Source organism: Lygodium microphyllum, chromosome 30 (assembly GCF_053477565.2).
Source record: "Lygodium microphyllum isolate KBCC chromosome 30, Lygodium_microphyllum_v1.1.10, whole genome shotgun sequence".
NCBI classification, from domain to species: Eukaryota; Viridiplantae; Streptophyta; class Polypodiopsida; order Schizaeales; family Lygodiaceae; genus Lygodium; species Lygodium microphyllum.
In genome coordinates, this window is record NC_141164.1 from 59,153,314 (window position 1) to 59,225,402 (window position 72,089).

The 72,089-nt window shown below is 40.4% G+C and overlaps 1 protein-coding gene across 1 annotated transcript; it reads left to right on the forward strand.

Moving 5' to 3' along the window:
* The first annotated feature begins 12,234 nt into the window (after window positions 1–12,234).
* LOC148009886 (uncharacterized) lies at window positions 12,235–48,515 on the forward strand. Its single transcript, XM_087672329.1, has 7 exons — window positions 12,235–12,475; window positions 43,360–43,489; window positions 43,576–43,721; window positions 46,253–46,391; window positions 46,497–46,611; window positions 46,812–46,959; window positions 47,783–48,515. The coding sequence occupies exons 1-7, from the start codon at window positions 12,290–12,292 to the stop codon at window positions 48,080–48,082; spliced, it is 1,164 nt and encodes a 387-aa protein (XP_087528455.1). The 5' UTR covers window positions 12,235–12,289; the 3' UTR covers window positions 48,083–48,515.
* The last annotated feature ends 23,574 nt before the right edge of the window (window positions 48,516–72,089 follow it).

A 72,089-nucleotide genomic window follows, 5' to 3' on the forward strand; every position in this document is an offset into this window, starting at 1 on the left:
CATAATGGTTCTTTGTGGGGTTGGTGGTCTTGTGGTGACTTGGATGTGAAACGCTTCTAGACATTGACCTGTATCATTCTGCATCAACTTGACGCTTCATGAGAGTACATGCATGGTATAGGCTGCAACTATAATAAACCAGTGCAATGCAAGGAGACATCACTTAATTGAATTTTATGGTGTTGACTTAGATATTTATCACATGCGCTTGATTTGCTTTTTCTTTTGCTAAAGACGTGAAATGTATTAAACGCAGATATGAAAAGTTCGTACACTTCGGAAACATGTCAACACTTAATCATTTAAAGACAAAAAGTCATGGCCCGGTAGCATTTGATAAGCCCTTTATACAACGTGGGGCTACTCTATTTGTACGAGGCGAGACGAGTCTGGGTGGCCAAGTGATTGGGGCTTTGCTGGTGTGGGGCTCCCGCGGGGTTGGGCAGGGAACATGTCGGCCGGGACATGAATGGTGTAGTCCCGGGCCGCTACCGTTTCTAGAATGTCTTTAAACAATTCATTGAATTCTTCCCTTTCCCGAGCTGCCCTTTCTGCCCTTGAGCATCTGGGGCCCGAGCGTGAGCTGGGGGTTCGTGCCAGTAGGGCTGCCACCCGTTGCGCGTTTCGAGTCTCGACTTTCTTGACTCGAGGATTCTTCGGCCTTCGCCCTTCGCCCTAGACAATGTCGCTTAGGGCCTCGCTTCTTGGCATACCTCTTGATGGTGGGCACATAACGCTCCGGTGGAGGGGCGCATGCCACATGTTCCCGTCGGCTGCAGAGAGCATCCTTGCAAGCTAGTTGCCCTTGGTTCTCCATTTTTTCCTCGCAGGGGGCCTGTAAGATGCGAATCAAGGATTAAGATTTGTCACATGATAAGACCATTCATATGTAAGGGATTATAGTTCAGGTTATCAAGCGCATAGGATGAGAAGGGGAGGGGTAGGGCATGCAGTGTTGTTGTAGAGGGATGCCCCCCCCCCCCCCCCGTGATGTATATTTAGCCTCCTGCCATTAGTAGATCTCGGTTCACGCCGAGTTACATCGGCTGGCGGTCATGGATTTAGGCAGGGCTCCTCCTCGGAAGGATAGCCCAGAAAGGGAGAAAGGTATATAGAAAGGGACGGTACCCCATCTATACCATCAGAGTCATTGGTCAAGGCTTCCTATGGCGGTAATGAGGGTTGCATGCCATTCACTTGGAGGTGGGAATGGTCACATGACTTTTAAGTGTGATGAGAGGAGGACCTGAGGAGCTTAGCCTGTCAAACCCAACTCTTCTCCCTCCGCTTGACTATCATTGCTTGTGTGTGTTGATAGTATCTATACAGGGTGATACAAAAATCATTGTTTATACACACACACACACACACACACACACACACACACACACACACACATATATATATATACACACACACATATACGAATCCATGTCACGTCACGAGGATAAGAACCGAGTGTAGAACTCGAGATTGTACTGGAGCGTGCCACACGCATCTAGTATTCACGGTAGCTTACTTAATACTGATAGGTATTTTGCCATGTCGAGTAGCATGGAACCTTGACCAAGTCTACTGGCAATATGTAACTCCTCCTCAGTGAGAACCTTATCAATCAAAGGGCCCTGTAGCCTAGTTCCAGCTAAGTCTGTACCCCAAATGTTAGTCAGCACTCGAAGGGAAGTTGGTGCTACATAGGTTGGGTCTCTTTGAGACTGCCATTTGGCCAATTGCTCTTCCGAGACCGTCATGATCTGAGCCCCTAGTTCGGCCATTACAACACGGCTTTCGCACCAACGCAGCTCAAATTGACTCTGGCCTGTTGACAGTCACTTTAGTTGCTCTATGTCTACGAGATTCGGTCGGCAGAGAATTTCATTGAACGTGACGGTTAAGCGCAGTTCGTCAGCCTCCTCGTCAGGGATAAGTCGCATGCGTTCATGCAGGAGCCTGTCATAGTGCCCGTTAAGATGTTCTTGTTCTTCCCATGATAGAGGAAAGGTCAAGTAATCTCCAAGCTACTCCTTGGGGATTGTGCCCATGTCCATAAGGACGTAGACACCTGCGACCACCTTGAGCTTAGCATCTTCATTAGCTCTCCAGCGCCCTTTGTCTCAATGTTTTTGTGGTCCACAACCACCTGCAACTGTTGTTGTTTTCACTGTTTTCTCCTCTTTTTCTTGGTTACTCCAGGTGCATCTAACGGCTTAGGACCTTGGGCTAGATCGACTGCTGATGTGTCCTCATGGGACCTAGTTGTGGCCTGTGGAATAGCCTTGCCAGGTTGCGTGGGTACAATTGTCTCCCTTTTGGGGGAGTCTAGCTCTTCAGCCAACTCCTTTGTGTTTAACTCCTCCAGCCTAGGCTTTAGGCACTTTGAAAGTGTTGGAGTTTTCAAGGAAGTCGGTTGCGACACCTCCTCCAGAGGTAAACTACTAAGGACACATTCCACATAGGGCATTGTCACGGCTAAGGGCTGTGACAGCTGTAATCCCTGATTGGAAGTAGTAGCAGCTAGTTTAGTGGGCTGGCTACCCTTGGTGGGTTGCAGTGTCAGGTCCTTAGGACTATCGGAAGTGGTCGCATCCTCTGTTGCCCTTTGAGCGTTTGTCTGTGTAGATCGGGCATGAGTTGATCTGGTCACATTGGGTTGCACAGGCATATCCTTGGACCGAGAGCTACGGATGGCGTCACGTCCCACCTCTTGGACATTTGGAAGCTTAGATGGAGATAGAGATTGGAATTGAGCACTTTCTTCCTGTGTCCGTTTGGAAAAAGAGGATGTAGGAGATCTAGGACTCTTACGTGGGCTTGGCACTGAGTGGGGAATTTGCTCGAGGCTATTAGGCGATTGTGCCATTTGCTTTGTTGAGCGATCAACCTTGCCTTGAGCAATGTTGTGCCTATGGTGCTTGTTCTCCCCTTGGGAAATCAAAGGCTCTTTGGACACTAATGATTTTTGTGCATGCTCAATGGCTACATATGACATCTGTCTATTTAGCATGCTAGGCTGAGGCTCTTTCTTTTGAACAATCATGTCTGGTTTGTTGCCTCAAGACCTAGAGTTTCTCTTAGATTTTCTCCTGTGCTTCATTGCTTTTGATGCGCTCTGGCCTTCAGCTGATAGAAGTGGTGTAGCAGGGGATTTTGGTACCCAAATCCATCGGTTACCTGCGTAGTACCCTTGAGCACGTAGCAACGCTTTGGATATCCATCGCGGCGTTGTGCTGACCCTCCATCGATGCCTGCGTCTATAAGGCTTGGGCTTCTTTTGGGGTCTTCTACGATATTTGTAAGTCCAAAGCCCGTCCTTGGCATTATCTCTTGACCTTCTTGTTTCGGGCATGGCCTCACTCACTGGTTCTCGTTGTTCGACTTGTGCTTGTATTAACTCTTCCAACAAGTCCTTGCTCTCGTTAGCAGGCTTGACTGTTATGTCAGCACCTTGCTTGCCTTTCCCTCGAGGTTTGATGAGGTCACCCTTGCTAAAGGTTGTGACTATCCTCACAAACGGTAGTGTCAGGTGTATCCTTTGTGCTACATAGTCGGCCTCACACTTGGTCACCCTTTTGAAGGGTCTTCCTAGGAGGGTTTCTTTCCCGCAGCTAGCACTATTTGGAGGAATATGAAATAGGATAGGCAAGCTTTTTGTTTCAATTGTTGCAAGGATTTTGCACTTCCCTATGAGTGCTTGTGGGTGTCCCCCATAAGGGCTAAGAATTGCACTAGTCGGTGTGAGCTCTGGTTGGCCTAGTAGGGTCCATGATTCATAGGTCAAGATGTTAAAATCTGCTCCTTCATCAATCAGAGCATCGATAGTATGCTCTCTTTTGCGGTGAGTTTGACCCTAAGATAGGCAAGTGGTACTATGTCTTCATCTTCCAGGTCTTGGCTTGTAAATTTAAGCCTTCTGACAGATGCCCTTGAGTCCCTAACTGCACAGTCAGACGTGGATTCTCTACTGAGGTCTTGGGTCATTTGTGCAGCACTGCTCAAGGTACATCCATCGTCAGGACTGTCATGTCTAGTCATCTTGGCATTTGTAGCTTGCTGATGTTGCATTTCGCTCTGACTAGACATGGTATGAACACAATGTCTTTGTGTTCTCGTGATGTGGCCTTTTTGCCCTTGATGGCTAGATTGGCCCATTGATGTTCTAGGGTCTCTGTTTGTCTCTATTCAGGTACGGGCTTTTGGTTGCTCTTTTGCAAGTGAGAATCCATGCTCGTGTAGAGCCATTATTACTACACTAGGGTCCAATTTGGAGGGCTTGTCACATGGCGCGTGTTTTCCCTCCAACCTACTTGGGGGAGGTACGGAGGGGGGCAAAGCCCCCTTTACGGGGGTCCGGGAGGGGGGGGGGTCCCCCTCGGCCCGCATGGCCCACATGGCCATTACGGTAAACACCATGCGTAATTTGAAGGACCGTTTATAGCCAAAATTTGAACTACTTGCTCTAAGTTTCAGCCCAGTGATTGATCTATGATATGGTTTCGGCTCAGTATGGTTTCTCAGTCAATTTCACTGTCTTCAGGTTAAAATTTGAGAAAATCTAAATTCGGCCCAACAGGTTCAAATTACAGGGGCCGAATGCCCGATTCGGACCGTCTGAGGGCCGAGTAGTAAGGGCCGAATGTGACTGGTCCGAATGTCAAATTCGGCCAGTTCGAATCTGGATGTCCGAAAGCAGAGTTGGCTGGGCCGAGTGGGTCGCTCAGACGGGCCGAATGAGTTTTTGGGCCGAGTGGGCCGCTCGGACGGGCTGAGTCAAGTGGTCCAAGTGGTAGTGGGCCGAGGGCCGATTCTGGGACTCAGCCCAGAATCGCTGTCACTTGGACACGCCGAGCGCGGTGCATTTTTTACTGGCACGATGATAAATCGCCTGAATCACACGATTCAGGTCACGGCCTGTCATACATATCTCCAGATCAAAGCTATGGATGGAGGGGAAGAGTTGTATATACCTGGAATAGCCAATAAACTCCAAAATGCAAATCGGTAAGCAAATCAAACCCTCTTTCCCTGTTTTGACAACAGAAACCCTAATGCTAATTTTTTTTTGTTTTTCTTTGTTTTCTCCTACTCTAATGCATCCAAATCACAAAGTAAATACCTACACTACTCCATCTCACAACATAAACCTCAAACAAAACAAAAAACCTACTTGCCAAGGAGATCGAATACCATCTTCAACCCCCTCGCTTCCTACCTATCTCAAGCACCGGTTCGGGGGAAACCCTTACTTTGATGCTCGATTCAAAGCGCATAAGCGCTCAAGGCTTGAATCCATTGGTCCTAGCAATGGAACCAAAATGTGGGAGCTTTCACTTAACCGCCAAGACCCTCGGACCGCTTATTGTTTCAAGCGTTCCAAGCCGAGCACTAATGGCTACCTCTCACATAGCCGACGCGCCATCCATATCTACGGGTGTAGTGAGCTTACCTCCGTGCCGTTCAAGTTACCTCCTCTCCCACACACTCCGATAGCTCTACGATCCAAGTGCAAACTTTAAGCAAGCTCGATCCTCCCGCTCCAAGCTCCAAGCTCCATTGCCGCGAGCAAGATAAGATAAAAGAAGAGAAGAGAAGAAGAGAGGAGAAGATGGAGAGCTTCTCCTCCTCGGTCCCTCACCCTCACACACTCACTCCCTCACACTCTCACACTCCCTCTCTCAAGCACAAGCTCAAGCAAGCAAGAAGAAGAAGAAGAAGAAGAAGAAGAAGAATAAGAAGAAGAAGAAGAAGAAGAAGAGGAGAGCTACTTTTGGCTATACACAAGAATGAGCTTCTCATTCACTTTTCAACTTTATATACAAAACCCTAAATCCCTTTTGGGCGGTTATCCCCTTTTCCCCTTTTTTACATGGCCGGCCGTAGCCTAGGCCCTTTTTCCCATTGTCCTTCTATCTTCCTAGCTTCCTTTCCACCGCCCATCTACATTTACAAATTGCACGGGTAAGAGCCCGATGCTCTTTTACAAGATTTTGGGGTGCGCCTTTTTATTTTAAAATGCACCTTTCCCCTTTTGTATTTGCCTTGGACTTTTAAGGTTGCCCTTGTGCTTTTGGCCTTTTCTCCTATTCTTTCTTCAGTCGGGCTACCTTTTTTCCGCCTTTGCCCTGCATCTTTTTTATTTCCTTTTGCTTTCTTCATGTTGGGATTAACACCATCTTCTCTTATGCTCTCTCATCTCGAATCTATTCTGCCTTCCCTATCTCTCGAACTACTTGTGGTTGATGGCTCCAAAGCGACGAAGTGGAAAGACCATGGGAACCATTGCAACTGGTCAAGCAATGGATATTGCCAGAGACACGGGAGTGGGCGAGGTTGCTGGAGTTGTCACTACCAACACAACATCGAGTGTGGCTAATGCAAGCGTGAGTAAATACGAAATTCCTAATATCATCGTGCTGCCAAACCAAGTTATTCATTACTAGATTATTATTTCGCTACATAAAATAATTACATAAAATATTAGCTTTCATATTTTTCACTTACACAAATTGATAACTTCATCTAGAAAGCATACTACTCCAAGCATGAATGATTATTCGTTATGAATTGCATCTAGATTAATTTCTAAATCATAGAGTTATGATAGAAATAATTATCGAAGGTTATTGTACACATGTCTTTATGCGCATTCGATATAGTTATAGTCAAATGCGACAAGGTTAAGTGTTGACTAACACTTGTTATGAAAATTGAATGTCTATTTAAGAGTCATATACGTCATCTCATTGAGTAATTGGCACAATATATTTCTTTAAGGAATTTCGCTTATGTTGGATAAGATAGCTAAATGGGAAATTTATGCCTTGCTTAATATGTTATAAGAGTTGTACTCCACTTCTTTATGGGGAGGAGAATCCTCATTAGAATGTAAGGTTACCTTAGGATGAGGTCTACCTTAGCTATGTGAAGCTATGAGCTACATGACGGTGTGATTGTCATTCCATCATTTGATATATGTTTGAAAGGGCTATTTATGTTTGCTAGAATCTAGATCTCTAATTGAAATTATTGACAAACAGAATAAAAGGAAGGATCGTGCTAGGCTACCCCAAGCTAGTAGCGAGACCCTACTCCAAGGGGGTCACGGTTATCGCTTCGAGAGGCTTAGACCAGCTCCATTAGCAAAAGGTATGTCAGTAGGGATAGTCTCGGGTAGTAGGAAATGTAGGTGCCAGAGGGGGCTCTGGTTGTAAATCCTACATTGTTCCTAGAATCTGACGAGCCCCTTTGTGACCCAGGATGGGATCCTGGAACCTTAAATACTAGTTATAAGGGTGAAATCTTGGTGGGCAGAATATCCTCGTGGAATTTTATGTATCTTCCGCAGGGTCGAAAAGATGGAAATTGTAATGAACTTGCAATATAATAAAGAATTTTTCTTTATTCAAGGATTGTTTGAATTGTATGCGTATCTATGATATAAATTACGTGAAGGAACATGTGATTTAACAGACTTGTTAAGGAAGTTGGTTGTATATGTTCCAACAAATGTGCTTTAGGTAATTAAAAAACTAAAGATGATCCTGTCATCAAAGGAAAGTGGGTGGGTGTAACCTCCGACGGGTCTGTCCAATGGTAGGATGGTCCCAGTTTGCTGGGAGCTTTTCTAAATCGGCAATAGAAATAGGAAGACAATAAATTGACCAACTAATCGTTAGGTAGAATCAACTTGCATTGTTTTAGGGGACCTGGTATGGGTAGGAGAGTTGACATACTACACTCCCCTTCGTCTCCCATTCTCTTTGAACCAAGTGCAATGGCAAGTCCACTTCAGATCGAGTAATCCCGTAAAAGTGAGAACTCGAAATCACTAACGCTAGCTAGCTGTTAGGAGACCCATATGATTTTAGGAACCCAAAAATTCAGGTCAATCCTAGTGGGTTCGCGGCCAAAACTTTCCCGTTGCAAAGTAGACTCAATAGGGCCTAAGTGACAAACCGCGTGATATTCCAAGGGAGCGCCGTGCGGCATCACACTTGGAAAAACCTATTGATGGACTACTAAAAGGTGTGCCATGGTTTGAGACTAGCGGACACCTGACAACATCAAAGAACAAGCAATGGTAAAAGTTATTGGGGTCAACTTGCAATATCACATCTATTCTATTCTCTATTTCCTTTTAACTTGCAAAATTTATTAATTGTGGATATAATAAGACTTCTTTAAGTCTAGAATTTAAGCATGACACTATAGATTAATTGCCAAATGTTCAAGCTTACAAATTTGTAATTGTCAATCATTTACAATGCTTAAAGTTTTTTTCATTAAAGCTAGTACCAAGTAGAGATTCACAGCTTAAAAGCTATTTTGTTGTTACATCCTATTGTTGCTGATCCTATTGTAATGCTTGGGATTGAGTTAGTCTATGGGAAAGACACACTTCAATCTTTGCACCCACTACCTCCAGATTTATCTAGATCTCAATGTCCTTTGCAAGGGCATTAACGCTATCCTCAAAATGGTCAAGCACATCAATCCGGTACCCCATCTTGTGGAGGATTCTACTATTGGATCGATGATGCATCATACTGCCTTATGTGATCAGCTCAACCCTTGAGCTAGATCCTTTCTATTTATGAGCTTACAAGATTCTATCCTTGTACATGTTTGCAAATTGAGGACTGTTGTAGAGGCTTGGAAGAAGCTTGTGTCTTTGTACCACCAAAAGACATTCACACTCTCAAGAATTTGCAAGATGTGACTCATTATAATACATGTGCACGAACTTCTCAACCTTGTCTACCAATAGTCTCCTTTGAATAGTGCTATGTACATATTTACATGCGCTTCAATTTCACTTTGAGCTCGAGTTGGTAGCACATTGTACTAATGCATGCATTGTGAAGGGTCTTAGATGTGGATAAGGCCATCTTGTACACAAAGAAATTAGAGAAAGAACCTTCTATTAGTTTAAATATGGAGATCTCCTTGACACATTCTTTGCGTATTGCATCACCTTCTACATAGAATATGTTGATCACAATGTAGAAATCAACAACTACTTCATTGTTGCTCCACAAATCTCATCTTCGATACTCATGATCTAACAAGTATGTGATACTATGCAATGGTATATGGGCAATAACCTACCTTCATTGAAAATTTTTAGTAACACCTTTGAGAGGCCTCAAAAAGTATTTGCCATGGCTTTGTAATGGGGTCTTTAATCTCTTCAAGTAACTAAAAACTCTATTGCCTTGTCCACTAGGTCATTCATACTTTCCCCAAGTTTCCTACCCTTTCATCCATGCTATGCATGGCATACATGACAAGCATCAAAACCAGATCACCACCACTTGTCTTTGTTTAGACAATTGGAATGCAATGGGGCAACTTTATCCCTAACTCGCAAGGCCCTACCTTCTCAATAGTTTGCATAAGAGCTCCATAATATAATCCCCTAATTTAATCTTTCGTGTGCTATGTATGGCCTTTAAGAATGTCTCCCTCATTGGGAAAACCAACATGATGTTTATTAATGGTCATTGTTGAACATTGGACCACTGTCTAAATTGTATAACCAGTCATGTCCAAGTTTCTTAAAACAATCCACTCAATGCACTCTTTTACCTTTGAGTGGCACTTATTAAGAATATCATGTTGTATTGAGTGATAAGTGAATGGGGAAAAACTAGACCCCCAAACTCTTCAATATTTTTCTATGCATGTTTCTAGTGATCATTGTCCATGATTATCATTGCATGGTGAGAAAAACGCCTTGTTTTTAGACTGGAAACTTCCCCATCATGTCATTCTTGAAACTCTCTTGAGTTAGAAGCAAGGTGTGTTTAAGATTGAGAGGCATTCACCTAGTTGACAATGTCAATGTATAAGTAAAATACATCAACCTCTATGCATGACACATTTATAGTGGAACCTCTCTTGCTTTCATAGTGCTCTAGAATGAATTTGGCTACTTGTTTGGTGGTTGGGTGCTAACATGCACGCATAGATTTCTTTACACTACCAAAGAAGTGATTCCTAATGGGAGGTGCGGCATAAAACTTCACAATATGATAAAAAATACACTCCCTTGGAAAATTAACACTCTATCCCTGGTTGATGACTTATTTTTACAACTGGGATATGACATTGCATTATTTTGCTTAGAGAAAGAAACATTGGTCATATTTGAAAGCTTGGGAATTGGTACCTTCATATTCTCAAACATTGCAATGCACAGGGAGCTAAGGGATCAATGATCATTGATGCATGATGTTATTAGCTACGTTAGAAGATAGGCATAGGAACCCATAGTAAGCAAGGGTGCATGAGGGCAAATGGGTGTGAATAGCCTTAGGGGTAGGGGAAACCCTAACCCTAGCTTGGTAGAGGCTATATAAACAGCCTATGGGTCACTATCATGTGTGGCAGAGTATACCCAAGTTGTACTTGTAAGCAACTTAGTAAACAAGATATTGTTCTTGTACTTTGAGCTCTCTCCTTCCTCTTGTGCACACATTCCAATGCTGCAATTTTACTTTCTCACAAGCTATGACTCACATTAAATGTTATAATAGTATATAGCATGTTTATAAAGTAATCAATCAATATTTTGCAGATGTGACATGATTTGATTTCAAAATTTAATGAACACCTAATGCATGTGAGATGAATAGATTGTGAAATACACAAGTAAGTAAACATGTAATAACAATTTAATAGTTTTTAAAAATTGTATATATATAAGCTTTGAAAGGATCAAATCAAATGCAGCTTGCAAATAATAAGTGTGATATTAAAATACATGTTCAATCTAGTTACTAATCAAATTGTCATGAACTATAATTGCAGAGTGAGGGACAATATAGTCCAATTAGTAAAACCATGAACTAATATTTCCCAAGCTAGGATATTAGTCCATTTAATTGCTATTGGCTATTCCAATTCTTCATCTCTAGGAAAAGTGCAACATGTAAGAGGACCAAATACCCAATATATAAAGTACATTGTGATTGTCCCAATGTCCCTTCAAAAATAAGAACCATGATTAGCAAACAATTGAGGATTACCTCTTGCTCACAATAAGACAAGCAACCTGATCTTGTTAGCCACATGCTTTGGTTCTTTCTTTTTAAGTAGCTTTATGCAAAGAATGAGGCCTGGCTTATTGAAAGATTCTCAGATCATCTACTTAGTGCATAGGATACTCTTAGAGTTATATCCTAAGAGAATTCTTTATCCAAGAAAGATGCACTCTCGAAGAGACTCATCCAAAAGCTAGAAAAGTGACAAATGCAATTGAGATTCACTATTTATAAAGTTTTTTTCATGTTTAGCAAGCTCATGTGGCTTTTCCAATAGCTTGGATGGCTTGCTAGAAAAATGAGAAAGCTTAACATGCCTGTTAGGATATGTAAAATTCCCAATGGATTAACTGGCATAGCCAATCCCTACTAATTAATGTTAATTTTAATGTTATTAACATAAAAACTTACAATAAATAATGCGTTATCATTACAAGATAAAAAAAGTGTAATTAGTCATCGTGATCCGTGAATGTGACAAGAAAAGGCTTCTATCACTATGAATGATTTGCTAAAAGTGTCACATTACTAGCACACAAGTATAGTACTACCTTGAGAAAGCTCCTAAAATTGTAAAAATTTAATTGTATAGGAAAATAATAATTTATAATATTAAGCTCACTCTTACTCTTGATGTCACTTATATACTCACATATTCAAATCTTGAAAAAAATGTAAAATGTAAAGTTGCCCCTACAAATGCATTTATTTCATTGGATGTTTCATGATTGGCCCCTTTTAACCTAGGGGTGTTTCTCATGACATCCATCCTCCAATGCTATTAATTGTAATATAGTCTTAATAAATCTTGTGAGAGTGATGCATATGAGCCTACTGACTATAATCACTTCAAGGGGTTACTTTTCATAGCATACATTTTCCAAATGCTAGAGAACTCCTTACCACACGTAGCTTGGTTGCCCTTTGCATCGAACCGCATTTAGGTAGGTATGCCTCCCCTTTTTGCCGCCCTTTGCGTCAAACTGCATCTAGCTAGGTATGTGATCCCTCCCTAATAGGAGCGCCCATGATGGTATGATGGTATTGTAATCCACCATCTAGGAATCTGTCTAAAACTTATTGTGCATACGAGTGTTTGGGAAACAAGGGCAACATGGACCAGTTATTGGGCAGGCTCAAAGACTGGGCCGGCCAATTGTCAAGCGGACGAATGGCGGAACGTGGAGCAGCCCGTAAGTAAGGCCAGTTTGGGCTAGTTGTGTGAGAGGAGGAGAACAGAAGAGCGTATGGCTCACGGAGGCTATGGCAAGCGCAGGGTGGCGGGGAGGCCCCCGCTCTCATCCTCCTCTTCCGCAAGGGGAGCCTCTGCTGGCAACAGAGGCCTCGGGGTGCGCCACAGAGACAGCGAGAAGAAGGCCAAGATCGTGTCCATCAAAAATCAAATCCGTTCCATTGAGCGCCTTCTCAGAAAGGTTGGCTTGCCTGCCGGGCAATCTATCTGTTTGTCTCGGAAAATACCGTCTCTTGTATGCCTTGTGGACTCAAATTCTATTCTCCTTTGCATCGTCCCTGTACTGCCTTTGTTTTGGTACAGTTTAATGGCTACCTAATAATTTTGTGGTTCTTTAAGGATTGGAGTGCATTTTACACTCAGGTTCGTTACTCACATTGATAATTTTGCACCTCTGCAAGCAAGGGGCTTGTTGAAGGTGCGTTCTTCAAACGCAGTATGGAAACCTCCATAGTTTTTGAGCAAGGGAGCACTTGTGCTTCATATGGTGCAAACTTCTTACCTTTTTGCAAGGGAACAGAATGCAACAAAATACTTGTAGTTGATTTATTGCTCTCAAGATTTATGATTACGGGCTTCAAACGTTTCCTTTCATTTGTGAGGTTAGGTTATAACTGCTGATAGCTCTTGGTAAGGAAGGCATATGGGGAGAGAGAGAGAGAGAGAGAGAGAGAGAGAGAGAGAGAGAATTATTGCCACAAGTTCATTGAGAGATGCATTAACCACAAGGGTCATGACATGCCACACACGAATGACACACATAAAGTAAACATTTGCTCATGCAACTCTTTTTCATTAAACGTGTCTTTAGATACTTAAAAATGTATTTACACATGAAACATGTTCTTTGTTGAATTCCCTTGCTGTAATTTATGCTAAATAGGTTGTCTACCACCCTATTCAAGATAAAAGGTTGGTTTCAGAGAGCTTCCGCCACTTCTAATCCGAAGTGCATATGTAAGTATGATACTCAAAGACATGAAGGTGGGCAAGAGAAGGCTTCTCGTGATAAAAAGCCTGGAGGGGGGTTCGATGAGGTACCGCCATTGTTAAGCTCCGATTGAGGAAATACATTGAAGTGTTAACTACCTTAGATCAAGGGCATTCAAGAAGCTTTGTAGCAAACAACACTTTACAAGCCATGTTCATGACTATTCTATTACATTGTTCCACCACTATGAGGGAAAGTTGGTAGAAGACAACTATCGCCAAATACCATAATGTTGCAGAAATTGGGCAAATTAATTTGAAATGAACTCACCCCCACTATTAGATCAAATTGTTCTAGATGTCCATCTAATTAGTGACGACATGCACTACACAACAAAATAAGAAAAAGCTTCATGCTTTAGAAAATGGACCCACATATAGTGTGAATAATCATCCATAGGCAGCATGTAATATTGTGCACTAGTCAAAGATGGTGTGGGTGATTGGCCACTAAGATCATGATGACCAATCTGAAGTATGCCTTTAACATGATCTTGGGCTCATTCTGGGGATGGATTTGATATTGTTTGCTTAAGTGACACGGTTTGTAGATATCCTTAGCTAATTCTAGGTGAGGAATGCCATCAACAAGCTTATGTCGCGATAACTCATAAAGAGTAAGTATCCTATGAGTTGTGTCTGGGATGATAGTGCCATTAACACTCCAAAACAAAGGGGCTTAGAGTTAGGAGTGCATGCACCTAATGGAAGTCAGAGTTCTCAAAAGTGGGCACGGACAAGAACTGAATCATATAATAGAGGCCATTCATATATGCAGTGCCATGAGCACAATTAAAGCCTGTAGAGTCATCAATGGGCTCAATGGTGTCTTTAGTGAAAAGATAGCTCGTCCTAACCGGCATAGCCAACTTACTAAGAGTAGATTGACCCCAAGCTGCGGGATGACATTGTTGATCATGGTGCGATTTGGGCCTTGGTTAGTATCACCATGATTAAGGTGTGAAATGTATTATTTTTCATTGGTGAACTTGGAAAATTGATTAGACACAACCCTCTTTGGCAATGTATGGTCCCTAATTAGCTATTTGATGAAGAGCCTTACAACCTCAGTAGCATTCACATCGAACTTGCATGGAATCACAATTGTCCAACATATTGAAGATAGTATCATTTTTGAACCTTTTGTTGTAAGGAAGACCGATTATGAAATCCATCGAAATCTCCTCCTAAGATAAGTTTGGAATCGGCAATGGTTGTAGCTTTCTCACTACTTTTTGGCTGTCCAATTTTGAGGTTTGGCATGTTCGAAGTAGATGTATTTCCATAGGTATATTTGACATTTTTGTTTCATATGAGCATGGTGTTGGTAAGCGCTTTTCTCTAACTTCTCCCATCCCTCCATCTTTTGGTCAAAACATAGATTTTTCTTTCTTCTACTTATTGAAACTTATGATTGTACTCCACACATATATCTAGAACACTAGGATTTGGAGTATTTGTCTTTGTTTCTAGCACCTTTTCTTTTCATACACCACATGTTAGCTATGGATAGGTGAATGCTGCTCTGCACCTTGGTACATTGTTAGTGGGAATGCCACCCTATAACACTGTTCCTTACATACACTGGCAGGTAAGCACATCTATCTATGCAGGGATAGTTGTGATAGGTACCCCCCTCACTCCCCTTGGATACTCACCATTCCATCTATTGGCCTCTTAGACATAAGGATATCCATCCTTTGCTTATGATGCATCTTCACACACTCCATGGGTCACTCCCATGCAGGGATTTCCATCCTCTGCTTATTGTGTCCCTCTCTGTCCTCCTTGAGCTACACATGGACCTCCCATGCCCATGCCCATTCAGCCCATTCCCACTTCTAGATGCATTGTGGGCATATCCCACATGCATGGTGGGCACTTTGGGGTTAATTCCCAAGTGTACTCCACTTTCCCATTGTTGAGCTAAAATACGCTTTACAACTGATTAGCATTTTTAAACAGCCCCAAAACACGCTTAATTAATGAAAAACACAAATTTGGTGTGTGGTTTGAGAGAGTTTCAGCAGCCCCTCAAACCCCTGAATTTTTGGGGCACCCTTCAATATCTATAAATAGATAGACTGCCCATCATTTAGCCTCATCCTTTTGTGCAGGTTTCTCACTCTACCATACAGATCTCAGCCATCGGTCACCTACCATTTGCTGTCCAACCATCATTGATTGCAACCCATCACTATCCAGCCCTAGGCAGTCTGTTTTCAACCATCATCTTGCTGTTTGGAGGTCTCCATGTGTTGCGTCATCATAACACTCGATTAGCCTACATTTTCAGTATCTGGTGCTAGGCGACATGCTGCTGCCATCTCTCCCACCGTGTGACTGCTGTAGTACCTACGTTTTTACTATCTAGCAGACTGTCTACATCAGCAGACACCTCTCATGTTGCCGCCTAATAGTTCTTTGCCTTGGGTGACCAGTTTTCAGCCTTCCTTTGGTGGTACACTGCTGCCTTTAATAGGTTTAGCCTTGTACTATTGTGTTCTGGTGACCAGCTTGCTACCTTTCATTATTTAGCATTCTCTCATCTCAAACTGGTAGTTTTTCACTTGGGATCTGTTTTCGATGGACGTCACTCTCTGACAGTGCATTTCTCTGCCCTTGGGTATTTTGTACACTCTTACATTCATTTACAACATTCATTCACTTCAGAGTTTCTTCTCTGTGTTTGTCTTTGTGTTTGAGTTTTGAGTTTTTGCGTTTTGCATTTTGTGTTTAAGGTTTGAGTTTTACTTGTCTATGTTCGAGTCTTTGTGTTTTAGTCTTGGTCATACTTGCTGTGTTTCCTTAGTGCAAACCCTAGCATATCTTTACACTCACCCTACCCACCCTATCCATCCTATTTCTCATTCATCACTACCACTTCCATTGCTATGGTTGAGAATGCCTTTACGGATAAGACTCGTTTTAACTTGTCAAATTTTACCACTTGGTCCAACCTTATGCAACAAGTGCTTGAATCTCAAGGTAATTGGGATCTAGTAGTTGATTTAGAGGCCATGCTGGACCTTCAATTGGTCCACCTTGACCACATTTAACAAAAGAGAACTCGCAATGCTACAACAAATATTAATTTAATCGAGAGGGTTACCGCTTGAGCAGCACTTTCCTTTAGCATTAGATCATTGAAGTCATCTCCTTGATTGCTATGCGACCAGAGATCAAACCGGACGCACCAATCTTGATTATCAGTTGCAAGAGTTTTCTATTAAGGAAGGGGATGATCTAAAAGTGAAGTTGGCTGAACATAGGTGGTTACTTGCCAAGTTTACCACTATTGGCTTAACCGTCGGTGTTGTGGTCATCATTTTAGGTTAATCCGGTGCCCTCATTGATGCCTTGGGTTGCATGCAGGGATTGATTAGTCCTCTCCTTTGTATTTAGCATTCTTCTTTAGTCAGTGCAGATTTCTTTCCTTCATCTCTTGCTCTCTCTCTTTCTCTCTCCAAGTGTTTGTGGTTCTCTTTCATTACGCATAGTCACATTTTGTTGTATTTTCAAAACATTTAGCATTAAGTGAGGGTTTTACATGAGTTTTTAGTGTATTGAGTAATAGTGTCCCTAAAGGGAGAAAGGGATGGTCAGCCCCAAGACCTTTATAAACAAACAAGGTTATCCTACCAGTACTGGATGCTGATGAGAGGGTATATGGTAGAGGCAAAAAAGATAGATGGAAGTGAGCTAGGCAAGCTGAGCAAGCAAAATAAGCAAGGGAGATTGCCTTGGATACTACCATTGTGCAATGCTGTGAGTATTGTGGATACGAATCCCATATGGGAAATAGATAAATAAGGCTTAAGCAATTGTTGTGGTTAGGGGTGAAATGCCACTTGTGAACCCAAAGTTGACACTTTGAAAAACTGAAAAGGGATAAATACGCATAGATGCATATTTACAAGAACAGAATGCCGATGCATAGGAGTTATGCAAGAGACAATGCAATGTAGTCATGCTCGTGCAAAATGCTATGCAATGGTGCCACTTGGATAGTGCCCTTGAAGGAAAATTATTCACTTTTCTAAGTGCCCTTTTACAATCATGATCTTCCTAATGATGTGGATGAAGATACACAGTACAAAATACATAATGTTTGAATCCTTGTGTTAGTAGCACCTTGTCACCATCAAGAGTATAAGTTGCCCCCTCTCAAATTGGGAGGAAAAGTTGGAGGGAGTCCACCTCTCCCTATTAGTTCAAAGCTGCTCTTGCGAAGAAGATATTGTAGAAGTTGCCGATGGACTGCAGAAGGGTGTATCCAAGCCGCTCTTGCGAAGAAGATATTGTAGAAGTTGCCGATGGATTGCAGCCTTGGTTAATATATCTCTAAAATTGTCACTCCAAGGCTCAAACTCTAGGCCAATAGTGCCTAGCTTAACCTACTCTCTGGTAAAATGAAAGTGTCCACCAACGTGCCTTGTTTGTGGGGTGATGATGGGGTTACTAGCTAGTGCAATTGCACTCTGAAGTAGCACAATGAAATTGAAGCGGTCGGTAAGCTCCTCAAGTAGATGGCCTCAATGGTACCATCATAGAGAGCCCATACTCTGCCCTTGCCGTGGAAGCCGCCATTGTCTCTTGCTTACAGCTTGACCAAGAGATAAAAGCCATGCGCAAGGGAAAAAGAAAGCTGTGGTGGAAACATTGGGTATCGGAATCTCCTGCCTAGTTAGAATTTGTATAGCCTTGTAAGAATAATCCATGACCAAAAGTCAAGCCATAAGAATAGGTACATCGAAGATATCTCAAAATATGCGTACATCGAAGATATCTCAAAATATGCAAAATACAGTCCAATGTGACGTCCGAGGTGTAGTGAAATACCGGCTAAGCAAACTGACTGAGTATACTAAATTTGGCATGTGTGAATCAACCAAAGAAGCTTCCCTACTACAAACGGATAAGTATGCTTATCGAAGGGCTAACTGAGAGTCTACTAAGGTAAGAGGACAATAGGATCGAGAGGTGTGGCCACAAGCTCTGTTTGATTAGTACAATATTGTTTCACCAATTGAAGAGCGTGTTGGGAATAAAGGCCTCGTGCCTTTAAATGTGCTCGGGTGTGAACGCACCCTTAGCACTTGTACTTACACATATATATCTATCTAAAAACCTGAAGGTATTGTCTCCTCATTGTACCTAAAAACGTGCTCACTCTCTACTCTGCTCTCTCTCACTCTCTCTGTCTCTCACTGCTCGTAACGACAGTCTGCCTCGATCTCCATGCCTAACCGGTCCCTACAAATAGGAATCAGAGTTGCGGTTGAGGCGTTTGTGCCTCTTTGAGTTCGCGAGTGAGTAGGCGAGACAAGTTGAAGGCAGGCTTGTGTGTAGGAGAAGCAGTCGTGTTGCCAGTCAATAGACGACTGACGGGAGCTGTAGCCTGAATTAGGTGGCAAGTCGCAGGTGAGCAGAAAGTGTCACAGGGCGTTCGATAGTTTGCGACAGATGATAGCTGTGCGATAAGGCTCAGACGAGCAGACAGTCGACATGCGTGTTACAGTCAACTGCCGCGTAATGGATGTCAGGGGCAGCAGTCAGCGCACTGCACGGCGACCAAGCGACAGATGACAAAGAACAGCGGGCAGCAAACAGCGCGTAACGGGGCAGTAGTTGTGCGATGGTGGCCCGTGGAGGTAGGCGCATGTGACGTCCTGTCGGCGACCTGCACAGGGTCAACGGATCCCGTCACGTTCCTATTTTTTCTTAAAAAAGAAAAAAAGAAAAAATCAGATTCTACCCCTTTCTTGATGGGGTTTCGCGCACGCAAGCACAAAATCTTAAATCTGTGCAAAATTGGCCCAGAAATTTGGGGCTTTTCCCGAATTTGGGGATCTCAACACAGAATTGGACAATTTGACTCAGAAATTGCAAAGTCGGTGTACATTTGCCCGGGAATTTTGGGGCTTTTCGCATTTTAGTGAAATTCTTTCAATTTCACTGAAATTAGTGCACGCAGGACTTGGAAAATTTGGGGATTTGTCCAAATTTGGTGCGAGCAAGATGCAAAAGTGATATCTGTCCTAGAAATTGCAGGAATTTGTGACATTTTGTCCCCGACATTTGGGACTTTTAATGTACATGCGCAAATTGGGTTGACATTAACCCAATTTCTCGACATTGAGGCTCATTGGACCCTGTGCAATTTTGGGCTTTTGCAGTTTGGGCAAAATTTGTGCAACATTTGGGCATTTTATGTACATGCAGGTTAAATTCTGCACAATTCGGACATCAACACTTGGTAAAATTTGGGGGCTTTGCTGAAATTGCTCTATTTTGGCAAAACTGGCCTATCCTATGCATGACAGAGGAAATGCAGATGTGTGTTTGATGCTTTGAGCACAAAATTTTGGGGCCTTTGACCGTTCGTGTCAAATTTTATGCCCGTGGGTACATGTACAACAGAAATTGCAGCTGAAATTTTGGGATTCCTCATGTAATGTGATGCACATGCCCTTGGAACAGCTGTAATCAGTTGGATAATGCTGTAGCACATGGTTTGGTGCTTCTGAAAATTTAATTACAGATCTGAAATCTATGCTTCCGTGTGGTCATTTATTGCTGATTGGTACTTGTTTGTACCTTGGTCACTTGGGTGACAGTTTGGGCTTGCATTTGCTGGTTTTTTGGTCACATTTGGGCTGAAGTGCAGTTACAGTTTCAGCATGGCTCTGCCTTTACACTTCAGCATGTACGGCATGTACCTCAGCTCAAGAAGAGCTTGATTAGCACAGGGCAACTAGATGATGATGGTTTTCATACCACCTTTGGTGATGGAAAATGGAAGATCTGTAAGGGATCTAGGGTTATTGCCAGAGGTTGCAAGAGTGATACTTTGTATCCACTTCATGAATGAAAGTGCTTTCGTTTGGGTTACTCGCCTTGTCTTCGTTATGTTGATTTTGAGCATTGTGATAATTGCATTTATGGCAAACATGCACAGACGTCTCACAAAAAGTCTCTTTCTTTAAAATCTTCTCCTCTAGAGTTAGTACATTCGGAGGTATGTCAAATGCTAGGATTATCTTTAGGGGGAAAGAAATATTTTTTCACCTTTGTTGATGATGCTACACGGAAAGTATGGGTTTACCCTATTCGTAGCAAGGATGAAGTGCTTGACAAGTTTAAAAAATTCTTGGCATTGGTTGAAAATTAGACAGATAAGACACTTAAGTGTCTTCGCTCTGACAATGGTAGGGAATATGTGTCTAAGTCCTTTTAGGCATTTTGTGACAGTAAAGGGATAAAGAGGGAGCTCATTGCCCCTCGTAATCCGCCCCAAAATGGAGTTGCAGAGCGTATGAATCGGACCATACAGGATGAGATCCGTACGATGCTGTCTCATGCTGCATTACTGAAAATGGAAATTTGTAGGAACAACCAGCAAATAATGACCATTGGGTTAGGAGATTGTCTAGGGCTACTAGACAACCTGACAGATTTGTTCTTGGTGCAATTAATGTGGCTGATTATGTCATGTTGACAGACTGTGGTGAACCGTCTTGCTTCAAGGAAGCAATGGACAAACAGGACAGCAAGAAATGATATAAAACCATGCTGTCAGAGATGGAATCTCTTGATAAAAATGGCACTCGAGACTTGGTGCAGTTGCCTAAAGGGCAGAAAACCCTTCCATGCAAATGGGTTTACAAGATGAAGGTTACTTTTGGTTCCTCACCAAAGTACAAAGCAAGATTGGTTGCAAAGGGGTACAAGCAGGAGCGTGGAATTGACTTTGATGAGATTTTCTCTCCTGTAATCAAGATGACTACATTGAGAACCATTTTGGGCTTGGTTGTAGTTGAGGATATGGAGCTCATACGGATGGATGTAAAGACTGCGTTTTTAGATAGTGATTTGCATGAAGACATATATATGTAGCAGCCTGAAGGGTTTATTGAACAAGGGAAGGAAAAAATGGTATGTAAACTCAAAAGGAGTTTGTATGGGCTGAAACAAGTACCAAGAGAATGGTATCATAAGTTTGATACATTCATGTAGTCCCAAGGCTTTCATAGAAGTCAAGTGGATTACTGCTTGTACACCAAGTAGGCAGCAGATGGCAGCCTGATTATCTTGGTTTTGTATGTTGATGACATGCTGATTGGTGGTAGGAAAACTCATGCCTTGGATTCATTGAAGCAAAGTCTTCATGGTAGCTTTGACATGAAGGATCTTAGTGATGCAAATCACATTCTTGGCATGCGAATACTCAGAGATAGATCGAAAGGCTTACTCTATCTATCTCACCACGAGTAAATCTCCAAAGTTTTGCAGCGTTTCAATATGGAGGGGGGAAAACAATTGGGGTTCCATTGCCTCCATATGTGAAACCTAGTGTAGAGGACAGACCTACATCTGATGATGAGAAGACTGAAATGGCCAAGATACCATATGCTTCAACTGTTGGCAGTTTGATGTATGCTATGGTTGCTACACATCCTGACATTGCCTTTGCAGTGGGAGTGGTTAGCAGATACATGGCAATCCCTGGCAAGAAGCATTGGGATGCAGTGAAAGGTATTATGAGATACCTCAAAGGCACAAAAGAGTTATGCATCTGCTTTGGAAAGCAGAAGGCATCTATTGTTGGCTTTACGGATGCAGACTATACTGGTCATGCGGACTGCAGGAAGTCCACTTCTGGATATGTGTTTACTTTCACAGGAGGAGCAGTCTCTTGGATCTCCAGTCTACAAAAGTGCTTTGCATTGTCTACTACAGAAGTAGAGTATGTGGTTGCTGCTTAGGCATGCAAGGAGAGCACAGAATCATGTCTTTCATGCAAAGACAAAGCACATATAGGTGAAGTACCACTTCATTAGAGAAGTACTTGACAACAAAAGCATTGAGCTTGTCAAAGTGCATATAGATGAGAACCTTGTAGACCTTCTCACGAAGGGTCTTCCAGCAGAGCGGTTTGCTCCATGCCGACAGATGATGGGAGTTGGATAGATATATGTATTTCAGCTTTGTACATACCTAGACTTAGCTGATTCTTTTTTCTCCTCTTAAGGCACATTGCCTTTAGGTGGGAGGTTGTTGGGAATAAAGGCCTCATGCCTTTAAATGTGCTTGGGTGTGAACACACCCTTAGCACTTGCACTTACACATTTATATCTATCTAAAAACCTAAAGGTACTGTCTCGTCATTGTACCTAAAAACGCGCTCACTCTCTACTTTGCTCTCTCTCAATCTCTTTGTCTCTCATTGCGCGTAACGACAATCTGCCTCAATCTCCATGCCTAACCGGTCCCTACAGAGCGTGCCTCTGCTGTGACATAAAAATATTATCCTCAGAACAAGCAATCTTCATCCCCAAAAAATAAGACAACCAGTCATCTTAAATGTGGAACTAAGTTAGGTCTTAATTTCCATTATGGTAGTAGAATGCGAGCTAGTGAGTAGTAGATCATTTACATACAACGGGATATACTGACTCCTTTGAAAGTGATATTGACATATAAGTTCAGGTCATAAGGGGCAGAATGGTATCCTTGAGTCCTAAGGAATTCATCCATCCTCTAGAACCAAGATTGTGGTGCTTGCTTCAGCCCATAAAGAGCTTTTTGCAAATGAAAGACTTTATCTTTCTGGTCAATAGAAGAAAACCTAGGTGGTTGCTCCACATAGACTTTCTTTTTCAGATAACCTTTCAAAAATGCAATTTTTGACATCCATTTGATAGGTCGACTGACCCTAGTGAGTGGCTAGTGCAACCAAGAGGCGGAAAAATGTCAACCATGCAGTACGCGCAAAAGTCTCTTTATAGTTAATATTTTTACTTCTATTAAAACTCTTGCACTACAAGGCAAGCCTTGTACTCATCTGTGACTTGGACAATTCATCAAGGCCCAAGTCTCATTTCGGTCAATACTCTCTAGTTCCTTTTCCATGGCCTCTCGCCATTTGGGGTGTTGAAGAGCCTCTTGCCAACTTTTCAGCTCAGAATGTACTATATAGTTAGTTGTGAACATCAACGTAAATGAAGCTTGAGAAGTAAGCTAGGCAAATATTTTGGGCCCTTTGGAGTAGAATCCAGTGGAATCCTACATGGTCTATTGATACCAATGAGGTAACGGGTTTGGGGAAGGAGGCTAGGGGGGACTAAAGAGTATGTAGGAAGGTTAGGAGTAGGTAGTGGACTAGGCTCAGAAGATACTATTTGTGTATCTTGAGGATCTAGCTTGGAGTTTGGTGCAAAAGATTGCATAATGTCCCTCTCATAAAAAAGTACATCTCTTTGTATGATCCTATCTCATCATCTAGAGAGTGTATGTAAGTAGGACATTTGAAAACTCTAAAGTGCAAAACTACACATCGAGAGCCAAGGAGTGCTTGATATGGGGTCATTTGAGAGATGGTTGTAGTGGGGTACCAGTTGAGGATGTACATTGAAGTGCTAACAGCCTCAACCCAAAGGGGCTCAAGGAGCTCTCCTACGAACCACATAGAGCGTGCCATGTTCATGATTGTTTGGTTTCTATGCTTTGCGACTCCATTTTGAAAAGGGGAATGTGTAGAGGTGAGCTAGTGAGAGATGCCATGCTCCTGTATATCACGTCTCATGCAACCTACACGATGACCATAGTTGCCAAGAAACCCGTTTTATAAGGTTAGGAAACTCGTTTCATACCTAGGTGTTTCATAAATGTATGAAATACATATTTTAAACTTTGACAAATGCCATATTCTAAATGTCTTGGGACTTTTGTAATCATCATTTATCATGGATTTACTTAACACGTTGACATGGGACTTTTGGGACATTTGTAATCATCATTTATCATGGATTTACTTAACACGTTGACATGGATGTTGGCATTGATTTGCCCGAGTTTTGTTTTGAGTTGTTACCCATGATGATTGCATATATTGATGGCTCCTTTTACAAGTAAAGTTGATGTTGGGTATGGGTAGTGGACCATGATTCATGTAAATATTGATGCTAAGTTGAATGTCCATTTGCATTGTATAGAATAATGAATAATGTCAATTTGTGTTTTCTACGTCACATGAGTTATACAGTATATGCATATAAAACTTTCATACTTTTTTAGATCTTGAATGAAACCTGTTTCATACCTCGCATTTCAAAAAACCTTGGCAACTATGATGATGATGAGTGTGGTTATGTGCAATAGCACCCAAGTAGAGAAGTAGGTGAATGTGTTTGATTTATACTTTAAGAAATACATGTGCATATATCTATAAAAATCATCCACTTTAAAAAATAAGTATAACATGTCATTCAAGGCAGTAGTGGATATTGACCCACAAAGATCAACATGGATTAGTCTAAGGGGTGCCTTAGCTCGATGTATAGACTACTAAGGGAATGGGGTACCGTGTTACTTTCCTAGTTGACAGGCCTTATAGACATCTCAAGTCAATTTCAGGCATGGAAGGCCCTCAACCATCCATAAGCGAGACAACTCATATAGAGAATTGTACTCGAGATGCCCTAAGTGATAATGCCAAAGATGCTCGTTGGTTGTAGGCTCCTATATAGTGGGTAAAACTTGGAGTAGTGGAACGTTGAGCCCTTAGCTATCGGCAAGCAAAGAAACAGAGTCATGTTGTATAGGCTACTAGGTTGTGCCTTACCGCGAGCAATTACTAAACGAGTCTGAGAGTCAAGGACCTCAACTGTTGTTGGTGTAGACACCGTTGATAGACATCATCTAGTGTAACAAGATGTGGACCTTGGTCAGCAGCAAAACTTACGTGGTCCTGAGCTTGAATCTTGATCAAGGAGTTATTCTAGACCTAGATACGTTTGGATGTAGGGGCTCGGGTGAGAAAATATCATGGATAGGGATCATGTGTTGAGTAGCTCTATTGTCCACAATCCAAATAGGAGACGTGCTTGATTGTGAAGAGCGGGCCTCTATAGTTGCGTTGTCAGGAGACAACTCGCAGATGTGAACGAGACTTGAATCCTTGGATGTTTGGAAAGAGATGAGATGAGCCTTAGTAGACCATTTAGACAAGCCCTCGAGCGTTGAGAACAAAGTCGATTGTGATGGCTGATCAGTGGCATAGGTTTGACCATGCCACTGCCCTTGATTTTGGTTGCTACCATCTTGCCTCCCTTGTTGGGGGTTGCCCAATTGAGGGGCGGGGATCTAGGTCTTAGATTTTGGTTGTGCGCCTTTTGCCTTTGATCGACACTCCTCGTAAAAATGGCCAGCCTTTTGACAATATTGACAATACCTATTCTTTTTAGGGACATTTTGCCGCCAAGGTTTAAGAGAAGAGTGGGAGGTTCCTTATGAGTCACTAGCTTGGTTTAGATTTTGATTTGAATTGAATTTTGGTTTTATTTACCTTTCCCTTGTAGCCGCTTTTGAGAGGTGGTAGTTAGGACCCCCTCTAAAGATGAAGGGCCATGAAATTGATTGAACCACCGTGTGCAATGCAGTAGACACTCAAATTCATGGAAGGTAGGTATGGTAGGTTGCGCAAAATGAAAGTATTTCATTGGTAGCTTGTTTAGAAACAGTGTGACCTGGTCATCAAAGGACTTAGGAGCCCTTGTGTAGAGAACTTGGCGAGAAGTCGTGGATACTGAGTCAACTTGACCTTAAGGTCATCCCTATCAGGGATTTTGAAATTTTGGAGTTCATGGTCAAGTGTGATACGAGTCCTATCCCAAGTTGCATAGGGGTCGGTCAAGTGCGCCCATCGTTAGGATGCTAGGTCAAAGTGTTGTAATTGGGAGTGAAATTCATGAAGCAGACCTTGCATTAACTCAACTATGTCAAAAGATGACGTACCAGCGAGACAGTAGGGTTTGTGGGGAGGAATACGGAGTGAACTCGGCAAACATAGAGAAGAGGAGAAGAGAGAAGAAGATGAATGGAATGATGAAGTTTTGAATCATGGAGTGAATGTGATACAAGGGAACAAGGGTGCCGTAGCACAAGGAAGACGATGAAGACAGCCACGAACCATGAACCACAATGTCCTTCCTGAAGGGGTGTGAGGGCAGTGGAGAGGCTAGAGAGAAGAGGTGATGGACTGAATGAATCAGCTGTGAGGAATGAATGAGAGAGTGGCCTATAAATAAGCACAGTTAGTCTAGGATGGTGCCCCTTTTTGGGGCTGCAAACCCTAAACACAAATCGGAGAAACACAAACTGTGGTGAAGGATTTCTCAACACCTCCTCTCAAGCCCAAAAAGGGAAAGAAGAGAAGAGTGAGGTGGAGATGGAATGCTACATGCTAAAGAATGCTCATGCAGCAGGTGCCATTTGGATAGTGTCCCCCGTGGGGAAATTGTTCACTTGCCCAAGCGCCCTAGTACAAAGATGATGAAAACATGCAATGCATAGGAGGAATGTTGGACTTTGTGTGGTGCCGAGAACCATAAGGATATGCCCGTACTCGATCTCAGGAGTTGGCTCCATGCTGACCAAGTGACCAAGGCAAGAAGAAGAGGAGGAAGAAGATGTAGAGGATCCCTAAGATTCAAGATTTCCACCTGAAAGATAACCTGCCATAAAGAATAGTAGACAGAGTGAACGGGAGAACCCGAAACTCAACCTCGAGAGAGAAGCCACTAGCTTCGTGCATCCATGCAAGAAGGAATACGAAGGCCTCGTCATCAAGTCGCAGTTGAACCTCCAAGGCCTCGATCTAGGTAGATCCTCGAGATCCTAGGAATCAATAGATGAGATGACCGTTGGAAGGAAGCCACCCCATCCAAGGGTAGAAGAAGAAGGTAAAAGGCCTCCACTAGAGTGTGTGAAGGATTGAGTGTTGGGTGGGGACCCCCTTTGAAACCGGAGGAATAGGAGTCCCCTCTGAAGTTGCAATAGATGTAGATGCCCCCTTGGAGGGCAAAGAAAGATCATCCCCCTTTGAATCCTCCTCTGAGGTAGATAGGGAATCCAAAAGCTCATGGATCATGGACTTCAAAATGTCTGAGGATGAAGGAAGTGCCGCCGATTGTGCTGAAGAAGGTATCTGTGGTGGTGAAGAACTCCTAGAGGTGGCCTCTTGAACCTGAGTAGACGAGGGTGAAGGGTGGGGCTTAGATTGAGCAATGAGTAGGCAACAGTCGCTGCTCCTCAATGGAGTGGACCGGGAAGCCAAAAGAAGAGGAAGGAGTCAAGCAGCCACTGTCTCTTGAAGGAGCGGACTGACGAGGAGACGATATCAAACAATCATCGTCTCTCGATGGAGCGGATTGCAGAACCACGGGCCGTGGTAGCCACTGTACCCGAAAATAGGTGGGAGAAGACTGCCGCTGGTATTGCGACGATCTCTAGGAGGTCGTAGTGCCAATTGATCCTCCATGTGCTCGAAAGGACTTGGTGTGCATCAGATGCATCTTATTGCCTTGAGCATAGTACTCTGATAGCCGATGTAGAATGATCTCTGTGGCCCAGAAAGGAGAGGTGGCACAAGGAGTGCTTGGTGGAAGACACATACTCTCCGGGGGGTGGGGAGCAAAGGTCGAAGTCGGCAATATTTAGTAGGATGACCGTTCATGCCGCAGTACGAGCACCCAATAGTTAGGTCGATTGTTGGTAAAGAAGCCATGGGTACCAATGTGCCTTGTTGAAGAAGGAAGAGATCAGCTACAAACCATGAACTACAATGTCCACCTCAAGGGCTAGGAGGGCAATGGAAGGGATGGAAGTGAGCTGCTAGTGGGAGGAGGATGTGACTAGGAGTAAGAGGTTGCAACCAGTAGAAAAACGCAAGTGAGGAGAGAGAAAGACTAAAAACGTAGGTAAGGAGAGAGAAAGACTAAAAACGTAGGAAAAAACCAGCAGTAGCAGTCAGCATACTAAAATCAGCTCCGAATAGTGTGTGATAGGGTGGAAACAGGCGCCAAACTGTTGTAGACAGCAATGGCTAGCTTGGACTGCGATGTCCTTTGCATCTGGGGTATGGGCAGCAAGCTGAAATACCTGAAATCTGCAAAAACGAGATGTTTTCTGAATGGAGAGTGATCAGCAACAGTCCCTCTGTTGTAAACAGCTGCAAACTGCGGGTGGAAGGCTGGAAACATGTGCCAGACTGTAAATGACAGCAAGGACAGCTGGGATTGTGATGTCCTCCGCAAAAGGGGTGTGGGCAGCAAGCTGAAAACACCTGAAACCTGCAAAAACGAGATTTTGATGCAGCGGAAGAAGAAGAGAAGTGGATACCGCACTTGCCACCTGTCTTTGCCATCACTGGAGTGGAGGATCTTTACGGCTGTTTGAGCAGATCTAGCTCTGATACCATGTCAAAAGATGACGTACCAGTGAGATAGTAGGTTTTGCGGGGAGGAACACGGAGTGAACCTGGCAAACATGGACAAGAGCAGAGAAGAGAGAAGAAACTTTGATGAATGGAATGATGAAGTTCTGAATCATGGAGTGAATGTAGCACATGGAAGATGATGAAGACAGCTACGAACCATGAACCACAATGTCCTCTTGAAGGGGTGTGAGGGCAGTGGAGAGGCTAGAGAGAAGAGGTGATGGACTGAATGAACATCTATGAGGAATGAATGAGAGAGTGGCCTACGAATAGGCATAGTTAGTCTAGGATGGATCATGGCACCCCTTTTTGGGGCTGCAAACCCTAAACACAAAACGTAGACACGTAAAAACGCAAATTGTCGGTGAAGGGTTCCTCAACAGTGGAGACATTCTTAGCCTTCCATGAATGGACAACCTCGTATGCAACGAGTGTGGGATCACGTTGGGGTTCCAACCCATGCAGGAGGTCTGATAGATTTTGAGAGTGAAATACATGTCTCATCAAATTTGACGAAGTGGTGTAATTAGACTCATTAGAACGAGTCTTGTCAGAGAAAGTATGCTTGGCCATTGAAAGAGATGAACCATGAGGTGTCGGATAGGAATAAGAGAGGAAGGGGGATAAGTAGGAGGTGGTGGTGGGTAGGTAGGAATAGGCTGTCCATATGATGCCGATGGTAGAGGCATTGGAACATGAATGTTTCCATGAGGTGCTGATGGAGGTGGAGGCACTAAGGCACTGAAGCTCTGTCTAAATGTTGACTAGGGCATGATAGAGTGACCAGTATGTCCACTAGGTAAAGCCATGGAGGCAAATTTTGGAACCAGCTGATCTACACTTGGTTAAGTTGGGGGAGGAACCCCATGTTGGGTAATCCAAAGGTGTGAAAGATGGAGGTTGAGCCTCCCCCAAAGGTGCATGTGCTCCTGACACTAGCCTTCCTTCTTTGAAAGGGTGGCCATTCCCTGATTAAGTACTTAATTACAACAATCAACAAAATGAACATAACATAACTTAAAATGCACAAATTACCTTAATAATCTCGGACATTGGACACCTTGTTGGCCCCAAAATTGGTGTCCCTTTTGGCATTTCTTTTAACTTGATTGCTAATGGAACGAGTACAAGCTGAGATTTACAATCTCCTTTGTTGTTCCAAAAGCCTCTTTGTTATAGCAACAATTAGCAATCAATTTGGGCCCATTGCCCCTTGATTTTTCACCTAGGACTTGTTCGATTGGAGCCTTCAATTGGCCAAATGATGCCCTAAATTACAATGAATGGGCTATCATTTAACTTCCCTGACAATTACACAAATTTCAGTGTGCTGAATTCAGTATACAATGCCTTCACCAATTGGCATAGGTCCCAAGGTGGTTGTCAAATCCTAATTTTTACAGAAATTTAGGTTTACAGCAGAGATCGCTCTGCTATCCACCAAATTTGGTTGAGATCTACTCAAAATGGCTGAGAAATGGTTTGATCTCCTAAGAATGGGTTGGAAAAGGTGAGAGAAAGCCAAGATAAGAGAGAAATCTGATTTTCTTCTCAAGAAAACCCTAAATTCTGCCTGCTGCATGCTCCAGCCTGCATTCAATGCAGTCATCTACTGCCAGACATCTCCAAAATGCTATCATCTGATTAGCAATGCTGTTGCCAGCCCTTGGAAAGTGATTCCTTGCTGTCCCCTACTTGCTGAGGCTCCTAGATGGTTGTCTTCTTTGCAGGAAATTGCTGTTCTCTTATTAGAAAATGGACCAACAACTCTCTCTCTCTCTCTCTCCCCCCCAAGCTATAAACTGATTGAATGGCTGAGACCTAGCCCCCACAAGTGTTTTTTCAGTTTGCATGGGTATTTTTGCCAAGTGGCAGTCTTTTAAACCCATTTTTCAGCATTATCCAGCCATTTAATTAATTTTTCAAAATTAAATAATTCTGAAAATTCATTTTATCCATTTTGACCTTGCCCAAAATTAAATGTGCCTATCCATAATTAAATTGGCTAGGCAATGTGGAGTGGTCCCCAACTTCTATTGACCCTTAGACTAGCATTAATGCTAGTCCCTAGTGTCAACACCAACACTTATTGGCCGAATAACTGTCCTAGGTTCAAAACTGTCACCAACTGACCCCCAAAGCCCAACTGGCATAACTTATCACAACTGTTGACTTTGACACCCACTGACCCTCGGGTCCTTGGCTTGTTACCATGAAATAATTGTCATGTGCTAAATAACCTTGCACATTTGATTTATAACTTAATCAAATGTTATCAACAAGATTAAAGCATCTCAAAATTTTACGTCCTCGTGACAGCACCACTTGGAATAGAAGGTGTAGAGAACCTAAAAGCTGTGGATGTTTGATGCAAAACCTTGTGGGGTCTAATATGCAAAGGTGAAAGATGTGAACAATAATGGTGATGCAGTGGAAGATGTGGGTAGGATGGGTGGGTTTGTAAATTGTGATGTTACATTGAATATATTTTGATGAGATGAAGGAAATTGAAATGATGGTGAAGATATTGAATGCAAAGAAGATAATTCACCAAACTCATTTAGACCGTTAGAAGCATAATGAAAAGAATAAAGAAAAGAAGTAGAGTTACGAGATGTGTGTCGTACTCTGACAGATCTCGAATGTCATGAGGATGTGAAAGTTTATTGCTTTGCCTAGGGTTTGATTAAAAGTTAATCAAGTGTGCTAATGTGACATGGACATGTCAGGTGTGAGTTTATTATTTCGCAATGTGGGATCCGGGACCCCAAAATATTAGTTGTTACTAAAGGCAAAAGTTGTAATTAGTTATGTCTAATAGGTATTAGGTGGTATTCGGTGTCAAATTTTGGCCTAGACCAATTTATTAGCCACTAATGTCAGTGGGGTGACATTAAAGCCTAGGCATTAATTAATTAGTTAATGTCGGCTAATAACTGCTCTAAGATACTTGGAAGAAAAATTGGCCTAGCCAATGCAATTATTGGTTGGTGGAATTATTTTTTTGGGCACTAGTAATATTTTGAAAATTAATTTAATAAGCAATGGGATAAAAAGGCTGTCACTTGGCAAAACTTGTCCATGGGAGTGGAAAAAACGTTTTTTTTGGGGCTATGGAAAGTGTATTCTAGCCATTATGAAAGAGGAAGATGTAAGAGAGTAAAGAGATGCTGCTGTTGTGATTTGCAGCCATTACGGACTAGTCCTACAGCAAGTGACAACAATTTCGAGCCCTCTAGGAGTAACTGACAACAACTTGGGGTTCTTTTGGTGTAGGTGATAGCATAAGGAGGGGGCAATGGTCTTTCTGGTGGTCTACAGCAAGCGACAACAATTTCGAGCCCTCTAGGCGCAACTGGCAGTAGCCTAGGGTCCTTTTGGTATAGGTGAGAGCATAAGGAGGGGACAATGGTCTTTTTAGTGGTCCTAAGCTGTAGGTGAGAGCTTACATGGTTGTTTGAGTAGGGCAATAGCTGTTTTTCAGTCTTTCTCGTGATGGAACTCTGAAATTTCTCTCTCTACAACATTCTCTCATCCTACAGCCATCTCTCAAGTTATCTCAGTAAAACCCAGCCATTTAAGTCATTAAAGGTGGAGATGTTAGAAAATCTCTGATGTAAACCCTAATTTATAGCAAAAATTAGGGTTTGACAATCATCATGGCATGCGTGCTTAGAATTAAAGGCCTAGGACTCGAATTCGAGCAACTAAAATTGAGAATTTTTAGAGAGATTCAAGAGGCCAACCAGCCCATATCAAATTTGGTGCTATTGTCTTTCAAGGAGCAAGGTGTAAGTCAATCCCTAAGCAAACCAAGGGCCAAATTGGTTTGAAGGCTCATTGGTTAGTTTTGACAACTAGAGGCGCTTGGATTAGCTGGGGGCCAACATGCTGTCTATTGTCCAAGATTAAAGTGGTAAAATGTGTGTTTTCAGTTTATGTGAACACTCAATTTTATGTTTGCCATAATTGTTGATTAATCAAGTCATTACCATCCTTTCCAAGGAGGAAGGCTGGTTATAATGAATCGCAGCAAGGCAACCTCCATCAATGTTTGGTAGCAGCAGCAAATGCAACACTAGGCAATTGGATCAATGTCAGACAAGTAGAAGAGAGAGAAAAACAGCAACAAACACAAGCACAAAAGATATTAGATTGTTAGGGTGACAATAGCTAGGGGCCAAAAGCAAATTCCGGGTAATGGTTACATGGCAGGTGGCAATTGCATAAACAAAACATAGCCTGGATGATGATATAGCAATGGGTCGTGGACAGCAAACACAGCCTTTTGTGGGTTGGCAGGCAGTAAACGCAAGGTCTCGGCGATGGTGGAGAGTAGGCAATAGCTGAATGAAGAGCAAATTGTGTGTAGATTGTTGGAAATAGACGCCAAATGGTGGTAGACAATGTGAGGCAGCTTCTGTTGAGATGTCCCCCACAAAGGAGGTGTGGGGAGTGAAGCTTTGGCACTTGTAATCTTCAAAAACGAGATTATTTGAATGGGAAAGCAGCTTGTCTATTTATAGAAAGTTTAGGGCCTCCTAAAGTAGGGTTTGCATGTGGGACACTGAAACACTCTAGGATCGCGTTTATTTTAAAGAAAAGGTTTAAATTCATTAATTTTATTTGAGTTTTGGGTTTGTTTAATGAAAGCTAATGCATTTTTAACGCAACACCGGTTGCATGCGCATTCTTTGGCAGAGTGCAGCGAATGCAAAAGCGTATGATCGGAATGAAATAAAATGAATATGGAGAGAAGAGGGAGAGAGAAAAGTGTTAGAGATCATAGCCTGTTTAGAGGGCAGGCCTGCACAGTCGGACCAGCAGGCTGCTGCACAGTCGGACTGTGCAGTCGGACTGCCACGTGGCAGTCCGACTGCCTGCAGCCGATTTATTCCAGGCTGTGCCCTATTTCTGGCGCCCCAGTTCGTGGCTGTTTTCGACTATTTATAGTCGACGTCTCCAGCAGTCTGGCCATTCTTCTCTGTCGCAGATTACAGACCGGTGCCGTGCAGATTTCTGTCTCTGTTCACAGATTTCAGACAGCAGACAGTGCAGACTGCAGTAGACTTCGAGGTGGACAGCAGGTCGCATCGTCGAGGTGGAGACACGCAGTCCAGTGCACTGTGCCCGTGTATATCTTTGTATTCAGCATTCTTTATACAGCAGATCTTCATTGTACACTGTCTCTTTCTCTCCCTTTTCTCTCTGCGTTCTCTCTCTCTCAGTCCTACGCTTCCGCACCGCTGCACTCTGACAAAAAGAGACAATATAACTCAGAAATTTGGAGTGAATAAATGTGGAAATAAAGAAGACATATGTACATGGATTGTTGAACGTACTTTGTGAGGCGATCTCTCTCCCACCTGGAAAACCAAAAAGTGGAGACTATTGGAGGCTGGCCAGCCTACAATTAGGCAAGATAAAAACACAATAAAATAGTTAAGGTAATAAAATAATGTTGCTCCAAAATGCCTATGCCAGACACATATTGTTGTTAGGAGATGAAAATCCCCCTTAGAGTTTGCCAAATTTGATGACCTAGAAATAAGTGGAGAAGACCCATATTCGTCATCTTGAACATCTTGTAATAGTGCCTCCTTTGTTTGCTTGACTTGTTGGGTATGGTTACTTGTCAAAATGAGATCATCCACATAAAGCATGAACAACACATGCCCTTCAGTTGAGGTGTGGACATACAATTGGTGATCAACAGAAGAATGCTAATACCCTAACTTTCCTTGAAGAAATGAGTCTATCTTCTTGTTCCAATCACGTGGAGCCTATTTGAGTTGAAAAGGGCCTTCTTTAACCTGTGCACTTAGCCATTGAATGAGGAAAAGCCAAGAGGTTGCTCAACATAAATCTCCTCCTTCAAATCTCCATTAAGGAATGTAAATTTCATTTTAAGTTGATAAACCGGTCATCTTCTATGGCTGGCTAAGGCAAGAGTGGCCCTAATGGTAGCCATCCAAGTTATAGGTGAAAAGGTATCATGGAAATCCACTCTTGGCCTTTGCGCGAATCCTGTAGCAATGAGCCACACCTTGTGCCTTTCTAGAGTGCCATCACTATGGTACTTTGTCTCAAAGATCTACTTGATTCCAATCACCTTTTGAATGGGCCGAGGCACAAGACCTCAATTGCTGTTTCATTCAATCACATCCAACTCCTACTCCTTAGCCTTTTTCCAATGTTGAGATTGCAAAGCCACCTATATGGAGGTGGGTTCCCTATCTTGTATGGTTCAAGACATCAAATAATAGTTAGTACAAACAAGCTTGGTGGAGTGTGCTTGGTTTCTACAAGATTGCTGTGGCCATTCTTGTTAGCAATTATGTTTGTCATGCCTTGTCATCTCTTGTCTGTGAGCCTCAATTTGAGTTAGATGAGGACTTTAAGAGCTCTGACCTATCGATCACTTGTTTTGACGGAGGACGTAGCTCATTCTAGATCTCTCAGTTTATTGCATTTTCTCCTCAAGTTGGGATTTTATGTGCATTTCTTGGGGTAGTTTCTGCATTCTTCAGCTTGCCTCACTTACTGGACATTGTCCACCCTTTTCGGGATTTTTTTGAGCATTTATGGCATTTTTACTAGCATTAAATACTGGTCAGACATATTTCTAGTGTAGGTTTCTTTTCTTCTTTTTTTTGCAAATTCTCTCTCTCTTCCTATGTATTCGAGTTCCTTCTTCCGTTGCACACTCTCACATATGGTGTGAATCACATCTCTATATGGCTTGCCACGAATGCAAGACACACATGGCGGATGGCTCATCCCAATCTTCGGCAATCCACGCACAAGCCGACCGTGAGCTGCTTTCCGAAGATACTCGTAGTTGAGATGGCCAAACGGACCATGCCATAGCTTGGACTAAGTTCGTGAAGAGAGAAGAAGAGAAGTAAAGGTTGATGAAGTTCACAACTGGTAGACTCCATTCTCCTCATGACCTGCACAAAGAACTTGTCGAGAATCTCCATTGAGAATTCGGCAAGAGTCCTTATCAAACTTGACCCTAAGGTGAAGAGCACAAATCTTGCTCACTGAAAGTAGGCGATAACCTAAACTTGGCACATAGAGAACTTATGAAGTGTGGGCACCACCGTGTCCATTCAGAATGTGCTACATATTATCTTTGCCTTTGATAAGGACCGAAGAGTTGTCACTTATGAGAATTTTCCCATGCATCGAATGCATACAAGCAATACTGTCTATGAAAGGAGTTGTGTGGCGGGAAGTGCCACTATCCACAATCCACTCACAAGGCTAGGGGGCCAGCATTGGTGCATCAGAGGTCGTTAAAGGAGCATCCTTGATCACTTCCAAATGAGGAAAGGTGGCTGATGAAGGAGCATGCACTGCTCTCGAGTCCTCCATGGTTTCCCCCCCCTTGGTATCCTTGTCCTTGTCAAGGCAATCCTCCTTCCAATGACGTGTCTTGCTAGAAATGTGATAAGTAGACTCCTTGGCTTTATCTTGCTTGGTCTTCTCGTCCTTCTTGTTGTTGTTGTCCTTTCCTTTCTATTGGGAAGACTGTCTTGTCTATGCCTCCGAATTAGGAGCATTTTGACCTTTGAGTTGTCTCTCTTAATCTATGATCATTGGAACCAACTCCTTCCACTTGAGGGTATTTGTTCGCCTTGAAGCAATCAAGGCGGAATGGAATGCACCAAATTGGGGTGGTAACTACAAAAGAAGAGTTACTGCCATTTTCTTTGAGGTAATTGCCTGCCTTGCATTCTAGACTTGCATTTGTAATTGCTGAAGCTTATTGACATGCTCCCACATGGAAGCGGACTTAGACAAGTCCAGTATCCACATTTGACCCTGTAGAGACATTGCTTCATCACAGTCATCCGATTGTACAATCGGTCTAATTCTAGTCATATATCTTGAGCAACAGTCAAATGCCCAATGTGAGCTATCATGGTTGAAATGCAAGAGAGAAATAGGAAGGAGCGGATGCAGGCATTTAGTTTGTCCCAATGTGCCTGTACCTTCACCAACTCAGCTTTCTTATCAATTGAAAGGTTGGAGGCATCACGGGCTGTAGAATGGTCTATGGCCTTGGTCACAAGCTCCGTCAAATCATAGGACTCCAAGATTGCAAGCATCATTACCCACCAAATGTAGTAATTCTCCTCATTGAGTTTTTGATTGGAAGGAAGAGTCGATAACACGGGCACCATATGGTCCATAATAGCATAAAACTCCACATCGATCTTGGAAGACATTGTCACTTGAATAACTTGCGTGAAAACAAGGGTAGCCCCCTTTGACTCCAAAAACACAGCTTGCTAGGGATTCCTCCACTCATCACGTACCTATTTCAACTGCTGGAGCAATGAAAATGCAAAATCTGCACCAAAAGGCTGTGAACAAAGCCTTTTCTCCTTCATGAACAGCAAAAACCTGCAAAAAATAGCAACTTCACTCCTTTACCGCGCTTCACTTGCTCGCTTCAGCCTTATGTCGATGGGCAGCCCTTTTGCTCACCCTCCAACATGGAAAACACAAACTTTTGTTGCGCTGAAATTTTCTATTTAGGTCTGCCTATGATCAATCAGCCCTTCAATGCCACTCTAATACCATGTCAAAGTGCACTATCTCCGCAAGGCGATCTCTCTCCCACTTGAAAACCAAAAAGTGGAGGTGATCGGAGGTTGGCCAGCCTATAATTAGTTAGGTTAAAAAAAAATTCAGGTTGGCCAGTTCAAATTGGCCAATTGCTGCAAATAAGCAATCCCAGCAACAAATAATATTAAAATAATGCTGTGCCAAAACGCCTATGCCACGTGGCATATACATAGCTTGCGTGGCTAGCTTGACTGCCCAACAATGTTGGAAATCATTAAACAACCGCAAAATACTGTCCAACCTATATCTAGGAAATGCATAACTGTGCCTAAGAGCGCCAATTGTACAACAATACACAACCAATACCTGTCCATGGGATGAATAAATCTCTAACATTCTCATCATGTAACATTATTATTTGCATCTCATTGTGCAAACTATGTGCAAACTACCCTTGAGCGGATCTAGAGCTATTTCTACTGGCAGTTCTTTTACCACATTACCACCAACCCTTCATACGTCTTCTCCCTTGTACTTCGTCACCGACATCCACGAGTGGTTAGGATAGCTGTTCTGTTTTGTGATGTATTGGATTTGGCCATACCTTTTCATTCTTCCCCTAGGCACAATACTTAATAGGCCACAAACCATATCTCCAAAAAAAAAAGATGGCTTTGCCTTGTCCTAAGAACAACAAAAATGATGATTTCAAGAGAGCTATAAATAGGCATAATCAGCCAAATCTGGCTGACCTGCTCTAATAGGGGCCAAAAATGCTGTCCAACTGATCAACATGAGTAAAAGAATCAAGAAAATGCAGATTACCATAATATATGCTGGTCGCCACATCTTGGCCAGTGTGAATATCGGAGCTCCTAATATCCCCGCATGACTCAAATTGAGGCTCACAGGCAGGAGATTATTTGTGCATGACACGCATTACTACTAACATCATGATTTGTGCTTGACATGCATTATTGCTAACATCATCATCAGCCTTTGAGTTTGTGTTTCAGCTTATCATGGAATTATCAGCATTAAGGTCAGGGTCTCCAGGTTTTCACAACTCTTTTTGGGAGAATAAATTTATGAAAAAGTAGCCCTTAGATGATAGAAATTTGAAAAATAAATTGCATGTTGAGATTTTGTAATTGAGCCGCTTCTATTAATGGTGCATATTTGAGATAATGTAATTGAAGGTTCTTTAATTTAATATTTGGCCTTCGAAATTGTGTGTCTTCTCGAACTTGGCTCAAATAACCGAGTTGGAAAACTAAGTTTGTAAAAGATGAAAAACAATTGCATGTGGATACTTTTTAGGTAAAAAATTTGGTGGACGACTTAGTCACAAATTTAGATTTATGCATCATCTATGATTAGGATTTTCCTTGGATGTAATCAGAAGCCATAATCTTGTGTCAAGCAAGAAAATTTTAGGCAAGGTACATATCTCAAAGACGACACAAAAGAAAAGTGTCAAGTCATGTTTCGTACAAGGTAACCTTGAAACATTTCACCCTGAAACGCTTCACATTAGGGAAAGTTCCAAGAAAAATGCCAAGTGTAATGGTTGAATATGTGAGAGTGCGTGATGGAAGAAGGAACACAAACATAGAGGAAGAGAGAGAGACAATCTGCAAGAAAAGAAGAAAAGAAACCTGCATTGAACAAGGAACAAATGCTGAATACAGCAAAAGGACTGATCAGTCCTTACATGCAGCCCACAGTGTCAGTGAGGGCACCAAATCAGGCTGATGATGACAGCATCACTGGATATAGAGTAAGATGACAGAGTTGGAGTGTGCACCTACCAAGGAAGGAGGGAAGGTGATAATATATATGTGACAGCCAAGTGGGAAATGGTTATAAATAGCCAGATATTCCAAAACTGGCCAACCAGCATTTAATACCCATCCAACCAGCATTTAATGCTGGTTAAAATGCCAAAAATGCTCAAAAAAATCTTAAAAAGGATGGACAATGTTCGTAGGTGAGGGAGGTTAAAGAATGCAGAAATTGCCCTGGGAAATGCACATAAAATCCTGACTAGAGGAGAAAATGCACTGAAATGCAATAAATTGAGGGCTTTGGAATGAGCTATCTCCTTCGTCAAAACAAGTGATAGATAGGTCAGAGCTCCTAAAGTCCTTGTCTGACTCAAATTGAGGCTCACAGACAGGAGATGACAAAGCATGACAAGCATGATTGTTGACATCCCCTTTGAGATCTTGGATGTGGCGGAAGGCCAAGGGAGACATAGATCGTGGGGTGGCAAGAGGAATGCTAATGTTGATGAAGATTGCGGATGAAGAAGCTCCTCACGATTCTGGAAAACTCCCTTTGAAACAATAGGGGCTAGAAAATCCACAGCCACATCACTGAGATTGTCCCCCTTTGAAAGGGATGGGGTTACAAGGGAACCATTGGAGGAGAGGGTGGGGAATGAGAAGAAACCTGTGGAAAAGATGGTGCACATGCGGTAATGGATGTAGCAATAGACAATTGCCTCGGAGGACCCTGTATCAGAGAAGGGGAATGGAGCCTATAAAGACCGCTCTCTGCCAACTTGTCGTGATAAAAGCCCCTTGTGGTAGAATCCTCAATACAAATGGCCTACTCGGTGAAGACAACTTGGGTACCAAGCCTAGTAAGGCTATAAACTGAGAGGAGTGGAAAGCCCAAATCTGGAATCATAAAGGGCATGTGAAAGGGAGCTCGATGCATGGTTAGAAAATAAAGGCAAAGTGCCAACACCACAAATAGACACCGAAACAATGCCACCAACAGTGATTGAACCCTTAGAAGTGCATAGATCTTGCAACAAATCACCTCGTGGAGTCATATGACTAGAGGCTCCACTATCAACCAACCAAGGCCTCGTAGAAGACAAGGCAACCACTGAAGAAGGCTCCTCAACAATATGAAGGAACATTGACTCATGGGTAATCGTTGGAGTACAGGTAGAAGGCTCGGATGTGCTGGCTCCATTCTTCTCTTTCGGGCAAAGATGAGGGTACTTCTTCCAACATTTCTCTCTAGATGTATCCCTTCCCACAATATTTGCATTTAGGCTTCTCCAAGTCGGAGTCAGAGCATGAAGAGCTCTCTTGTTGTTTATCCTTTGACTTTCCTTTCTTATTTTTCCCCCCTCCCAAACCTACAACAAAACCTTTATGGAGGTGGATCCATTGGCTATCTCTTTGGTGTGCTTCTTATGCTCCAAAACAAGCGGGGCAAGCTCCTCCCATAGAAGCTTCTCACGGGTCCTTGATGTAAGAAGGCTGGTGTAGAAGACATCAAACCGGGGAGGTGGCAACTGAGTCAAAAGAATCATGGCCATATCCTCTAAAGAGATCATCCTGTCAAGGGATGCAATTTCATCCCTTATATCCTCCAACTTGTTGATATGATCCTTCATGGAAGGAGAGTCATCAACAACGAGCGTCCGTAACTTTTTCTCGAGAGTAATAGGGTGGGACCTGGGTAGCAAACTCCCAAAGATCGAAGGTATCAAGGATACACTCCACCTTGCACAACCAAAGCGAGTAGATGGAACCATCAAGCTGGTCTTCTTTGGGCAAAGTAGGAAGGATGAGCACCTGTATAAAGAGTGCCATGAAAGGCATATGAAGGCTAGCAGAACAGGGCCTTTTGTGAAACATGGAGAGAATGGGGAGGAGAGGGATCTCGTAAAAATGGGCTAGGTGACCTTCGGTCGTCATGTGAACTAGCACGAAAATCTCTCGATCTCTCAGAGGAAGGAGTAGAGACCTCATCCTTTGAGTCAACAAATAATTGGTGATAAGACATCTTCGATATCCTAGAAGACACCCACAAGAAATTTGTGTTTTGGCAGTAGATAGCTCCGAAACAAGAGGAAACGGCTACAGGATGACAAGGAAGTCGATATACAGGATCCACTTGGGGAAGATTTACTGTCGCCTACACAAGTACTATGTGCGTTTGCTAAGGAGAGTTGTTGCCTAACCAAGGAACATTGCGTTTGTAGTAGAAGACTGTTGCTTGACTGAGGAAGCTTGTCACCTCCAGCAGGAGAGGAAGTGGATAGCAAAACGGGTACCTAGCACAAGAAAAGAAGACGCCTCAGAGTAGAAAGCTGTGTTTTCAACAAAACGCTGATGTGGCAAGGCCGCTTGGTAGTCTGGGGTGGTCTTCTCCACGAGAAGTCAGCTCTGTGTCTCTCCTAGGCAATGATACCATGCTCTGATACCATGTGAGAGTGCACAACGGAAGAGGGAACACAAACATAGAGGAAGAGAGAGAGACAATCTGCAAGAAAAGAAACCTGCACTGAACAAGGAACAAATGCCAAATACAGGAAGAGGACTGATTAGTCTTGCACGCAGTTTCACAGTGTCAGTGAGGGCACCGGATCAAGCTGATGATGATGGCAGCATTGGAGATAGAGAAAGATGATGGAGTTGGAGCGTGCACTTGCTGCCAAGGAAGGAGGGAAGATGATAATATATATGTGATTGCCAAGTGGGATATCGCTATAAATAGCCAAATATCCCAAAAACTGGCCGACCTGAAATCTAGGGCCAAAAATATGGCTAATCAGCATTTAATGCTGGTAAAAATGCGAGAAATGCTCAGAAAAATCCCAAAAAGGGTGGACAATGTCTAGCAGGTTAAAGAATGCAGAAATTGCCTTGGGAAATGCACATAAAATACCAACTAGAGGAGAAAATGCACTGAAATGCAATAAACTAAGTGCTCTAGAATGAGCTACCTCCTCTGTTAGAACAAGTGATTGACAGGTCAGAGCTCCTAAAGTCCTCATTTGACTCAGATTGAGGCTCACAGGTAGGAGATAACAAAGCATGACTGTTAACAGAATAATACATGTGAGAGAGTTGTTTTGATAAACAATGAGTTTCAACTTATGCATGTATACCATGCAAATCCTTCATGTCAACAAATGATGTCTTTTTTTGGGTACACGATCAATAAAAATTGTATCCTGTAAACGCAGTGTCCAAAAACCCTTAAAAAAGCAAGAAAAAACCATTTTTTCCCATTTAAAAATCATGTGTTGGTCAGCAGTTTCACTTAGGGTGTTTTGTGTTTCAGTGAAATGTTTCAGCTGTTTCAGCCATTTGCATTTCAGTGCCAGTGAAATACGGTTCACGCTTACCATGGTTTCATACGAATGCATGTGCATGTGCCGGGAAAGTACAATGAAGATTAGAATTTTCCCATCTGTGTTATAACTGTCTCATGATCTAGGTCCAATTGTTGTGTCCGTAATATTGGGTATTTCAATGGTACTGTGCATTGAACCGAATGTAATGAATGCCATTCATCACTTAAGATGTAATCTTTTAGAACATTCTTGAGTCTCTGTCCTGATCCCTTGGCCATTGGATCCTTTATATCATTCTTCGGATCCTGTTTTGATCTCCAAGGTCATTCTTGGGATTCATCATATGTCCTAGCAAGTAGGCTATGATGCATTCACATTCCATCACATCCCTCACAGGAGTCTGTCATAAATAACTAATTTTTCTTCACTTAAGACGTAATCTTTTAGAACATTCTTGAGTCGCTGTCCTGATCCCTTGGCCATTGGATCCTTTATACCAGTCTTCGGATCTTGTTTTGATCTCCGAGGTCATTTTCAGGATTCATCATATGTCCTAGCAAGTAGGCTATGATGCATTCACAATCCATGACATCCCTCACAGGAATCTGTCGTAAATAATTAATAAGAAAGATTTGAATTGACACGTTAATATTTTAAACAGTTCTTTATAGGGTGCTGATAAACTAGGACATTGCAAATGTTGATTTTTTGTTTTAAGCTCCATTTGCCAGGGAATTGCTCACAATGTTTGCATCCAATTCTTTGCTATTATTTAGTCCCTGGGTTTTGTACTGTGCTTTATACTTTTAAAGAAGTCTGAAGTTCTAAAATTGGTGTGAGATACTAGTTCTAGCATATCGGTAAGAATGGAAAGGGAATGTGCTTGATTTTCTGGTTATTATCCTTCATTTGTTGACTTTTGTGTTTTGAAAGAAATGATGAAGGTGCAGCAAAATTTTATGTGAACTTCTCAATATGATTAAAATACTGTTGCCATTTTGAAAGGCTTTCCCATAGTCATAAATTGTCATTAAATAAAGTTATCAATGTTCTTGGGAAAAAGAAAAATCCTAAATGTTGTCATAATTTCATATCGTCATTTTGAAAGGCTTTACCAGTGGAGGTAAAGAATGCTCAACAGAAGAGATTAGAAGACTTGAAGAAGCAAGCTGAACTCCATGCCCGTGTTGAACTTGAACGGAAGATGGCACTTCGATATCGGAAAGTTAAGTTCTTTGGTGAGTGCTAGTAAGTTGGCTATTCTTAATATTGTTTATACCACAAACGTGCATTGCAGATATGACTGCTTACTTTATGATCCTAGAGAGGAGGAAGATTGAACGAGCTATTCGAAGGTTAGAGAAGCTACAGAGGGCAGCCTCTGATAATCCTAGTGAAGAAACAACCAGGCAGACTGCAGACATAGCTCAGAAACTAGTGCAGCTTAAAGAAGATCTAGAGTATGTGCGTGTAAGTATCAGCACCACTCACATTTCTGAATAAAGTATTTGTGATATTAATTCCATGATGTTTTAGGTCTGAAATACTGAATGCAAAGTCATGCTTTTGACTTATAAATGCAAATGCACGCTTTTGATATAATTGAGCTTAGCAGAACTAATTTCACTTGTTAAGATAATCATGGCTTGTTCAAAGTTCTTAACAACAATAAAATCTATGGTTCATGTTGTTTGAAGCCTTAAACTACAGTAACTAGAAGTGGGAATCTGAAGTAGACATGGTATGGCAGGGACCTGAAAGGGGAAACACTGATGAAAGAGTAGGAAATATAGAAAGAAGGCTAGATATGACATTGTATGATGAAAAAGAAAATTTTTAGGTTGAATTATTTGCTCCATTATATCTATAAGATACCCTCAAACTGTAATTATCTTTGCATTTATTCAATGGATGATTTTGAGCAGCTTAGTCACAAAGGCACAGATGACTGCCTTGCTTGATGTTCCTTAAAGTGCATATTGGATGGCTTTGTTCCTGTTCTCAGATTGGGCCTGAGCTTAATTGATGGGTGGTACCCAAATGACCTATTTAACCACATGGTAAGGTAGGGAAGTTAGATAAGGACATGTCAAGGCTCCCCACCATGCGCAAGGTTTCTTCTTGTAGGTTCCCCTTTTTTAAAAGCACATATCAAGCAATGCCGAAGGATTTCAATGGCAACATGGATAGTACATATATTGCCTGCCCATTGTTTTTGTGACTCCTTGCTTCATAGAAACATGGGAGGGGGGGACGAACAGCCAAAAGCAAGGGACGAGGATAGTGGGTGGGATGGCCTCTCTCTCTATATAAAGACATATCTAAAATGTTAATATTTATCTGTCTATATAGTGCATGGAGTGTGTGTGTTTGTGCGCATGTGCAAGAAGGGTCATGCAGGTTAGTGTATGTGACAATGGTTGCACCAGAAGAGTAGAATTTATGTGTTTGAATGGCCATGTAAACACACCCCAGCTGTTTCCTGGTCATCCCCTTTTCCTATTCCTAGTGATGGGAGTCAGGACATGTCCCCTTGTCAAGGATGGGATAGGGACAACCTGCATCCCACCCTGCTCCAGCACTATTGGGGTAGTGTCCTGGAGACAGTTTCGTCTGGGGATGTCTTTTTGGCATCCCAGGGCTGTGGCACACCCATCCCTTGTTATTATGATATATTTTCCGAGTGGTGAAATGCTTTTGCATTTGAAACTAAAATTTGATCCATAGTGAATTTGACGTTCTTTGTGGCTATGGTTCAAAGCAGCCGATCAATCTTATGAATTTTAATGGCACTGGCTAAAAAGGAGTTGGCATGGAAGTACCTCTCTGCCTTAATGCATGATTAAAGTGTGCCCTACTTCAGCATTGTGGAGACAATTAGCTTCAATGTATATTCTCAAGTTTCACCTTGTGAATCTTAGTTGCTTGACTATTTGAGCACTTTCTCTACACTGCCTAGCCAATTTCAGCATGATCTATCGTCCAAGTGCCATATGACTCAAGTTCCACTTAATTTGTGAGATTGGGATTGTTTCTATTCAAGGTACATTATTAGCAATGTGGGTTTCCTAGATTATGCATGTCTATGGTTGCAATTGTGTCGATATTCCCATGCTCTTTTAAATTGTATCCATATCAGCAATTGCAGGTAAAGCAGCACTTAAGCAGTTTCACATTCTTTCCACATCAGCAACGTAAGGAAGAACACATAAGTGATCAAAGTTTTCTACTATTGTAAGCATTACCTGTTGTGATCAAGTAGGGAGCTTCCAGAAAGCAAGTCTGGCTCTTTGGATTACCCAGTTTATTTGCATTTTTCTCAAGTCATTTCAAGCTCAGGGGTATCCAAGAGTACATTGATTGTCATGGATGTGCCTGCATGTTTGGGCGAAGGTGCCTGCTACAAGTCTTTGGAAAAAGCCCCCCTTGTGGAAACAATGGCTCACTCGTCATTCTGCGCCTTGCATGTGTCCTCAATGCATATTCACATGCGGCTTACTATAGTTTAGATCCTTTAATACTCCTCACCTCACTTCAAGTTTGGAAGGAACTGTACTCACACCTTTCCTTTGACAAACACTTAAAAGCTAAGCCTTGCGTCACTGGATTACAAACAGAGCCTGACAATTTAAGTGGCTGCCTTTAATTCTCAGAAGCTCGCATTTGCAGACCCCCTCCTTGCAACTGCAAGTCAGTACCGAACTGACACAGAACTTTGCTTGTAACATGATGCTAGAGGTTTATGGTTTACCTTACTGCTTAAAGTAGTATGGCCCCTTCCATGTCCAATCGAAGGTTTCACCGTGTTTCAATCTGTCATTTAGTGTTCAAATCTTTTGCTGTGGCTCAATGTCTCTACCAGTAATATCCATTAAACAATAACTCCTATTTTTAAAATCTAACCAGATTCATCCTAGGCAGCTTTGTTTTTTTACCAGTGTTGAATCTGTGATTCTTTTCATGTGAACATCCTGTACCTTATCTATTGATAATTGCTGCAGTTTTTCCCTAAAACAGAGAAATATGTTTCTTTGTTTATGGGTGGAGATGATGAAAATGTCATTGAGAAACGGAACAAGTTGAGGGAGCAAATCAAGGCCAATCTTGCTGCTGCTGCAGCTTCAGGTGTGGAGCTGGAAGGTAAGAAGAGTATCCAGGAATAAAACTCTTGTTAAATGCTATTCATTAAATTGGTCAAGCATGCAGGGAGTTCCCTTCAACACTTTTCTTCTTTGGGCCCTGCAGAGACTGGAAGCGAGGATGATGGAGCAATGGACATGAGTGAAGATGATTTCTTTTTGGTTGGAAGCTCCAGTGATGATGCTGATGCAGACGATGAATGGACTGATAAAAGCTCCAGGTAAGAATTCTAAAGACATTTCACTGACAGAGTCTATACTGGGTTTTTTAAAAATAAGCATTCTTTTCTATTTGCTGTCAAAGTTGGGGTTTTGTTGGGGCTGCTAAGTATTGAAATACCTTTGACAATTTAGCACAAGTTGACTAGAAGATGTGAAAAAACAGTGATTTTATAAATAAGTTGGTCTTATTATTTTTCAGGCCAGGAGATGATCGGGATGACACATCACGAGAAGTGGCTCCCTTGAATCTGAGAGATGCTCTTCCAGACAAAAAGCAACATAGATTTCAAAGGTTATCAAATTTAGGCAAGGCTCCTATCCACAGGGGTGCTGAAGAAAAAACTCAGGTAATACTTCTTTCCTCTTATTCTGTTTGGTCTCATGTCTTGTCAAACGCTTCGCATGAAAGTTACTTGATGTCTGTAGGCAGCTAGGTGTGTGTGTGTGTTGTGGGCACTATATGCACATCCATGCTTGGAGTATGATGGGCTTGTAACATATGGTCCTTAAAGACTTTGATGTGATGTTGGAATGTGCTGCCTGAATGGCACTAGAAAGCTAGTGAACAGGCATATGCTTGTGATGATTGAGACGTGTGACTGACAAACTTCATAGACTAATTGCAAGGTATCTCATATGAAACAGCACATGGAACTGCCTGTATTATGCCTGCATGAAAATGATGCACTATGTTCCTCATGTGGCTGAGACACATTCCTCTTATTCAAAGAACTGTGAGGAACTGCTAACCACTTTGTCATGATCCATTCTTTGACCTCATTTTTGTTTGGTCTTATAGCTTTCAATTGCTTGATTTGAGCTTTCAAAAGTCTCAGGAGCTGTGATATGCCTGTTTAACAGTCACATGCTTGTGATGATTGAGAAACTTCATAAACGAATTGCAAGGCATCTCATATGAAACAGCACATGGCACTGCCTGTATTGTGCCTGCACGAAAATGATGCACTATGTTGCTCATGTGGCTGAGACACATTCCTCTTATTCAAAGAACTGTGAGGAACTGATAACCTCTTTATCAAGATCCACTGTTTGACCTCATTTTTGTTTGATCTTATAGCTTGCAATTGCTTGACTTGAGCCTTCAAAAGTCTCAGGAGCTGTGATATGCCTGTTTAAATGGCCCCTTGAATGTGCATTTTGTCTATGCAGAGGCAAAGCTCGGCAAGAATTTTAATGCCACCTCCTCAGCTACGAAGCCACCCATCATCAAGCAATAGTGGTGGTTTTCAGTCAAGAAGTCGCCTATCATCTAGTAATAGCTCTAAAATGGCCATCTCAGGTCCATCATCGAGTAACAGTATAGACATGGGAGTAACAGGAAACAATCCATCATCAAGCAATAGTTGGGATATTACCAAGGCAACAACTCCAACCATTGGCAGCTCCAACTCTGATGCACATCAGAAGCCACGGCGCAAGCGTACACGGCCAAAGAAAAAACGAAAGTAGATTCTGGTCTTGTCTTGGGAGCTGTGACCTGCACATGCCTTTTTTTAATGCATGGCAATAATGATTCCAGGGCACTGGATGCTTGATTTTACAGTTGCTATCCCTTTCCATTCCAGCACTGTCAGAAGTTAATGCTTGTTACATCAGACTGCGAAGAACTTTGAAATGGATATTTCCAGTCTTCAACTTTGCCCTCAACTCTACTATGCATACCTTCAAGCACACAACCTTCATTGTTCGGAGACATACCCTTGGTTCTATGCACATGCATACATGTGCCATGCCAGACTGAGAGGGGCAAGTAGGCCTTTTTTGTTATTACCTCTGCATATATAGGCTGTGAATCGGCACATATGTATACAGCTTGATATCCTTCAAGTGGGTTGAAAGCAATTTTAGTATAGTGTTTTGCAAATTTCATGGGGATTTTTGATATGGAGTAACTAGTGTTTTTTTGGATGGGATGATTAATCCCTGTTTTACTTTTTAAATCATTTTGTCATGCACAAGTTTTCCTTTGAAGTGGGGAAAAATCTGCTAGTCACGACGAGTGCTGTATTTGGAAATGTTGGAGTAGAAATCAAGATGGTATGTTGAAGAAGATAGGTGATGTGCAATAGTCATTCAATGTTAGCAGTTTTTGATGCTTGGTAGATATTGAAGTTTCTGATAACAAATTTGAGAGTTTCTTTAAACAGTCTTATGTTATCAGAAACTTCATTTTGTTAACGGGAACTTAGATTAAGGAAAACAAGTGATATGGAATTAGAGCATGTAGATTAGGGGGATGCTATTTAGCTGAAAAGTTGAAGTCTATTGGACATGGTTGTGTAACGCTCTTCTACCTTATTACGAGTGCAATTGCAAGAATTTGGTTACAATGTAAAGGCTTAGTGTGTTAGCCTAAAGACACACAAACAAGTGCCTTCATATCACTGTTACTTGCCAAAAATAAAGGAATTTGGAGGGGAGTCTTGTATTAAAGAAGCTTCTCTTCTTTTGTATACTTTTGTTTCAAGTAAAAATGTTAGAGAATGCTTCATGTACTATTGTTTGTAAATACTTAGTATTATGTCTATAAATCAGATATCCAATGTAGCTCCAAGTTCCTAATATGGATAGTTCACTGACATAGTTAGCATGTGTGTTCCCTAATACAAGCTTATCAACTTTCTCTTAGCACGAATCATGTTATAAGCAAAATTCCACTACCTCCCTTAGCAAGACATGCTAAGAGAGAGTTGATAAGCTTGTTTTAGCTAAAATCCAATTGGGCTTTTTATATATCCCATTGAGCCCATAGGAAAACGAAAAAGCTCAATGGGTCCTTGGGCCATGATGGACTATAACTCCTAATAACATGATGCATTAGGGGTGGTGTTTGTGCCTCTTTTTGATTATTCTTTCTAAGTATTCCCTTCCTCACACACACACACACACACACACACACACACACACACACATCTTATGTAGTGTATGTGGTAGGATAGGCCTATTGATTGGCATGTGTTGTAAATTTGGCGCATGCATGTCATGAGGTAGTCTTGTCCTATCACTTAGTGTGTGTGCATGTGTGTGTATACATGCATACATGTGTGTAATATGAGGGGTCATGACTAGCATGTGTTGTTTGGCATATGCATGTTATGAGGATTAATGAGACAATCCTCTCCTATTGCATACTATGTATATGTGTGTACTCTTTGCACACTTGCATGGTAGGGGGATTAACAAGATTGGCATGTGCTATACATATCATAAGACAATTCTCCTTAATCATGTATTACTTGTAATGCTTGACTTTTTGTATATGTATTGTGTTGTCACTCGTGGGATTTGTGGATTGGCATGTATCGTGTGTTCGACATATACATGTCATGATACTTGTCTCATGATGGGTCTATGTGTAAGGTTGAAAGAGGCTTGTTAACTAGACACTTGGCCAAGAATTCAATGAGTCTTTTGACAAGTATGTAACAATCATCTAGCGAGGTGTCATTTTTATTTGTGACACTCTCCCTTCTCCCTTGGATATGAAGGGATACTTGGATACTTGGTCTTGAATTTGGCTATAGTGTCTTGATGGGCTACACATGAATAAAGAAGTGTTGAGGATATTTAGTGGCATATTCAATTATACAATATCCTCATATGCTAATTGTTTTGTATTATGTGATGTGATAGGCATTTAGGTCATATACTTGGCTAGAGAATGTCCTCATCTATGTATAGTTTTTTTAATAATCCTATTATGTTTTTGTGTTCTTTAACTTAATGAGTAATAACTTGATGGAATTTTATATTGCATTTTTAATATGTAAATGATATCATGCAATTGTGTAATTTAATTGAATTAGTATAAGAAATACTCAAGTAAAATCATGTAATTGTATTTTTAAAGATTATATATAGCACTCATTCAACTTAAAATTGCATCATGTAATTGTGTTTCTCAACGAAAAATTTGCTACAACACTAATCTAACTCAATATTGATATCATATAATTGTATTTTTTTTAAACTAAGAAAGGAATAAGTCACACACACACACACACACACACACACACACACACACACACACACACACACACACACACACACACACATTAACTTAATGAGAAACGAGTTAATGCAACACCAATTGAACTTGCAATTGATGTCATACGATTATTAATTTTATTATTGATGAGATTATATACAATGCCGATTTCATTAAAAATTGATGTCACATAATTTTAATTGTAATTGTTTTTCAATTAGAAGTGTCCCCTCCCACCCCCCCCGGCACTCGTTATCCATTTTTATAGACTTTGTAACTCATGAATCCAAAGATTTCTCAAACAACAATGGGTTCACTTAGAGTGGTAGTTTCAACCTCCACTCTTTTCTTCACAAGACATTGTAGGGATTTCAACTTGTTACTCAATAAATCTTCTTACTTCTTGCTCACTAGAGTAGTAATATCTGTCCTTTGTTTGCATACTTGGTGCACTAGTACTTGCCCTATGTGGCAAGATAATAGGAGATACTATATCTTGGAAAGTAACATTTCTTGTTTCCACTTTCTTAAGAGATTGCTTATGCACCTTCTTCTCATTGAAGATCACATCATTACTTCTACCTTTTAGATCCTAAATGCAATAATCCATCTTGTCACTATCCTTAGCACAAAAATATACATTAGTGGATTTTGGTTCTAACTTACTATGCTTTCCCTTTGGCACATGCATGCAAGCTTTGCAATCAAATACTTTTAAGTGATCATAAGAGGCTAGACCTTGCCTCTTCATGAATGCCACTATCCAAAGTAGTATCAGGTGACATGTTTATCAAGTGTACAATAGTTGTCATAGCTTCAGTCCAAAATCCTTGAGTAAGATCATCCATTCATTTATTATCCTATTCATACGTTCTATAATACTATTTTGGATAGCATCACCAAGTGATGTGAGTTAGCTTTTTATTCCGCATGCTTCACAACACTTTTTAAACTCAGGAGATATATATTCTCCACCATTATCAATTTTGAGACACTTAGGTCTCTTCCAAGTGTTAGAAATTAATGAAAACATGAAAAAGCCTCATCTTTCCTACCCATAGTGAAAGCTCACACTTTCCTAGTTGCATAATCAATGAATGTTTTAAAATATGATACTCCCCCAATAGACATTATAGGCATAGGTCCACATATATAGCTATGTACTAAATTAGGTGTCTCACTCAATTTCTCATTTAATTTTTTCTTATGGATTGAACACACATGTTTTTTGTATATACAATGCTCACAAATTGAAAGATCAGAAAAATCAAGAGAAGATAAGTGACCCAAATGAGATAATGTTTCTATTCCTTCTCTAGACATATGTCCCAACTTGCAATGCCACAACGATACATTTGGTTGCTTAGTTACTGCAGTTATATGATTTTTGACAAAAGATACATGAAGGGAATACAAAGTACCACATTTGGCTCCTTTAACAATAACAAATGATTCCTTGTGGACTTTCCATACGCAACTCCCAAAAATAGTAGATTATCTTAAGTTATATAACTAATCGGTAGATATCAAGATCTTAAGTTATTTAGCTAGCCAGTACACCAACTATATCACAAACATAGTCATTACCAACATGGATTGATCCACGCTTGTTGCTGTCATATGAACAGAACCACTCCTTGTGAGGAGTTACATGAAAAGATATGACAAAATGAAGAATTTAATCTTGAGCTAGTTGTCTATCTACTACAACTAACATATATGCACGAAGAGTAGAAGGAAATAGCATCTCACAATCATCATTATATATAGTCACTGCATTGATTTCTTCAATCTTCACATTTTCTTTATTACCTTACTTCCTATTAGCATCCTTATCCTTCTTCTTATCCTTTTTCTCTCACTTCCATTTGTAATAGTCCTTGATATGAAATATTTTAACATGATGGAAGCATTCAATGTCTTTTTGAACTTGAATTTGGTGTGTGACCGTTTATGGTCTTGGTTCTTACATTTATAGTGTTTTTTGAATCTTTATTCTTGAATTTTCTATGCATGAATATTTTTGCCTTGATCCATGGATCTCCAATATGTCTTCTCAGCTAATAAATTGCCTATAATATCATTAAACTTCAACTAACCATTTAGAGCTGAATTACTAATGGTTGTTTTAAAGGTGTCCCATGACGTAGGCAAGAAGAACAACAAATAGACTATCTTAATGTCATCTTAGAACTTCAACTTTTGAGTCTACATCAAATTGAATATAATATTGAATTTAGCAAGGTGGGAGGAGATAGTAGAGCTCTCCTTTATCTGCAACTCAAACAACTTTTTCATGAGATACACCTTATTAGATGTAGTTTTCTTCTCATAAGTTCACATAACTTCTTCTAGAATTTGTGGGTAATCGTCTCATTCACAACTATAGAATACACAGATTCTGTTGAGTGCAGCCTAATAGTGGATTCAACTAATGCATCAAGCTCTGACCAATCATCTTTAGACACATTTGTTGGCTTTCCATCTATTCCTCTTATGGGCCTTAACTACTTCTTTCGAATAAGGAAAACTTGGATATGCTCCTTCCACAAATTGAAGTTGGCCCTATCAAACTTCTTGATTTTGTACAATTCTCTATCCATTGCATATGGTGAAGCCATTTGTGCAAAACAACCATTTCTGACAAGTGACATCAATTAGAAAATTAGCAAACTGCATTATAAAACTCATAGACTTTTTGCAACACCAATCTACATAGCTCAATGATTGCTCTAGCATATAAATCATAGTCTCCAAACTTGTAACACTTGATGCATATAGTAGCAAGCAATAACAACCTACAAAACTGTGAAGTCTGTAATTTGCAACTTGTATCAAAGTGCTTGCAACTTGAAACTGCTTATTTTTTTGACTATGATGTATCTCGCTATGAATATTGTGCAGTGGGGGGTAATAAGTCAAATGAAATTAATGCCCTATTTCTCAAAGGATTAATATGCTTTGATGCCCAATCTATTTTATCCTTGCGAATTGATAGATAGAAAATGAATCACCACCCAAAAATAATGATTATATCAGTGTCCAAATGCTATGAAAATCACAACATTTAGTTAAAACATGGCATTAGAGCATCAACGCTTCCTCTCAGATATAGTAACATAATAGCATTCAACTATTCACAAGTACATTAGAAACTTGTGCTTATCAGAGTGCTTGATGAATCTAGCTGCATCCCTAGTTGAAGAATTTGTCTTACAAATTTGTTTACATCAAAGTGGCCTCCAACTATCCTTTTTTTGTGCTTCATGAAGCATATCCCTCATTTTGTACTCCTAAACACATCTTCTCAAAAGAATATCCTTTTTGTAGCGCATGAATTCTTCACCTTGTACATCAATACTCGATGGTGTATGTAAAAGATAAATGGTGTTGCTAATCATCTATGCATTAATGATTTATTTCCTAGCAAAGGTCATAGAGAAATCCATATTGGATTCACCATTTTGGTGTAATACCTCTCCAATTTGTCACTTTGGCTACATCAAATTGAACATGGAATGTTATCAAACTAGTTTGTGGCTTGAAAGATTTATGCTATTGTAAGAGTCTTTTTTAGTAGATCCCTCTGCCCAAAGAGGTGCCTCACTGACACATGAGAAAATGAAGATACAAGATGATCTAGAGAAGGTGAGATTTCTAACTACCATATATTTTTATGCGATGAAACTTGACGGTAGTGGCCCAAGACGCTAGACTTTGGATAGGGCAGCTGCTGCAGGCATTATTTCTGGCCAAGATTTCATCCTGGACTCCGGGGGACTCGACGCACCCTACCGTCAAGTTTCATTGCTTTTTGATAAATCTAGGTTAGTCGTTAAATATATTGTTTGATTTGACTTTGCCATTCAGGATATACTGTATATAGATGAGTTTGCATCAAGCAAGGAGGAGCTCGACATGCAGATTGATAGAAGGATTTAGCTCTGAAGGATTACATTGGCAACCTTGTTGCAGACTTGGTGGTCTTCCATAAGAAGTGCTCACCAGGAGGGCAATAAATTATTAATAAAATTCAAGCTTCGACCAAGTTTGGACCTTTTCAAGCGATACCTATGACATCTAGCTTGGAGAAGGTGATGCTAATCAAGCAGTCAAAGCTTCTTTACTTGTTTGACCAAACGCATGGTGGAGCAATGTGTGTGCTTGCTACATTAGATGACCTTGCTAAAGTGTCAGATCCGCTTCTCCTGGAGAAAGACCTGAAGAGGGAGCGCAACATTTTTGAAGCAAAGAAGGAATTTACATTTTCATCGGAAGGTGGCCCCTCCTCTCCCCACCGATGAAAAAGCCAAGGAACAATTGAGAGTTCTTGTTGGCTATCGACTTTTTGTATCTACCATCACTAGCAGCCATCGCATGCATTTTTCTTGATGAATATAAGATATTTTACTTTGTCCCTATAAATAAATATTTATTGAATAAATGTGTGGATCGTATAAGTGTGACGATAATGTGTGGTACGTGAATGATGCATTTGCATACGTTAACATAATTCAACGGGTAGTACTTTACTTGCGATTGTGTAATTGTGATGATAATGTGTGATATGTGAATGATGTATTCACATATATTAAAATAATTCAATGCGTAGTACTGCTCTTGCGATTGTGCATAAGAAATAACGTAACTCATATCCGTACGTATTACTACTTTTGATGCATTTGTACATTAAATAAAAATTAAGAGTCATGCGTTTCAAGAAACAAAACAAAACAACTTTACTCAATTATTTGAATTCAATACACATCGACTAAGATATTATGTATATATAAATAAATATTCCAATGTGGTAGAGTATACAAAAAATTTTAGCCTTCCAAGATGATGTGGTGCTATAACACTCATTACAAAACCTTGCATCATTAATCTCGTAACCTATGGAGGAGTCTCCTTGCCGTGTCGAAGCGGAATGATAAAGTTCATGTCTTTATTTGTGATTGTGACACGCTTTGCATGGATGACCGCAAGTTGTGTATCATTGAACAAGTCAATGGGAAACCCCTTTGTAGCTGTTTGTAGGGCCTCCATAGCTATAGCAATCCACCTTCCTGCTGGTGGGCCATCCCACACTCGCGCCCAAAATCTTCCCATCCCTTTCAACTCCAAGTCTTGCATGATTTCCTGAACAACCTTATAAAAAGAGCTTCTCAGGATGAGAAGCTCATATCCACGTTGGAATCTTCTTATCTCCCGAAGGGCGACAGTGCCCGGTTTTCATCTCCTCTTCTTCTGTGGTGGTCCTTGTGCTCTATGGGGAGCACCTATTCCTGCACTAGAGGAGGCTCCACCTTGTGCTCTAGGTGGCGGGCCTTGGCGTGAGGTCTTCCGGGGCTGAAACAATGACATGCTTGCTTGATGCGTGCCATGCAAGCTCGAGGAGGGCAAGATGGAGAAGAGATAGATGTTGGGGATGTGAGAATGGAGGAACCAAAGAAAGACAGATGTGAAAATGAGAAGAAGAATGAACTTTTAACCCATTTAAACCCCAAAACCAAGTTAATGCAGCTTCATATGCACTGTCCATCATGTGATCGTAAATCCATAACCTTTTATCGAAATACGAGGAAACTTCACACGCGTACTCGTTAGGTGGCCAAGAGCCTAAATTATTATTATTTGAACAAAAAATACATGCAGACCCCTGGTCCAAAGTTTGGCATATGTAAAGCCACTTTCTTGGAAAAAATAAATGCATGCAGACCCTTGGTTCGAAGTCTGGCAAGGAAAGTGGCTCCAGATGCCACAGGGGCCCGGTATGCATTTTTTCCAAAAAAAAAAATTTGGGCTCTTGGCCACCTAACGAGTGCGCATGTGAAGTTTCATTGCATTCTGATACAGTCTAGTATTTTAAAAATTATCCCACACCAAAATTATGGGTGGATTGATAATTGAGAAATCAACATCGCGACTACTGGCCCTTAGAAACTTCGCACCACATAGACTATACAAAGGCATCAGGAGTAAAGTTTGCAACAAGAAATGGCAAATTTTTGCATGTTTTTCCTATTGAAATTGACAGTGCTAACAAAAATTGTAAGTAATAATTGAAAATACAGTGAAGATGCACAGTCAAAGTTGAGAGCGAAGGACAAGAGTAAAATTTTAATTCATATTTTAAGGGCGCATACAATAGTTTTGCATTGGGACATAGTCATATGTCCAATGCACGAGGATAACACTATGCCAAAAAAGATAACATTACAAACTGTGTTCATTTCATTGGAACAAATGCATCCTTCAATGATGAGATCAAAAGAGCATTGATACCTCCTAATTTCTCTCAAGGCCACTGTACTTGGCTTCCACTTGCGTTTCTTGTGGGGGATGCTGAGGAGGATCCTTGTGAGGGCGACTTGAGGAAGGTGGATTAGGTTGAGAAGGGGGTGCATCTGAGCTAGTAGCTACTCCAAGGGGCTGAACACAATATGGGGCTTTGAGCCGAAGCTTATTTGCAACTACCTTAGACCTAGCCATCTTTCCTATACAAGAGATGTGAGAACTCAATGAATAAGATAGAAAGTGAAACCCTCTTTTATATAACCCTAAACTATAAAACTCATTCACATAGATGCATACTCTCTTTCTCTCTTAAACTATGAATTGCATTCACACTGGACACCTTGTTTATCTTACTATCTTAGCTCTCTTCGAACCCATTTGCTACCTTGTCGAAGCCTTTTTTCTAGCCACTTGTCATGGTTTTCTTTGGCACTTGAGGCTTCATAACGCGCACTTTTAGTGACATGACGTGATTCCATCACATCTACACTTTCATTTGTTCTCTTTTGTGAGAGTTTAGCTTTATCCACTACTATAATCCTATACCACCAAGATAGCAATTGGATCATTGGATTGCTACCATTCACCTCTTCACCATGATCGGTTTTTCTTTAGTATGCACCATGCGCTATCCAATTAGAATTTTCCATCCCCTGTGTGGACCAAATTCCAATGCTTCCCTTTTTTGCAAAGCATGGCCCATGTGCCTCAAGGATATGCTACAAAGACACATATCACAGATGAGTAAAACTATGCTCAATAGTTTATACAATTCATACAATTTTAAAATATTAACATAGTACGCACCATGTAATGTGTGATAGAGCTTTTGCCCCATGCTTTCACCATGTTTTCGTAGAAGCTATGCACAACATCGATAAATTCTTTTTATCTTCATTGTTAAACACCATCTTGTGAAGTAAGGGAGCTAATTTGTTAAGACTTATCCAAACCTTAACTTTGGCCAACCTTGTTTTCCTCCATTACTTTGATTAAGAACTACAAAATGTAACTTTTTCCACCCATCATAGTCATGTGGCCTGACATTCCCTTCCTCATTGATGGGTGTTGAGAGAAACTTCCTAGCCTTTGCTCCTCCAAAACAATGCTTTTTTGGAAAGTTAGCAGATTTTTCTGATCTATTCTCATCTTTTTCAATCGTCACTTGATGCTTGTGTAGCCCAATTTCTGATAGCACTCGCTCCACATTCCTACACATTGCAACGACTTCTTTTTCTGGTTGCATCATATAAGCAAAGAAAATGTATTCGTATACAAGTTTCTCCATGATTCTGACAAAAGCATGCAATGAATAAATGTGAATACGATCCAATGGAATGTTGAAGATGGCTTCCAAGTGGGATCTTCTCTATTGTATGTCAGTGCAACACTTGTCGCCCTTTGCTAGTTCTTCTTTCCATCTTTTCCTTCCACCCTCTCTGTCAAGCAATATAGGCATGGATTCTTTGTATTTGCACCATTGGAGATTCCACACATGCATTTTAAAGTTTTCAAGTCTCCTGCAAGATTCCATTCAATCAAGTATTGACCATACCCTTCAACCGAGAGCATCTCATCATGTTCTTGATGATGGATGATGCTTGAAATGCTTATGTGAATAAAGAACAACTGTAGCACCTCAAATGTTTTCTTAGGAACTTCAAATGCAGTGAGCCACCACACATGGTGCTTGGATTGAACACTAAAGCTCCCTGGGTTGTTCTTGTCGAATTGTAAAGCTCTATTCATCAGAGTTACACTAACTCTTTCAAGCTTTACTCCTTTGATGACCTCACTTTCATGTAATTTTATAACAAACTGCAATTTACCATTACATTCCTCAACATACATATTGTAGTACATTACTATTGTTGACTGCACCTTATACAAATCTAAATAGTAATTGTTGAGTTCGGTGAACTTCACCTCATATGCATTTTTTGTCCCAACCTTTAGTGTTTCCACACATTGAACATATATGGGATCCCTTATCAACTCCAAAACCTTTGTATTAAGTTGCTGTTGGGCCTCTATTAACTTTGAAGGTTGAGGAACAAGCATGATTCTATTTCTCTTCAGCACATGACCAAACCCAACATTCACATGAATATCTTTGAGTAAGTTGTTATACTAATACCTGTCTTGTCACAAATGGATTGTGCATCCACAAATAAGAACTCATTCGACACATCTTTTAATGTGCACTGAATCACCTTTTCCTTCACAGCCTTAAACTTAGGATTGCTCAAAGCATTTTCCACAATCCACTAATACATGATCCAACCTCACCCTCACCTAGGTTCTCATTTTGAGCTACCTTACATGCTTTGATATGTCGCTTCCACTGGCTGCTATTAACTCATTGATTGGCTTCTTCTTTTGTTTGTGCTCCTGTGTTAGCTTGTTGTTGATCTTTCTCAGGTCATCCGATTGTGCCTTTGCCTCCTTATATGAGATACCAATGCCATGGATAGTGTCCTACATTGAAATAATTTGATTATTTTGTTGAATTATAGTGTCATTCAGCTGTACCACTTGTCTTATGAGCTATTGTATATGAAGTTGATGTGCATCGATTACATCATGACAAATTTTTATGGTTGCTTGGCAAGTTGTAAATACTTTGAACGCTTGATCATTGAGCCGCCTAGTATAACTGATCAACCCATTTTCACCCTTGCACACATACTTCAGCAAATTTGTGATTCTTGAGAAAGTTGGAGGAGTATTGTTTAAGGGGTCAATTGGGTAGATTCCCCCATCAACCGACAAATCCACATGTTTCAATCCCATTTGCCTGTAACTCTGAAAAACCTGAGGGTTGACACTGGTACGTTGGGTTCTTTTGAATAATGGGGCATATTCAATCTCTACCTCAATATGCAGCGCCTTCTTTCCTGCATTCATTTTACTATTAATAGAAATGGGGAGCCTACTTGGTTGTCACAAGAGGTAGAGTGAAGATGCATGGAGAGGCAGGCAAAGGTGCCAAGGGAAAGGAGGGTGTAAGTTATTCACTTTGTCTTTATTAATGAAGGTTGCATAAACATAGAGAAGAGGTCACAATAGAGCCATGAGAGTATAGATATGCAGGAAGATAGCTTAGAGGATAGGGATGTCCAAGACTTTTTGTATTTTAGACATTTCTATTTTACCTCCAAAAACATCTCCAAAAAACATGAAATTTGACCAATTGGTTTGTTTTTTGGCCAAAAGATACAATATAAAAAATCCCCAAAATATCTTAAAAGGAACTTCCAAAATTTCATTTTCCTTGTTCTCGATTAAAAAATAAATTACCTCGTATCTACTAATCATTTTGCATTGAAAATGAAGCACCACACTCCCATAACTAACTCCTTTTTGAATATAAAATTTGGTTGAAAAAGTCTTTTTGAATGAGGAGGGAGAAGGAATATGAGTATATATTTGTAGATAATATAAAAAAGGCAAAACGAGATTGCAAAAGTGGAGAGAGAGAAGAGGATTATTGTACTATTCTTCTCTCCTCTTTTCCTTGTTTTAAGGAGGAGAGAGGGGAGACTAAAAGGCCCGTTTGTGAGTTCATTTTTTTCCTAATGACCTTTTTCCTTTTCACTTCATTCCTCTCATTGCCAGCTACTCAATCACCTTGAAAGCAAGGCGGAATATGTATTTTATTCTTTCCACTTCATTCCTCTCATTGCCATACACTCAATCACCTTCAAAGCAAGGTGGAATATATTCTTTAGCATAATGATTGCAACTCCATCAATGGTCACATGTTTTTGATCTAATAGAGAACCATGCGCTTCAAGATCTTATTAGATTGGACTTTATCTTTTTTCCATCTCATCAATGGTCTCTCTCCAATATCTTTATCAACAACTCTCTTTTCCCTTGGTAGTGACAATTCTTCCCTATCTTTAGCAGCTTTATCAATCATCCTCAATTGAAGAACCCATAGAGCAGACTTCTAACTAAGTATTAGCTTAAGTAAGTGTGTGCACTCATTGTATATTTTCACCATAACCTATTCACGATTGGGTCTTGAAGTGTGGGTCAATACTTTCCGTTTGCCTGGAGTTCTCAACCCATCTCCCAAACCAACAATAATTTATGCTATGGAAACTCTATCATCAATGTGATTATTGAAGCTTTCTATTCTATTATCTTGCTTTCATTGTTGAGAGTGATTGAGAGAGTTTGTATGAGAAGTGTGTTGAGTAAGGGATTGAGGAAAGATGAAGGTCTTTGTCATATTTTTTCTTTTCTTTTCTTCTCTATTAGCTTCTCAACTTGTTGGTGTATTTAGTGGTGGATGTGAAGGAGCGACGATATCCAATTGTATTGTTTGGATTATGGAACCATCTTTGAGCCTTGAAGATTCCAAACTATAATGCGAGAAAGTATGATAGGTGAGTTAACTACACCTCAAAGCTAGTCTTGCATTCTTGCATGGTTAGTTAGAGCAGAGTGTTGCGAGACAAGGTGAGAGATTGTCACCAAAGTGAGTTGTAACTTTTGAAACAATAGAAGTCCATCCAATGTTCCACTTTTGTGTAGTCTATAGTAGACAACATGTTGTCTACTTTTTGCAAGTGCCTTTTCATGAAGTTATGGTGGCTAATTTCTGGCCTTTATCATCTTAAATGGATGTATATATGGTCTACTTGGTTTTCCATTGTAGATCCCATCTGTTACATGATAAATCTTCAAGATGTTTCCATTATTGTAGCAATTGTAATAGAGTAGTATTCTAACTTTCCCTACATTTTAGCCATTGTAATAAGTCCCAAATTGTTTTTGAGAACAAAAACTTCTTTTGAGTGGGGGTGGAATGTAAGTGATGGGAAATAGGATAGGAAATATTGGAAAACAAGGGAATAGAAACTTATCATTTTTTATCATTGAATATTATTACAAGTCTCTTTTCTTCTTCATCTTTCTCCTCCACCTTTCATGACTGCTTTCTTTGTCCTTTTCCTGTGTTTCTCTCTCTTGTCCTAGTGTTTCTCTCACCTCTTCATTCTTTCTCTCTCTTCTTACACACACACACACTCTCTCTTTTTATAGTCTTTCTCTCCTCTCTCTCTCTCTCTCGTCCTCTTCTTGACAACATATTGTATATCATTTATTCAAAGCAATACAATATTTATCTACCATACATCACAGTGCATATTATTTGTGCAATATACCTTTGAATGATCAAATTTACCAATGCATTGTGATAGAGTTGCATCTTTTTTGTGCCATGTTGACTTGGAGCTGCAAGTAACTTATGTCATTGAGCCCCCTACTCACATAAGGAAGTTGTCACTATATACTAGGACATGGTTGCAAATATGCATTTTTTGGAAAAAAACTAAGAACGATGGCTCACCAAGAAAAAGGAGAGCACAAACTAAATACCAACTGATTTTCATTACTTTCAAGTAAACATGCCATCCTGAATGGGATTGTATCACTCCCATCCTCTTGTATTGATGATGCCTTATACTTTCCCATATTGTCTAGGTTGAGCCTTTAAGTTATTGCAACATTTTCTTCTTCAGTAGGCCATTGTTGTCGCTTATAAGAGTTGGCTAAGAGATGTAGATACGTCTTATCCATTGCCCACACTAAGGCAGCCTCACCAAATTGCACTAAGGCAACGAGTCTGTAACCCTTATGAATATCTAGTGAATTCATTCTATCAACCAATAATACATAGTCTTGGTCATCCGACTTCATAAATGTAGATCGACACGAGATAGACATGCTTCATTCCTCACATGCATTGAGATTGATTACACATTCTTTAGGTCATTAGGAGTATCTAGGGCTCAATTAAAACTTTGGAGAGCAGTCTTTACTCTCTCCTCCTTTGCATCAAAGGGTATCATCTCATTTTCCTCTTTAATCTCTCTAATAGTAATCATAGGCTATCTTTTGTCCTCAACATGCAATGCTTGTTAAGTTCCTTTTGAGTCATTCTTATTCCCTAGAAAATGCAAATAGCAAAGGACTACAAATGAGGATTGTAGAAAAAAACATCTCTTTGAGTGTATTGGATAGTTCTTAGTGTCCTTCTATGCATTGTCAAGTAGTTTATCCAACACCCTTAGGTAGCTCTCTCTTCGCGACTTTGTTAGTTGCAAAGTCATGAGTGTGAATATATTCATGTTCCTTTATGATCAATATGCCACTTGAAATTATTATTCAATTGTCCTCCATGTGGATAGTTAGTACATTTCTTCAAGGGACACAAAAAGTTATCAATAGAAAGTAGCGAAGTAAATATATGCGACAACTCAGGAGCACGGGGATGAGCATGCACATTATAGAGGGACAAAAAAATATTTTTCGCTAGGGTTTCCTTCACATCATCCTCAAAATCCAGCTTGAACTTCGTCCTGTTTCCTATTCTTAATAGAGAAAATAAGCAAAAAGCTTGGAGAGTCACTATATGTAAACCCTCTATATCACATGCGTTGAAAGGATATTAGAAAATACCCTTTTCTTACATATTGTGAGGTAATAAAATGATTCCCTTTTTAAAAAAAGTACATTTTTTTCAAAATTTTAATTAAAAACCCCTTTTGTAAATATACTCTCGTAACTTTTGCTGAATAAAATAACCCTTCTATTGATTGCACATGGTATACTTACATTTTTTGAGGCGAATTCCTCGAGGAAAAAAGTGGAAAATTTTATCAAGTCTAAACAAACATCCTATATAAAAATTTCACACTCATCATAAACGAGAGTCACCACCAAACAATATTACCACCAAGAGATATGGAGGCCCTCCACTCATGGGAGAAGACTCTCTCACTTGATGATGATCTTTGTAGGATTCATCCTCGGGGAGTCCACCTATAAGAAATCATCTAGTGTAATGCACCAGCCTTTGTCACTTGTTGGTAATGACTCTTTATGGTCTATGTTTCAAGGCTCAAGGCAAGGGGTGCCTCTTACAAAAGGTTCATAAGATATGAGGCTCACCATATGTAGTGCTTAGCAAGCTATGTAGGATAGAACTTCAAATGTAGCATGCATTTGTAGTAGCCCACGTCATAGGATCATAGTCATACCCAAAACTTTTCATAGCTTGCACCATTTGTGAATTCGGTATGACAAGCTTCAAAATCTTGTGGAGATCTCACATTGTCACATACAAGAAATAAACTCCATCTCACCTTTTCACCAATGACAAGCTAGTCCAAGATCCCCCATCTCCCATGAGAGGGACACATGCTTATAAAGAACACAAGCAATGCCCTAGCTCAAGTCTTGAATAGAGCCGAAGCCCAAGCTTGGAGCCTGAACTCCATCAGAGTCTAAGATTGAGCCCCACTTATAAATAGAGCTTGAACTCGAGCATGCCAAATTGAGCCCCACTAGATTGAGTCCAAGCCCCATGAGCCCCCAATAGAGACTTATTAGGTGGAGCCCTTGTGGATCAAGTCCAAGTCCCTCTGGCCCTAGGCCCAGCCCCACAAGACTAAGTGCAAGTCTCAGATCAAGATTCACCAACCATAGAAGAATCCCCGATGAGAGCCAGCCCCTGCCTCTGCCTCACTTTCTTTCTCCTCCACCCCTACTTCAGCTCTCATCCCAAATATCATCAATCACCACTTTGGATAGAGGAGGAGTTTGCCATTAATAGAGATCTCAACAACATTCTCAACAAGTGTGTGCCAAGTTGGAATAGGCAGTGCCTCCCACTTAGGCTATTGTAGCCTTGAGAGGGTAGTGGTAAGTGGTAGAGCTCGACAATATTGATATTTTGGTGCTTTCTCACCCTAATCAAGAGGAGTTGATCGACTCCATTATTGTTTCTATCCAATAGTAAGTTTCCAATGTTTGTTCTCTAGGCATCTAAACCCTTGATGTTTCTTTTAATAAATGTTTAAATCCCCCTTGTTTTGATAGCTATATAATATCTTTGTTGCCACCAAATTTGCGAATTGCCATATATTCTCTTGATCTGCTACTACTACCAAGGGGTCTACAAGACCATGCCACCTCATATCCCCAACTCTTAAGGTTATTTCCTTACATGAAGATTGATGATCTGAGAATTGTTTTCATTTCTCGCCATTAGCAATAAGTGCTTGATCAAGATCATTGCTTGTTTGTGTTCATTGGCTTCCTTCAACATGCTATATCTTCAATTTTTGAATGCCACAAGGAGGAGGTGGTGTGGAGAGAGAGAGAGAGAGAGAGAGAGAGAGAGAGAGAGAGAGAGAGAGAGAGAGAGAGAGAGAGAGAGAGAGAGAGAGAGAGAGAGAGAGAGAGAGAGAGAGAGAGAGAGAGAGAGAGAGAGAGAGAGAGAGAGAGAGAGAGAGAGAGAGAGAGAGAGAGAGAGAGAGAGAGAGAGAGAGAGAGAGAGAGAGAGAGAGAGAAGAGGAGATGTGAGGAGAATATCCCACATAAGGGATTTGCAAGTGCATGAAGAGACCATATGGTAATATGATGCCAATATGGCAGATGGGTTTAATCAAGGGTGGATTTGGAGAATAGGTCACAAGTGGTGGATATCAGGTCACATGAGGTGGAGAGGGGGGAGTAGAGATTGAAAGCTTTGTCTTGTGTTATGGAGGAGATGGCACATCGATCCTTCCAATCCCAGCCACAACCTCACCATCATTAATCCCATATGCAACCTACCCGTTAATCCCAATCACAACCTTGCTTTGCAATGGTTCATTCATCACTTTGTACACAACACATGAGAAAATAAAAAATGCAAAAAGATGGTTCTCTATCATATAATTTGCTGAACTTGTTGATTATAAATTTTTAGGAGCATTGTCTTTCTTAAGTACACGTGTGGTGTGTGTGCAGCTGGGGGTTGTTGGATGGCATGTTGGCGAACATGCTAGTATTGATTGACTGGGATGTCTCTTCTTTTTTCTTCTTTTTCTTCCAGGCTGTCTCTTGCCCTACCCTTCGACCACACTTTCCCTATTTCTTCTTTTACTCATTAATAATCTTATCATGAGGCATTGAAAGTGCTTTATGATTTTCAAGAGATGTTCATGGAAGTTTTACAAATCTTCAACTATAACATAGGAGTTACTTCAAGAGATGTTCATGGAAGTTTTACAAATCTTCAACTATAACATAGGAGTTGCATCCTAGGTTTGAGGAGGTTGTGAATATTATTGAAGATGGAATGACTTGCATGTAATTCCTAGATTGAGTGCAATTCTCTGTGACTATAATTCTAAGAGAGTTTTCTTGACTTGATTTGAGTGTGTTATTTGTGTTGTGTTGATGCCTATAATAGATTTCATGTAAAAATAATGTTCTTATGAAGTTTGGGGTTTAGGTATTTACACTTTATAAACAAGAGACATCACTTTCCTAAGTAAGGAGTTCTAAATACCCCTATTGTATGACAATAGTATAATCTCCTTTTAATAGTTATACAAATAAATTAAATGCCCATCTTGTACCCATTTCTTATATTTAAGGTTTTGCATAGTTACTACATAACCAATTATTACTACAACATTATAGATTGTGTGTGTGTGTGTGTGTGTGAACTAGTATGCTTAATTTTGAGTGCTTTAGAAGAATAATATGAAAATATTCTTTAAAATTGTAATATACTTGAAATGTAAACTTGATGGAAAATTAAAGGCATCTCTCTCTCTCTCTCTCTCTCTCTCATGTCTAGCCCAATCGCATGTATATTAATTGCAACTTGAGGCCTAATACTTTGTGCCATGGTATCATAGCATGCAAGATCTCATGATGGCTGAAGCAACTAATGAGGTGATGGAGGAAGATACATCTAGCCAAGTTTTCTTTTGAGAGAGCCTAAATTCCTTAATGGTAGAATGTAAATATCCATGTTCTAACTTTTTTGGCTTTATGGTTAATTAGGCTGGAACAAAATTTAGGTGCTTCCTTGGAAGCCTCTTGATTCTTCCTTTTTGACAAAATTCTCATGGATGGAAATTTTAATATTTTTACTCTTGGTTTCAAACCTTCTACCCATGTAGAAGCTATTTTAGAAGGGCTCCTAAGGAAATGATATCCTTGCAGAATCTATTGTAGCTACTAAAGAAGGATCTGCTCCTTCACGGTATTTTCATTATGGGGTTTTAGAGTTCTCATACTCCCCTCTTACTATGGGTTTCTAGATTCATTAAATATCTCCTCTTGAGCTTTAGATGGTCTAGGGCATGGTTGGAAATTCCTTCTAGCACTTCTCTACTCTATTATTTGTCTATTCTTTTTGGTGTAAATATTCCCCTAGGCCATACGGACTAATTCTAGACCTAGAAATAGCTTCTTCTTGTCAATCTTGTTTGGCCACTATTATGTTATCAAACTTGTCAAAATTCAAGAGCTATTCCAACCTTCTTTTAGTGCCCACCTCTTTTGATCCCAGTACAACTAGATCTAAGGTCTAAGAAACTTTAATAGAGTGTGTTGTGCTTGTGTCATGACATAAATTGATATTGTCACAAGTCTAAAGGGACTCTCTAATGGCTTAATGGAATGGATTTATGCTCTTGCAAGGATAATTAAGAGGTATTTGACGAGACTATCAACATCTATGATAGATAATGTCCTTTGTTCTCAACTGCATTCTTTGGCCTCTACATGCACCTATTTGGAGGCATACACCGCTATTAGTTTTTACTCACAAAGACACACTAATTTTCTTCACTTTACCAGATAAAGGGATTGTAAATATTCCTTGATTCCTTCTCAAGTTTGGCATTCTCTACCATGGAAGTGGAACATTTGTGTTAGGTTTCCTTGAATGATTTGGCATTATTGGAGGTAAGGCCAATGTTTTAGATCAAGCCATAACTATTCAAGCTTGTGTGCCATTGAAAGAGGCAAGGGTTATGTGCACTTAAACTTACTATATTTCATATTTTTGCATAGTGCAAAATGCAATGTAGTGTGATCTTCTTAGGTCTTCATGGCATTCATGCCTTGTATGATTGCATCCACACTTGGAACATATTCTTCCTTCTTTTACATGGTAAGGAGCTTTCCTCATGTGCTAGAATTCTAGTTTAATGCATTAATTTCATCCACCAATTCTTTGGAATCTCTTCTCCATCAATTTCTTAGAACTACCACTTCTTTCCCTTTATCCTTCCTTTATGTTAGTATGGGGTTCTTGTCTAGCTTTCCTACATTTTACATTGTGACTAGGGTTTTGTCTACCTTTTCTATAGATTTAATTGTTTCCAACATTATCTTTAATTTTCACCTCTCATTGAATGTAGAGTTGAAGTCTTAGTAGTCAAATATATGTTTTTCAACTAAGAGGGAGAATACATTCTCATCCTTATTTCCTTAGTTAAAGGCCTTTTCTAGGGCATCAATGGTCAAGGTCACATATTCAGGGATCCTTTTAGATTGGAAAGTCTAGTCACATATACTCTCTCTACTTCTTTAGTCCTATATTCTGGGTTTATTAGCTTAATTGCCAGAATGTCACTATAACCAAGTAGGGAATTATGTGGCAAACCAAGTTAGTGCCATGGCGAATAGGGACAACCTAGGGATTTGGCCATGTGGGTAGCTAATAACATGCCATCAAGAACATATATCAATTTTGCAAAAGTGATGGGTATAATCATGATTTTAAATGAGTATTTTACTTTCTTTGTCCCCTTGGATACATCATCCTTCCCTTGGTGAAAAGAAATTATGTGCCCTAATCAACCTTAGCCTCTCTTATAAACTCCAAAATTAATAATCCTTAGAGGAGTCTTTTTGGGAATGTCCTAAAATGGATTGAGACATATTATATGTTACTATTATTGTAGGAGAAAGTCAAGTTTTGTGATTTTTTGGAACATTGCAAAAGTATCAATTTAAATCACTAAAAAATTTAAGGGTTAAAATTAATGGACAAGTGTAAATTTTCGTGGCCACTTTTGACACCAAGTTCACAACTAGTAGGGATTTTTATTGCTCCTAATTAGAACTATTTCTAAACTTTTCTCATCAGGATGAAACTTTCAAGATAAATGTTTTGATAAGTAAGAAAATTATTATGACTAAGACAATCAAAATTTGGTAAAATTGGACGACTTTTGATAGCTTCAAATAGTAATAATAAATTCATTTCTATTTAGAGAATTACAATATGATAAATCTATCAACTTTTCAATAGCTCTAAAAAGCATTGCTAAGTGTTGGTTTGATGGATTAACATACATGTTTGAAGCTAAGTTTTTTGTAGGGAGTGAATCTACTATTGACATTATTTTTAAATTTTTGGTATAATACACATATGCATTTATACACTTGTGAAATAGGGCCTAAGCCACATGATTTTCTCATAGGAACTTTTGTGGAAAAATACAAGGATAGTGCTAGTTAAGGAACAAGTTCCTCCTCCTTTAGGAATTCTCTAATTAGATTAATATAACCTTTCCATGTTACCTTTTGCCTACAATCCTCAAGTTTCAATTCAACATTGACTCAGACATTTGAAATGATAATGTTTCTAAAATGATTAAATAAAAGGGCATTTCTTAAAGATAAGTGACGTATGATCCCTAGAAAATAATGTATAATGGTCTTTATGTTTGGAAGACAAAGTAATTTTCTAAATCCAATGTGTTTTCTTGACACTTATATTGGCAAAGGCACATATTAGATATAGAATCTCCAATCTCAATATCTTATTTGATCACAATACTTAGATCTAGATTCTTTGGAGTCTCCCTTCTATCTTCACCTTTGTTAAATCCTTTTTGGGGGAAGATTCAGAAGCCATTCTATGTAATAAGTTTCCATTATGGGGTCACTTTATAGTGGGTGGGAGAGGGAAGTGCCTAATCACTTGATCATGTTTATATATAGGTCATCATGGCTACATACCATTCAGTTATCTAGTGATTAGCAATATAGAAAATGTCCTTATAGATAGCATATAAATATGGTTCAGTTTTTGTTGGAAGGGAGAATGACGCCTCCTTTGATGGTTTCTTTGTAGCTCATCATGACTGCAACCTTGATATTTTTTGGAAATTAAGACTTCAAACAATGTTTGGATGAATTTCTCATGAATTATGGCTATTAAGACCTTGCACAAATTTGAGAAAATTCTCAAGAATTCTTCATTAATCTAAGCCTCATCTCCAAATATGCTACTTGAAAATTGATCACAAAGTCAAGTACTATGCCCTACATCCATTTTTGTAGCTTCCTACACATCTCTTTGACATGTTTACAATCCCAAAATAGATGGGGAATGGTTTTATTTTCTCTCTTACAGAAAGAACATAATGGTGAGATCCTCAAGACTTTAATGATCCTATCTAAGGTTTGTTTGCAACCACCTTCCATAGTGTAAGATTGACGAGTGTGTTGATGGAGGTGCTATAGCCATACTCTCCTCAACAACTTTTTTCAAGTCCTAACTTTGGTGCATAGGAAATTTCCTTTCTATATTTGGACTAGATTAATGATAAACCAATAATCCTTCCATTGAAAAACTTGGGTTGGCCTATTTTAGTCCATGCTTCATAGGTCAAACTCTTAAAGTCCTCTCCTTCATTCGATAAGGGTGCAACAACACAGTTACCTATGAGCAATATCTTTCCAACTTTATAAATCCATTGGCCTACTATTCCAAATGACTACCCATCTAACTAAAAATTTCTCAATTAGCCTTCAACACACAATTGTAGATATGGTATCTAGGGGGAACTAGGTAGATTGTGAGCCATCTTGAAACAATGCAATGCCTATAATAATGATAAGCCACCTCTTGGCTCCTTTGCATCTATTCACTTGGCACTTCCAATCACTTCAATCCATATGTTGACCATAGCTTGTGCTACTTCACATGGTATAATTCTGATATTTTGCCAAATAAGAGTAAATTGAACCAGTTTAGTATAGGTGGCGTACCGCCTTTAAACTTTGCCTCTTTAAGCCAATCCTTCAATTTGATGGTTTGATGGTCCAAGGTTGTTGTTCACTATTCTTTTAAAGGCTGAGAAATTCAAAGATCGCACTTTTATCTTGAAATTAGGGATCCCAAGGATACACCATGGAACTCCATCCTTTCACATTATCTTTTTCCTAGAAAAGGGAGTTAAGCTCCTAATCAATCCTCTTCTAGAAGGTAAAGCTAAATCAAAATATTAAGGGAAAATAGATATGCAATGAGGCAAGAATTATTTTGATTTTAAAAGATTGAGCCAATCTCTCTTGATACAATCTCTCTTTGCTTTGTAGAAATGGTAACTACCATGCGTTATCCAAGGTAAGCCAATTCGTTCTTTGCTTTATAAAGATATCAACTACCATGGGATATCCAAAGTTAAGGCAATATCTGAATTGGACCAGTAATCTTGAAACCTAGCTTTCTCCTGAGGAGTGCACTTTATAGAACATGTAAGATACCACGTGAGTTCAAAAGAAAGGGTAAATTATTTAGTAAAATTTACAAGATTATATCTACAAAAGGGGTTTTTAAATTACAATTTGAAAACATTCTATAAGTTTAGTAAAGTAAAAGGGGTCTCACTAATATCATTATTGCATGTCTCCCACAACACTTGATATTGGATTCCATCCACCCCAAGAGACTTCTCAACTTCATCTTCATGATTAGGAACCTAAGTTTCTCCTTCGAGAAAGGCCTCTTTAGAAGTAGTGCTTCTTCTTTTGGGTTAAGGTTTAGTTTTGTCTCTAAGAAAGCTTGTAGTCTCTTCTGGTAGTTGTCACCTCTTTCTAATGGTGTGATAACCACAATGTTGTTGGATGAGTAGTAAATACATGGAGGATCTCTTCACCATCCCAACATGTGTTTTCACTCTCATCTTCTATGGTGGAAATGAGTCCTATCTACTTCTTGATTTTAAATGCATCGATGAAAGAAATTATTAGGGATGTCCTCCAAAAGCATCTGAATTGTATCTTTGTTGCTTCAACCTTTTATTTCTCTAAAGTGTTCATGTGTCCTTTGATCTCCCTAAGTAGTTGTTGTAGGTAGTCATCTTTCTTAGGATTCCGTGTTAGGTATAAAATAATTAATTATTACACTTTTTTCCTTGGAATTCTACATAGCTACTTTGTTCTTTAGTTAGATAAGTGATGCCTCACATTGCATGCCTTATCCTACTAGTACGTTTCAATTTGCTAGCCGATTGCTCACAAATTGAAGATCATTAAGGAAAGAAAAATTCAACCTACAAAGGGGCA

Bases quoted from the DNA above. Each gene is read 5' to 3' on its own strand.
- LOC148009886 (XM_087672329.1), top strand. From the start codon at position 12,290: ATGGCTCACGGAGGCTATGGCAAGCGCAGGGTGGCGGGGAGGCCCCCG. The intron at 43,490-43,575 runs GTGAGTGCTAGT...TTATGATCCTAG, and splicing joins TCGGAAAGTTAAGTTCTTTG to AGAGGAGGAAGATTGAACGA. The intron at 46,612-46,811 runs GTAAGAATTCTA...ATTATTTTTCAG, and splicing joins TGGACTGATAAAAGCTCCAG to GCCAGGAGATGATCGGGATG.